Here is a 71,037-nt window from a genome sequence, read left to right on the forward strand (position 1 = left end):
CCGGCCCGTTCCTGATCCCCGGGTAAGGCCAGTGGTGTGTGTTCCCAGTGCGGTCCGGCCTGTTCCTGTCCCTCGCACCAAGCCTGTGATGTGCGTCGCCAGCCCGGTCCGGCCTGTTCCTGCCTCTCGCACCAAGCCTATGGTGCGCGTCGCCAGCCCGGCCCGGCCTGTTCCTGCTCCCTGCACCAAGCCAATGGTGCGCGTCGTCAGTCCGGCACAGCCCATGCCTGGGTCACCGGTGCCTGGTCAGGTACCGGTCAGCTGCTCCACATCGGAGCCTAAGCAAACCGCTCCACCGATGTCCAGTCCAGCTCCAGCCAGCGGGGCCAGACCGGACCAGGGGCGCTACGGAGGGTGGTGGTCAAGCCCGGAGCCGGAACCGCCTCCGAGGAGGAATGCCCACCCGGCCCTCCCCTGTTCGGTTTATGTTTGGCGCGGTCGCAGTCCGCGCCTTTGGGGGGGGGGGTACTGTCACGCCCTGGCTCTGGGACTCTGTTATGTTGAGCCAGGGTGTGTTGTTTCTATGTGTTTTGTGTTCTAGGTTGATTATCTAGCTCATGTGTTTCTGTGTTGGCCGGGGTGGTTCTCAATCAGAGGCAACGAGTATCAGCTGTTGCTTGTTGTCTCTGATTGGGCACCATACTTAGGCAGCCTGTTTTCCATAGTGTTTTGTGGGATCTTGTTCCGTGTATGGTTTGTGTCTGTTACCTAGGACTTCACGTATCGTTTTGTTGTTTTGTTTCGTGTGGTGAATCAAATTAAAAGTATGTTCACTCATCACACTGCGCATTGGTCCACTTCCTCCAACGATCGTGACACCGTACTAGTTACGGACCTTGCCGATAGCGCAACACTATCAAACATTTTAAGTGTCCCTCTGATCCTAGCAGTACCCTCGTAGTTACGATCCTTGCCAGTAGCGCAACACTTTTAATCCAATAATTCCCTATACCCCCAGTTCCCACCCCTGGTGGTCCTAGCCTGAGGATTTCAGTATTTCCCCGATCCTAGCCATACCCTCGTAGTTACGGACCTTGCCGGTGGAACAATACTCTATGGTACCATGGTTAAACATCACATTCACCACAGGTTTGCATGTCACAATATGGTGCTTATCTACTCATAATAATTCGTATAATAATTCATAATTTAGTTCATTTACATCAAACAGGTGTTTCACAAAATTAATTTGGATAAAGCCAATGTGCAGAACTTTAATTATATAACAATAGGTGTCTGCTTACCTGTTTTTAGTTGTCCGGACTCTTTGTGAAACACACCGTCCAACGACAGCGATGTCCAATCGGCCGGACAATACCCAGCGAAGTCCCTCTACCAGATGACGACGGCGGTCACCAATTGTCAAGTTGCGTCAATTCAAATCTGGTATAGGAACAAAAAGAGGTCAATACACATCTTCTAAAATAGACTAGTATTTTAATTAATGCAAACACTTGAATGGTAAATATGATGTTCGTATATACGGGCCCACTGAAAAACCACGCAGGGCAGTCGGAGAACTGAGCTTTTGTTATAAGTTCTTCTTTAAATACTCTGACAGAGATAGTTCCCGCTCCCTGCTGGGCCTGTCAGAGTAGAGGCTGGGTGTGGTTTAAACTTACCCAACCTATCGATGGCGCACAGGCTGGTCCCAGCCCCTTGGCGCTTCACTGTTGCCGGGCATTAGTTGTTATCTTTACAACTTGTCTCGAGTCAGCAACCTCAGACATAGTTTGTTCTTCTTTGTAGCAGAACACATGTCCTTGAGCGGTTTAACAAAGAGGCTGTGTGTGTGAGTCACAAGCCTGTCTCAGCCTAACCCCTAACGGTTCCTCACATTAATCACAGCTTGTTATGTTAAACAATCTATATCAGTACAGCACAAACCTATTATGTTTAATCATTAATGTATTCTTTCTAAGCTAGGCATCACATCTAGTTGTAAGAAAATAGATCCCCACATGAAGAAGGCGCAACTGTGCCTCTTCAACCTCAGGAGGCTGAAGAAAATTGGCTTGGCACCTAAAACCCTCACAAACTTTTACAGATGCACAATTGAGAACATCCTGTCGGGCTGTATCACCGCCTGGTACGGCAACTGCAGGGCTCTCCAGAGGGTGGTGCGGTCTGCCGAACGCATTACCAGGGGCAAACTACCCGCCCTCCAAGACACCTAGAGCACCCGATGTCACAGGAAGGCCAAAAAGATAATCAATGACATCAACCACCCGAGCCACTGCTTGTTCACCCAGCTATCATCCAGAAGGCGAGGTCAGTACAGGTGCATCAAAGCTGGGACCGAGAGAATGAAAAACAGCTTCTATCTCAAGGCCATCAGACTGTTAAATAGCCATCACTAGCACATTAGAGGCTGCTGCTGCCTATTGAAATCACTGGCCACGTTAAGAAATGGAACACTAGTTACTTTAATAATGTTTACATATCTCATACAGTGAGGGAAAAAGTATTTGATCCCCTGCTGATTTTGTACGTTTGCCCACTGAGAAAGAAATGATCAGAGAATCATTTTAATGGTAGGTTTATTTGAACAGTGAGAGACAGAATAACAACAAAAAAATCCAGAAAAACGCATGTCAAAAATGTTATAAATTGATTTGTATTTTAATGAGGGAAATAACTTTTTGACCCCCTCTCAATCAGAAAGATTTCTGGCTCCCAGGTGTCTTTTATACAGGTAACGAGCTGAGATTAGGAGCACACTCTTAAAGGGAGTGCTCCTAATCTCAGTTTGTTACCTGTATAAAAGACACCTGTCCACAGAAGCAATCAATCAATCAGATTCCAAACTTTCCACCATGGCCAAGACCAAAGAGCTCTCCAAGGGTGTCAGGGACAAGATTGTAGACCTACACAAGGCTGGAATGGGCTACAAGACCATCGCCAAGCAGCTTGGTGAGAAGGTGACAACAGTTGGTGCGATTATTTGCAAATGGAAGAAACACAAAATAACTGTCAATCTCCCTCGGCCTGGGGCTCCATGCAAGATCTCACCTTGTGGAGTTGCAATGATCATGAGAACGGTGAGGAATCAGCCCAGAACTACACGGGAGGATCTTGTCAGTGATCTCAAGGCAGCTGGGACCATAGTCACCAAGAAAACAATTGGTAACACACTACGCAGTGAATGACTGAAATCCTGCAGCGCCCGCAAGGTCCCCCTGCTCAAGAAAGCACATATACAGGCCCGTCTGAAGTTTGCCAATGAACATCTGAATGATTCAGAAGAGAACTGGGTGAAAGTGTTGTGGTCAGATGAGACCAAAATCGAGCTCTTTGGCATCAACTCAACTCGCCGTGTTTGGAGGAGGAGGAATGGTGCCTATGACCCCAAGAACACTTGGGTGAGAACCTCCTTCCCTCAGCCACGGCAATGAAAATGGGTCGTGGATGGGTATTCCAGCATGACAATGACCCAAAACACACGGCCAAGGCAACAAAGGAGTGGCTCAAGAAGAAGCACATTAAGGTCCTGGAGTGGCCTAGACAGTCTCCAGACCTTAATCCCATAGAAAATCTATGGAGGGAGCTGAAGGTTCGAGTTGCCAAACGTCAGCCTCGAAACCTTAATGACTTGGAGAAGATCTGCAAAGAGGAGTGGAACAAAATCCCTCCTGAGATGTGTGCAAACCTGGTGGCCAACTACAAGAAACGTCTGACCTCTGTGATTGCCAACAAGGGTTTTGCCACCAAGTTCTAAGTCATGTTTTGCAGAGGGGTCAAAGACTTATTTCCCTCATTAAAATGCAAATCAATTTATAACATTTTTTACATGCGTTTTTCTGGATGTTTTTGTTGTTATTCTGTCTCTCACTGTTCAAATAACCTACCATTAAAATTATAGACTGATCATGTCTTTGTCAGTGGGCAAACGTACAAAATCAGCAGGGGATCAAATACTTTTTTCCCTCACTGTATGTTTATACTGTATTCTATTCTATAATATTCTACTGTATCTTGGTCCATTCCGCTCTGTCATTGCGTGTCCATATATGTATATATTCTTAAATTCCATTCCTTACTAGATTTGTGTGTATTGGGTATATGTTGTGAAATTGTTAGATATTACTTGTTAGATATTACTGCACTGTCGGAGCTAGAAGCACAAACATTTAGCTACACCCGCAATAACATCTGCTAAACACGTGTGACAATTAAAATTTGATTTGGATTTGATTTGAACCATTTTCGTGAATGGGGTGGTGTACCTAATAAACTGTCAATGAGAACTACCTTCTCAAGGAACTTGACCTTTTCTACAATCTTTTGCTTTGCTATTATTTGTCGTTTAACCCTGCAAAACTCATTTTTGTATTTATTTACATGCAAATCATGTAAATCAGTGACACTGGTCTTGTTTTAATAATCGACTCAGATGCTCAATCTTCCATGTCTAGAGGAACCCATTGATTAGAAATAGATCCTTACCTTACAGCGCCCTATTCTTCAAGACTGTTAAATACCAGGAACACACATGCTATCCTCTTCTCCCCCTTTAGGCGACACAAGGCACCAAGGCCAACCACTCTGAGCTGAGGCATTACAATGATAGTACAGTCGTGGTCAAAAGTTTTGAGAATGACAAAATATTAAACACAGGTGAGAGTGTTGACGAGGACAAGGCTGGAGATCACTCTGTCATGCTGATTGAGTTAGAATAACAGACTGGAAGCTTTAAAAGGAGGGTGGTGCTTGAAATCATTGTTCTTCCTCTGTTAACCATGGTTACCTGCAAGGAAACACGTGCCGTCATTATTGCTTTGCACAAAAAGGGCTTCACAGGCAAGGATATTGCTGCTAGTAAGATTGCACCTAAATCAACCATTTATCGGATCATCAAAAACTTCAAGGAGAGAGGTTCAATTGTTGTGAAGAAGGCGTCAGGGCGCCCAAGAAAGTCCAGCAAGCGCCAGGACCGTCTCCTAAAGTTGATTCAGCTGCGGGATCGGGGCACAACCAGTGCATAGCTTGCTCTGGAATGGCAGCAGGCAGGTGTGAGTGCATCTGCATGCACAGTGAGGCGAAGACTTTTGGAGGATGGCCTGGTGCCTGGTGTTTTTCTCTCCAGGAAAAACATCAGGGACAGACTGATATTCTGCAAAAAGGTACAGGGATTGGACTGCTGAGGACTGGGGTAAAGTCATTTTCTCTGATGAATCCCCTTTCCGATTGTTTGGGGCATCAGGAAATACTTGTGTCATTCTCAAAACTTTTGACCACGACTGTATAGGCAAGTTTTTTTCCTCACAATAAAGATGTGAAGGAATAAAGTAAATAAATAAATTAACTGGAGCATATAGTTTATAGAAATAAACACTTTATCAGTCGGTCTTTCTTCTCCTTAACAAACAAGTTCAATATAATTTAAACATAGAATAGTGACGTTACGTTGGCTACGTTAAGACTGGCACTATACTGAAACAGAATCACAGACCTGGGCTTCACCGTCTCTGTATCAAATCGTTCCTTTAAAGATAAATAGTTTCAATGTTACACCCACCCAGTATATAATTGGTTTACACCCAAAGTTGATTTAGGCATCGTTGTACATATATGTCCTTAACAAAAATATAAATATATTTTTTGATCCCGTCAGCACATTTTGGTCATGCAAAATAAAAAGCTAAGACATGCCAGAACACCACTTCACCAACAAATTGTTACAATAAGATTTTCAAACCATATACAATAGATACATGATATACTGCAACATCGTACAGCATACAGATTAGGCTAATACTGTGCAATCACACATTTGCACTATGCAAAATATGTGTAATCATTAAGCTTCACTCTGAAAAATCTTTAAAACAACCTTATAAGACACATTTTAGAAATATCACATCTAATGAAACAGCAAAAATATACATCTTTCAGGTCCCGTTTCCTTTTTGTGCATTTCAAATGGTACATTCTTCACAATGTTGTCTCTGATTTGGTACAATAAGATTCATTAAGAAAAACAACAGCGACAATCATATGACGATACATACAAAGCAATATTCATGACGACAACTATCATGATAGTGAGCTACTTCTTCAAAGTGCAAAGAGAGCAGGTTGTTGAGTGTGTAAGACCTGATGCCAACAGCTGAAGTCTGTCTGTCTGCCTGTGCTCCTTTATTAAAGGATACAATAGCTCTCTGAGAAAAGGGTTGATTTAAGGGCTCTCATTTTAAGGACTTTCTATACTCTGTAACGTTAAAAAAGTGCAGGCACTATTAGAAATGCAGAACATCTCTGTCTTCAAGGAAGGTCAGTGTTTCTGTTCTTCTGTCTGGGGGGTTTGATTGTGTTTTGAAGGTTGTGTTTTCTGAGGGGCCCTCAGGAGTAGGAGAGGGTCCTCAGGAGCTCGTTGAGGCCCTTATGGACGTTGGCAGGCTGGGAGGTGGCGCACTCTGCCAGCCAAGGCCCCATGTGGGTATAGAGGGCTTGGCACAGGTTGACGGTGGCCCCCCGCACGCTGCCGCCCCGGCCGTGGACGGTGCCGCTATGGCTGGATGTGCCCAGGAGGTGCCACAGCAGGGGTAACACCTTCTGTTCCACCACCTGGGGTTTACGGGGATACAGCTCTGTCACCAGATCTGAAAGACAGGCCAGAGGAGGGAGGGAGGTAGCAGGATGAGGAGTCAAACACATTGTAACAAGGAGCTTATGAAATGCTGAGAGCATATGGCCCTGACATCTTTTTCTCCCTCCTTTTAAGAGGCTAAAGACTCTTTGGATGACAGGCAGAAAGACCGTTGCCATTGCACTGTTGCTTAGGAGCTTTTGTCAACTCAGATCCTAATCCAAATGTTAAAAGCCAAATTAAGTTTACAAAGTGTAATCTATGTAATTTAGGTACCGAAGGGAATTTCTCAAGGAAACAGTTTCAGTGAACATACCTGCAACCTTCTCTATGAGATCCACCTTCGCCTTGCCACTCAGGAATTGGGCCTTGGTGCAGAAGGGCTGGAGGAGGAGAGTGTTATCTGTGAACAAAGTCAAGTTAGAGCTGGTCATCCTCTCCGCTACATTCAAGCCTAAAACCAGATGATGTGATGGCAAACATCATCAGACACCCACCCAAGTTTTGGATGAGTGCGTGGATGGCTCCAATAGCAGCAGTGTAGATAGCGTTGTTCTTGGAGTTGAGGTGATTGTCCACGATGGCTGGGACCAGGATGTAGACTACCTGGGCAAGGTTATCCTTCATCACAGTGACGATCTTCTGCAGAGACTCTAGAGCGTACAGGTTGACCTTACTGTTGGACTCCTGCAGTCTGGCCTTAAAGGCATCAAACACCTGCGAGAGAAGGACAGAGGGAGGAGAGCAGCATTACTACAGATTCAACAATGACCTACTTACACAGGCCCTTTTATCTATGGAACTTTGTATGGTTTATTTCGTCAATAAAAGTTATAGCTAGTATTTTTTGTGATAGTCAGAGGATTTCGGCCTTTGGCAGCTTAGGGTATATGAGGCCAAAAAATATCCTGTTTTGTTCTGCTGACATCAGGTACCGGAAAGATGCTGCCGATGACCATGTTGGGGTTGTGCTCGCAGTCCACCATTAGCTGGTCGATGCCCTTAATGCGCTCTCTAAAGTCCTTTGAACCCAGCAGGGCTGTGAGCTGCTTGATGTACTCTGTCTTGTCTGCAATGCTGTGAGCTTGAGGTCTTCCATTATACTGCCCAGACTCCCTGCAGATACACAAACAGTAGGTAAGACATGGAGAGGGGAGTTCATACTGATGGATACACACATGAACAAACTGTACATTCATTGACACAAACTGTGCTAATGCATGGACAAACAGCAAGGCTAGCCATGGCTACAATCATAACAGTTCAGTATACTAGGGATGTAGACTTCATGAGAGACTAAATTGAGGGATAGTATGGACAGTGCTACATGTTTCCGTTCGTGTTGCGTTTTCCCACCTGTTGACCACTTTGAGTGGTTCCCTGTTGAGAGATGAGGCCCTCACTGTCCCACTGCCAGGGTGGGAATGCCGGCCCCTGGCTGACGGGGTGTCCTGGGGCATCTCTCCCAGGCCCTGCAGAACACATTAACACACATCAAATCAAATCACATTTTATTTGTTACGTGCCGAAATGCTTACCAACAATGCAGTTCAAGAAAGAGTTAAGAATATATTTACTAAATAAACTAAGGTAAAAAATAAATAAAAAGTAACACAATAAAATAAGAATAACGAGGCTATATACAGGGGGTACCGGTACCGAGTCAATGTGCGGGGGTACAGGTTAGTCGAGGTAATTTCTACATGTAGCTATGGGTAAAGTGACTATGCATAGATAATAAACAGCAAGTAGCTGTTTCAATGTAAATAGTACGGGTGGCCATTTGATTAATTGTTCAGCAGTCTTATGGCTTGGGGGTAGAAGCTCTTAAGGAGCCTTTTGGTCATAGACTTGGCGCTCCGGTACCGCGCGGTAGCAGAATGAACAGTCTATGACTTGGGTGACTGGAGTCTTTGACAATTTTTTGGGCCATCCTCTGACACCGCCTAGTATATAGTTTGTGGATGGCAGGAAGCTTGGCCGCAGTGATGTACTGGGCCATACGCACTACCCTCTGTAGTGCCTTACGGTCAGATGCCGAGCAGTTGCCATACCAGGCGGTGATGCAACCGGTCAGGATGCTCTTGATGGTGCAGCTGTATCACTTTTTGAGGATCTGGGGACCCATGCCAAATCTTTTCAGTCTCCTGAGGGGTAAAAGGTGTTGTCGTGCCCTCTTCACGACTGTCTTGGTGTGTTTGGACCATGATAGTTTGTTTGTGATGTGGACACCAAGGAAATTGAAACTCTCGACCCGCTCCACTACAGCCCCGTCAATGTTAAAGGGGGCCTGTTCGGCCCGCCTTTTCCTGTAATCCACGATCAGCTCCTTTGGCTTGCTCACATTGAGGGAGAGGTTGTTGTCCTGGCACCACACTGCCAGGTCTCTGACCTCCTCCCTATAGGCTGTTTCATCGTTGTCGGTGATCAGGCCTACCACTGTTGTGTCGTCAGCAAACTTAATGATGGTGTTGGAGTCGTGATTGGCCACGCAGTCGTGGGTGAACAGTGAGTACAGGAGGGGACTAAGCACGCACCCCTGATGGGCCCCAGTGTTGAGGATCAGCGTGGCCGATGTGTTGTTGCCTACCCTTATCACCTGGGGGCGGCCCGTCAGGAAGTCCAGGATCCAGTTGCAGAGGGAGGTGTTTAGTCCCAGGGTCCTTAGCTTAGTGATGAGCTTTGTGTGCACTATGGTGTTGAACGCTGAGCTGTAGTCAATAAACAGCATTCTCACATAGGTATTCCTTTTGTCCAGGTGGGAAAGGGCAGTGTGGAGTGTGATTGAGATTGCGTCATCAGTGGATCTGTTGGGGCGGTATGCGAATTGGAGTGGGTCTAGGGTCTCCGGGATGATGGTGTTGATGTGAGCCATGACCAGCCTTTCAAAGCACTTCATGGCTACCGACGTGAGTGCTACAGGGTGGTAATAATTTAGGCAGGTTACCTTCGCTTCCTTGGGCACAGGGACTATGGTGGTCTGCTTGAAACATGTAGGTATTACAGACTCAGTCAGGGAGAGGTTGAAAATGTCAGTGAAGACACTTGCCAGTTGGTCCGCGCATGCTTTGAGTACAACTCCTGGTAATCCGTCTGGCCCCGCAGCTTTGTGAATGTTGACCTGTTTAAAGGTCTCGCTCACACCGGCTACCGAGAGCGTGATCACACAGTCGTCCGGAACAGCTGGTGCTCTCCTGCATGCTTTAGTGTTGCTTGCCTCGAAGCGAGCATAAAAGGCATTTAGCTCATCTGGTAGGCTCGCGTCACTGGACAGCTCGCGGCTGGGTTTCACTTTGTAATCCGTAATAGTTTTCAAGCCCTGCCACATCCGACGAGCGTCAGAGCCGGTGTAGTAGGATTCAATCTTAATCCTGTATTGACGCTTTGCCTGTTTGATGGTTTGTCTGAGGGCGTAGCGGGATTTCTTATAAGCGCCCGGGATTAGTGTCCCGTTCCTTGAAAGCGGCAGCTCTAGCCTTTAGCTCGATGTTGCCTGTAATCCATGGCTTCTGGTTGGGATATGTACGTACGGTCACTGTGGGGACGACGTCGTTGATGTACTTATTGATGAAGCTGGTGACTGAGGTGGTATACTCCTCAATGCCATTGGATGAAACCCGGAACATATTCCAGTCTGTGCTAGCAAAACAGTCATGTAGTGTAGCATCCGCGTCATCTGACTACTTCCTTATTGAGCGAGTCACTGGTACTTCCTGCTTTAGTTTTTAGCTTGTAAGCAGGAATCAGGAGGATATAATTATGGTCAGATTTGCCAAATGGAGGGCGAGGGAGAGCTTTGTATGCATCTCTGTGTGTGGAGTAAAGGTGGTCTAGAGTTTTTGTCCCTCTGGTTGCACATGTGACATGCTGGTAGAAATTAGGTAAAACGGATTTAAGTTTGCCTGCATTAAAGTCCCCGGCCACTAGGAGCGCCGCTTCTGGATGAGCATTTTCTTGTTTGCTTATGGCCTTGTACAGCTCGTTGAGTGCGGTCTTAGTGCCAGCATTGGTTTGTGGTGGTAAATATACGGCTACGAATAATAAAGATGAGAACTCTCTTGGTAGATAGTGTGGTCTACAGCTTATCATGAGGTACTCTACCTCAGGCGAACAATACCTCGAGACTTCTTTAATATTAGACATTGCGCACCAGCTGTTATTGACAAATAGACACACACCCCCACCCCTCGTCTTACCAGACGTAGCTGGTCTGTCCTGCCGATGCACAGAAAACCCAGCCAGCTCTATATTATCCATGTCGTCGTTCAGCCACGACTCGGTGAAACATAAGATATTACAGTTTTTAATGTCCCGTTGGTAGGATAGTCTTAATCTTAGATCATCTATTTTGTTTTCTAATGATTGCACGTTGGCCAATAGAATGGATTGTAGTGGAGGTTTACTCACTCGCCTACGAATTCCCAGAAGGCAGCCCGACCTCCGCCCCCTTTTTCTCTGTCTTTTCTTCACGCAAATGACGGGTATTTGGGCCTGTTCTCTAGAAAGCAGTATATCCTTCGCTTCTGACTCGTTAAATAAAAATGATTCGTCCAGTTCGAGGTGAGTAATCGCTGTTCTGATGTCCAGAAGCTTTTTTCGGTCATAAGAGACGGTAGCAGCAACATTATGTACAAAATAAGTTAAAAAATAAGTTACAAACAACGCAAAAAAACAAACAAAATAGCACAGTTGGTTAGGAGCCCGTAAAACGGCAGCCATCCACTCCGGCGCCATTGTAGACACATGTAAATTAAGCGCAGCAGGTTCATACTGCAAACCAGACTGATAGCATCAGCTGATATTCCACCAATTAGATTCATCACTCTACCTTAATATGGTGGTCTATTTAGTCGACCGGGTTCTGCACACACATTCTGATGGCTGCCGCGCGCAAGCCATGTGCTGGTGTTCTTGGTGACATGCCATTTCTGTTTTCCCACCACCAACCCCAGCCTCCACCTGTTTGGGCTCTGCTTTTGTTCGTTCAGAGGGATTGGTATAGTATACCTTGCTCACTGCCTGTAATTATTATCATCTTACATGATGTATGCTCTGGCAGTGAGCTACCCCGAAGGAGCAAAGACTAATGTACTGCATTTATTGTCATCTTTTCTAATAAATGGTTAAACGAATGTGGCGTTTCCTGTCTGAGCCACTGCTTCCTTACAGTAACAGTGTCTTGTCTCAAAACACAAGCCCCCAGCAGGGGGAGACTAAAATAGAAAGGAATGACTCATAACAGTCCCACACACCTTCTCAGTTAGACAGTGTTCTGTAACTTAGTCTTCAATGTGAAGACAGTGTTCTGTACCTTAGTCTACAGTGTGAAGACAGTGTTCTGTACCTTAGTCTACAGTGTGAAGACAGTGTTCTGTACCTTAGTCTACAGTGTGAAGACAATGTTCTGTACCTTAGTCTACAGTGTGAAGACAGTGTTCTGTACCTTAGTCTACAGTGTGAAGACAGTGTTCTGTACCTTAGTCTTCAGTATGAAGACAGTGTTCTGTACCTTAGTCTTCAGTATGAAGACAGTGTTCTGTACCTTAGTCTACAGTGTGAAGACAGTGTTCTGTACCTTAGTCTACAGTGTGAAGACAGTGTTCTGTACCTTAGTCTTCAGTGTGAAGACAGTGTTCTGTAACTTAGTCTTCAATGTGAAGACAGTGTTCTGTACCTTAGTCTTCAGTGTGAAGATAGTGTCTCTGATGGGAGCCAGGTCTTTGGCAGGGATATATTTCTCCAACATCTTATCGAAATCACGGTGCGGTGACAGAAACAGCAGCATTCGGCGCCCCTGGTACCTGAGGGGCAGAACAGCCTCAGAGTCAAACAATGCCACTCACTCTATTGATAACAGATACACTTGCTGGTATTAAAACAGACACTCATTGGTATTAAACAGAATTTCCTCCCTACCTAGCTTCCTGGGAGGAGTCTTGTGCCAGCTTGGTGACGGCAGGTAGGATTCGGTCAGTGAGGTCTTTCCCTCCAGACAGCAGACGGGCAGCACCAATGTTCTCCATCAGGTTGGCCATGTGATGACCCGCGCACTTCCTCACCACGGAGTTCAGGTGACTGTTCACAAGAGACAATATCAGGGATGTGGTCAGCACCACATAGAAAATAAAGCCTAATGGCCTATTTTAATGATAAGATACAAGCATGATAAAAATGTAATATCTACAAGCAAAGCATGTAGTCCTAATTCAGGTGAAGAACAGCTGAAAGTGCTATCTGGTGACAGTGAGTGTGTCTGACCTGAGGCCGCTGGTGAGCAGGGCGTTCAGGCTGCGTGTGGGGGTGCAGTGTTGCACCATGCTGTCCAACGCTGCATCCACATCCTGCCTGATGAAGGCGTTGGTCTCCCCAGCCTTCTGCAGCAGAGCCTTGGCCGTGCCCTCCAGCTCCTGGTCCATGCCCTTCTGCAGCGCGGTGTACAGCTCACCCATCGCCCCAACCGCAACACGGGACACACCTGAACGAAGGTTCCTCACCTGGGGAGCAATACACTCAGATGTTGATATCATTAAATTATATAAAAAATTATAATCAGACATCTGAGTAAGGGCTTGAATGGTCAAATGTCCTCATCAGGACATTGGAAAATCAATCATTGAGGGCTAAAGTCTACAAGGACCACCCTGTACTGAATTGATTGAGGCTGAGATTATGATTAGAAGGAGATTGGATGAGGGTCCCCAGGACAATGGACTGCCGTTTCACATGAATGAGGAGTTGTGGTCGTACCTCTTGGATGAGTGCGAGACAGACGTCATGCAGCCTGTTCAGCAGTATGTCTGAATGGTAATGAGTCAGACCACGGAGAAAGGTCAGGCCCTCAATCTTCTTCTCCCTTCAATCAAAAATAGAGAAATAGAAATTGAGTAAATCCAATCCATTGCTTATATGCATAGAACAATAATACATTGACTTTTGACATAGGGTCTTACTAGACAATGTTTAAGTATAGCATCTGATTAAAGTAACTGTCCAGTGAAAAAATGAAAAGTCCAGTGAAAAGTTCATATTCTGTTAACTCATACACAAATAATGTTGTTGACTCGTCCTATACTTGTATTTCTGGCCAAAGCATAATTGGAGAGAAAACACTTACAGTGCATTCGGAAAGTATTCAGACCCCTTGACTTTTTACACATTTTGTTATGTTACAGCCTTATTCTAAAATGGATTAAATTGTTTTTTCCCCCTCATCAATCTACACACAATACCCAATAATGACAAAGCAAAACCAGGATTGTAGATATTTTTGCAAATATATAAAATAAAAAACCCTGAAATATTACATTTACATAAGTATTCAGACCCTTAACTCAGTACTTTGTTGAAGCAGTGATTAAAGCCTTGAGTCTTCTTCGGTATGATGGATTCATCTCTGCAGATCCTCTCAAGCTCTGTCAGGTTGGATGTGGAGCATTGCTGCACAGCTATTTTCAGGTCTCTCCAGAGATGTTCGATCGAGTTCAAGTCTGGGCTCTGGCTAGGCCACTCAAGGACATTCAGAGACTTGTCCTAAAGCCATTCCTGCGTTGTCTTGGCTGTGTGCTTAGGGTCGTTCATCAGATGGTCTGATGAAACCAAGATTGAACTCTTTGGCCTGAATGCCAAGCATCACGTCTAGATGAAACCTGGAACCATCCCTACGGTGAAGCATGGTGGTGGCAGCATCATGCTGTGGGGATGTTTTTCAGCGGCAGGGACTGGGAAAGGATCGAGGGAAAGATGAACGGCGCAAGGTACAGAGAGATTCTTGATGAAAACCTGCTCCAGAGCACTCAGGACCTCAGACTGGGGCGAAGGTTCACCTTCCAACAGGACAACGACCCTAAGCACAATCTTGTTTCTCATTGTCTGAGAGTCTTAGGTGCCTTTTGGCAAACTCCAAGCAGGCTGTCATGTGCTTTTTACTGAGTAGTGGCTTCTGTCTGGCCACTTTACCATAAAGGGCTGATTGGTGGAGTGCTGCAGAGATGGTTGTCCTTCTGGAAGGTTCTCCCATCTCCACAGAGGAACCTTGGAGCTCTGTCAGAGTGACCATCGGGTTCTTGGTCACTTCCCTGACCAAGGCCCTTCTCCCCCGATTGCTCAGTTTGGCCGGGCGGCCAGCTCTAGGAAGAGTCTTGGTGGTTCCAAACGTCTTCCATTTAAGAATTATGGAGGCCAATGTGTTCTTGGGGACCTTCAATGCTGCAGAAATGTTTTGGTACCCTTCCCCAGATCTGTGCCGCAACACAATCCTGTCTCGGAGCTCTACGGACAATTCCTTCGACCTCATGGCTTGGTTTTTGCTCTGACATGCACTGTCAACTATGGGACCTTATATAGACAGGTGTGTGCCTTTCCAATTCATGTCCAATCAATTGAATTTACCACAGGTGGACTCCAATCACGTTGTAGAAACATCTCAAGGATGATCAATGGAAACAGGATGCACCTGAGCTCAATTTCGAGTCTCATAGCGAAGGGTCTGAATACTTATGTAAATAAGGTATTTCTGTTTTTTATTTTTATAAATTTGCTAACATTTCAAAAAAACTGTTTTTGCTTTGTCATTATGGGGTATTGTGTGTAGATTGATGAGGATTATTATTTTTTAAATCCATTTTAGAATAAGGCTGTAACATAACAAAATGTGGTAAAAGTCAAGGGGTCTGAATACTTTCCGAAGGCACTGTAAAAAACTCCAACTCAAACTTGTATCTCAAACAGAGAACATGTCATGTTGGCTCATTGGCTGAGCTGGCCAAACAGCGGTCTACTCGCATGAATTTTTTTAAATGGCCGGTATATGCCCACATCTTTCTGTTGCGGCCGTGGTTGCGAATACTCAAGTTTTCACCCCTGTTCTGCCTCTCTGGAAACCTCTTTTTCAAAGCTAAGGATACGGATCATGTTCGACACACGTGTTATTTTACGCACACATTCACGGATCTCTCCTCACCCTCTTCTGAACCCTCAAACAATTTGATCGTCATGATGATGTATCCTATGTCTCTGCCTCATATTTCTGAACAGCTGAAATAAAAACCTGCAGCGATTTGAACGAACATTTCAAAAATATATTATGAAGGCTACAAAATTCTATCTGTTGTAACGGATATTGCCGTAGCACAAGCAAGACGCAGTCTACATATTGCATTGGGGCAAAACTATCAGCGTTTTGTGTGATGATGCAATCTTTATATTTATGCTGCCATATAGCCAGAGTTGCTGAATAAAGAACACTACGACTTTGACTGCCTGTCTGCCTCCCAATAGCCAATGTTTGCACATGAAATCGCTACACTGCCTGTTGTGTCGTGCTTATGTTTGCAATAGATTACTGTTACAACAGACAAAGAACTACGTATGTTCAAACTGTCTTGCGTGTATAAGCGGCAGCGGAGCACTGAGCAGCAGCTGAAAGGCCACGGAGGGGGAAGCGGTAGCGGATCCTGCACATGCGCAGAATTCTCTATATACACTATATATAGAAAAGTATGTGGACACCCCATCAAATTAGTGGATTCGCCTATTTCAGCCACACCCGTTGCTGACACGTGTATAAAATCGAGCACAAAGCCATGCAATCTCCATAGGAAACATTGGCAGTAGAATGGCCTTACTGAAGAGCTCAGTGACATTCAACGTGGCACTGTCATAGGATGCCACCTTTCCAACAAGTCAGTTCATCAAATTTCTGCCCTGGTAGAGCTGCCCGGTCAACTGTAAGTGTTGTTATTGTGAAGTGGAAATGTCTAGGAATAACAACGGCTCAGCCGCAAAGTGGTAGGCCACATAAGTTTACAGAACGGGACCACCGATTTCTGAAGCGCGTGGCGCGTAAAATCGTCTGTCCTCGGTTGCAACACTTATGAGTTCCAAACTGCCTCTAGAAGCAACGTCAGCACAATAACTGTTCGTCTGGAGCTTCATGAAATGGGTTTCCATGGCCGAGCAGCCGCAAACAAGCCTAAGATCACCATGCGCAATTGCCAAGTGTCGGCTGGAGTGGTGTAAAGCTCGCCACCATTGGACTCTGGAGTAGTGGAAACGCGTTCTCTGGAGTGATGAATCCCACTTCACCATCTGGCAGTCTGACGGACAATTCTTGGTTTGGCGGATGCCAGGAGAATGCTACCTACCCCAATGCATAGTGCCAACTGTAAAGTTTGGTGGAGGAGGAATATTGGTCTGGGGCTGTTTTTCATGGTTCGGGCTAGGCCCCTTAGTTCCAGTGAAGGGAAATCTTAACGCTACAGCATACAATTACATTCTAGATTATTCTGTGCTTCCAACTTTGTGTCAACAGTTTGGGGAAGCCCCTTTCCTGTTTCAGCATGACAATGCCCCCGTGCACAAAGCGAGGTCCATACAGAAATGGTTTGTCGAGATCGGTGTAGAAGAACTTGACTGGCCTGCACAGAGCCCTGATCTCAATCCCATCAAACACCTTTGGGATTAATTGGAACGTCGACTATGAGCCAGGCCTAATCGCCCAACATCAGTGCCCGACCTAACTAATGCTCGTGGCTGAATGGAAGCAAGTCCCTGCAGCACCTTCCCAGAAGAGTGGAGGCTGTTATAGCAGCAAAGGGGGGACCAACTCCATATGATTATGGAATGAGATGAGATGTTCGACGAGCAGGTGTCCATAAACATTTGGTCATGTAGTGTATTTAGCTACAAAAAGTTGTGTTCCAGAAAATTCGGAATTGCAGCCACTCCATTCTGTTGTTGGGGTATGCCCACACCATTCCAACACAGAAAATCTGCTTTTTAACATACTTAATTACAATTTATGGGAAGAAAAAACGATTTGACTCATTTTAATGAATTATAAGTCATATTTCATAGACATCTGGAAACACTGGACAGTTACTTTAAATGCTGGAGGTGGGGTTCAGTTGGACCCCAGGAAGATTAGTGGTTGCTAAAGTGTCAGTTAATAGGGATCCAAAGAATAAAGCTCACCAGTCGTCTGAGTTGAGGAGTTTGAAGCTCTGTGTTAGTGCTAGCTCAGGTTTGGAGAAGGGCCGTAGTTCAGGCTGCTCTGTCAGGTCTCTCTTCTGGCTGGGAGTGCCTGGGGACATCTCATCTGGAGGACAACCATATAATGAAATACAACACTAGTCCCCTGTAGCTCAGTTGGTAGAGCATGGCGCTTGTTCGTTTCCCACGGGGGGCCAGTATGAAAATGTATGCACTCACTAAAACAAAGCATTGCACTCCATTATCTAAGAGAACATCTCATTTAGCGTTGCTAAGCTCTGCTACTGTTGGGGCTGTGATGGTCTAATTAGTAGTGCACTAAAACACTTTAGAATCTGGCTACACCTTCATGCTTGAATGAGATATGATGTGTTGACTAATCTATTCACCAAACAGGTCTGTATTGAACACTATAATTAAAAGCAGTGTAGAGCTTTAACTGCTATAACCGTAAATAACTGCACTTTAGAATAACCCTATAACTGCAAAGATGCAAAGATACAGAGATTACATGACTGCCAGACTGTTACACTGACCTGAGCTGTGTGAGAGAGACAGCTGTGCCCTGCTGAGACTGGCAGCCCTCCTCAGGCGGGGCTGGGTGCTCCTGGGGTTGGGAGGGACCGTGGGGGGGCTGGGCTGGTGGGGGGGACTGAAACATTTAATGGGGCTCTGGGGTCCCTGGGGGCTGGTATGAGACTGGTCTTGGAGAGAGTCAGCCTTGGTGGACGTCCCCATGCCCCCGTTCAAATGCAAGTCTGTTAGGGGAAGAACAAACATTATAGAGATGAGCCACACGCACAAGCAGGAAGACATGCTACTGTCAGAGTAAAAATTACCCAAATTATTGCAACATTACAAAAGCCAGTTTATCTAGATTCTAGTGCATGAAGTGAAATCTTGTACTAGGGTAAAGGATAGCCATGGAGAGTTAAGGAAGAAACATTGCACCGTTGGAAATGGCTGCTGTATCCTCTGTAGCCATGTCATTTTGCACCTGTCTGAGGCGCAGACGCATCCTGTCAGCTCTCTGGCGATCTCCCAGGGCGGGCTGGCCCTCCTGCTGCTCCAATCGGTGCTGCCGCATCTTGTCCCGAGCAAACCTTGTCATTCTCACCTTCTCCTTATCCTGCAGACGAACACACAACCCCCCAGGTACACACATTCCACAGACTGATAGCAGTGGTAGAGGGCATTTTTTCCCCAATCTGCAGCCTAATGAGAAATGTAGTATCAAAGAGGTTGTTGGTGGTGTATGTACAGTATGGTGGACCTGCTCACCCTGGCCACCTCTGTGTCTGGGCTGTCGTCGGGGTCCAGGTGGTTGCCGGGGACAGCATGGCCGTAAATGCCAGCTGGGGGGTCACTGGGCAGCCTGGTCATACAGTCGCCCTGCTCCATCGACATGGCAACGCCTGGACGGCTGGACAGAACCACCGAGTCAAACACTCCTGCAGATGGGGGAGGTGAGGAAGATTCAAGAGTGCTTAAGCTAGTTTTCATTGACACCATTATTCAGCAAAGCTGAAACCTTGAGCAGTATAGTGTATTCACATAGCTAGAGAATACTGTAAGCAGTGATGACTTCCAAAATATGGCATGCTCTCGCCTCTGCAAGTCTTAGCATCTGTTTATGTGCCAATGCTAAGTGTATTGCCAACTACAAGAGTTATTCCAAACAATTCTTTAAACTTGGCCCTGATACTGTGTGGCCCCAGGTAGGGCCTTGTGTACTGTGAGACTTGGCACAGCCCTGAGCCAGAACACCATGACCTCAGAACACAATATTGGACATCTGAACAATGGCACAGAGTCGTAAATAAGAGGAGACGGATAAGGCCTGACCTCTGCCAACCACACCTTCAGGCATGTCAGTGGGTGGTGAGTTCCTGTTGCTGTAGCTCTGGGACCCTGAGGAACAGAGAATGGAGAAACACATACACTGAACAAAAATATAAACGCAACATGCAACAATTTCTAATGTTTCACTGAGTTACAGTTCATATAAGGAAATGAGTTAATTGAGATAAATTCATTAGCCCCTAATTTATGGATTTCACATGACTGGGAATACAGATATGCATCAATTGGTCACAGATAACTTTTTAAAAACCAGTCAGTATCTGGTGTGACCACCATTTGCCTCATGCAGTGCGACACATCTCCTTCGCATAGAGTTGATTAGGCTGTTGATTGTGGCCTGTGGAAAGTTGTCCCACTCCTCTTCACTGGCTGTACGAAGTTGATATTGGCGGGAACTGGAACACGCTGTCAAACTGGAACACGTCAATCCAGAGCATCCCAAACATGCTCAACGGGTGACATGTCTGGTGAGTATGCAGGCCATGGAAGAACTGGGACATTTTCAGCTTCCAGGAATTGTGTACAGATCCTTACGACATGGGGCCGTGCATTATCATGCTGAAACATGAGGTGATGGCGGCAGATGAATGGCACGACAATGGGCCTGAGGATCTCAATGGCATTCAAATTGTCATCGATAAAATGCAATTGTCTTCATTGTACGTAGCTTATGCCTGCCCATACCATAGCCCCTCCACCACCATTGGGCACTCTGTTCAAAACGTTGACATCAGCAAACCGCTCGCCCACACGACGCCATACATGCTGTCTGCTATCTGCCCAGTACAGATTAAACTGGGATTCATCCCTGAAGAACACTTCTACAGCGTGCCAGTGGCCATCGAAGGTGAGCATTTTCCCATTGAAGTAGGATACGACGCCGAACTGCAGTCAGGTCAAGACCCTGGTGAGGACAACGAGCACGCAGATGAGCATCCCTGAGACGGTTTCTGACAGTTTGTGCAAAAATTATTCAGTTGTACAAACCCACAGTGTCCGGGTGGCTGGTCTCAGATGATCCCGCAGGTGAAGAAGCCGGATGTGGAGGTCCTGGGCTGGCGTGGTTACATGTGGTCTGCGGTTGTGAGGCCGGTTGGACGTACTGCCAAATTCTCTAAAACGATGTTGGAGGTGGCTTATGGTAGAGAAATGAACATTCTGAAGGACATTCCTGCAGCCAGCATGCCAATTGCATGCTCCCTCTAAACTTGACACATCTGTGGCATTGTGTTGTGTGACAAAACTGCACATTTTAGAGTGGCCTTTTATTGTCCCCAGTACAAGGTGCACCTGTGTAATGATCATGCTGTTTAATCAGCTTCTTGATATGCCACACCTGTCAGGTGGATGGATTATCTTGGCAAAGGAGAAATGCTCACTAACAGGGATGTAAACTAATTTATGCACAACATTTTAGAGAAATAAGCTTTTTGTGCGTATGGAAACTTTCTGGGATATTTTATTTCAGCTCATGAAACATGGGAGCAACACTTTACATGTTGTGTTTATATTTTTGTTCAGTGTAGTATTGGACAAACAACAAATTGCAAACATAATGAAAATACATTGTTTTTAGACAACGATATGCCTCAATGGAGCAGACCTCCTCCAGTGACTGACCTTTGGCAGGCCTCAGGGCTCTGATTGGCTCGCGGCAGGCTAGTCTACTTGGGGGTGGAGAGTATTCTGTAGTCCGGTCCTCTTCCTCAGGTTCCATTGGTCCGTTCGAGTAGGTGACTCTTTGACCAACCACACTCACTTCAGGTGTGATTTTATCTCTGAGTGGAAAGCCTGGTGGAGAAAACACACAAACACCATTTGAGCTAAATAGAAACAATGACTCAGCCAGTAATAAGAGAGATCCTTTTACATGTTAAATCCTCACTGTACCTTGAAGGGCACTGAAGTCCATGGAGACGGAAGACCTCAGCTTAGCAGAAGGCACTCTAGCAATGTGAGGCTTTGTTGAGGAGGAGGCAGAATTCCCAGGGCTTTTGAAAGAGGTCAGAGGTGAGTCATCAAGAGGGAAATCAGATCCATCATACCTTGGTGTGTGTGTCTTGAAAGTGTGACCATCATAGCATGACCCATTTGCCCCCAATAATTCTTGAAACAGGATCTAATTTGGTTCAACTTAGTTCAAGAGTCTACTGGTTGTCTACTTAGGTCTTAGAATCTAGTACCTGGTTTTGGTGCCATTGAGGGTGGCGTTTGGGGGTGAGTAGAGGCTGGAGAGGCCGCTCTCGCTGGCTGGGCTGGTGACGGTGGGGGAGTTGTGAGAGGGGGAGTCCAGAGCCAGCTCCAGTTTCATGGCTGAGTCTGGGCTATCTGGGTCTGAGCCTGAGCCACTCAGACTCACCTTGGCCTTCTTCTTAGCTGCGCTGCAGCGCAGGGAGCGCAGGGAGTTCAGCATCTATAAACATCAACACATTAGCTCATCAGCAACCTGAGAGCAAGGCAAGAGGGTTCTGTGCATACAGATAATATTTTATGCATGGGTGTTATATCCATGACAATTTAGATGTCAAGTACTACTCACCCAGCACTAACATTACATCACAGATACTTAGTCCCAAATATGACCCATTTCACCACCACTGCACTAATGAAGGGGAAACATGATCCACATTCCATATTCATGCACTGAGTTATCCTGAGTACAGATATGAATAAATCCCTGATGGCCAGATGGCAAGATGGTAGCTTTAAGACAGTGTCCTAGCTAAATACATCTGGAGACTTCACTAAGCATAGCCTTGTGTGTAAAACATTGATCCTGACCTCCTGCCGGTCCAGGGGGTCCTCTTCCTGGTCTTGGTCCTGCAGGCTGAGGTGATCCAGATCTAGGTGAAGGTTCCTCTCAGACAGGTGGTCCTGCAGGCTGGATGGAGATGGAGCTAGAGGACTAGACCGCTGGCCATTCTGAGACTGGCCCCGCTCTGGCAGGGGAAGCCCTGGGGATGGGGAGACAGGCAGCACGTTCCGCATCCCACTCAGAGCCTGACGGAAAGACGAGGTAGATGAGGAGCTCACCAGAGAGGCACGGAGAGGCTGTGGAGAACACCTGCTGGATGAGAATTCACCTGTGGGGACAAAGAAAGCACTCAACAACATGCCTCAACTAAATTACATGACTATCAAGATCTACCCAATATGCAGTAGATACCAGACCCATACTTGATATGTCTTTCCAGGGGCTGGGGTCTCGTCTTTGGGGGCTGCTCTCTCTCTTGTTGGGCCAAGTGTTGGACATTGACAGTGAGGAGTCAGCGCGGCGGCGGGACAGTGTTGGGGTCAGCCGGCCCCCAGGGAGTGTAGCTAGAGGGTAGGAGGGCAGTAGGAAGGTGCCCTGGGCCGAGGGGTTGGAGAAGGTGCGCTCAAAGCTGGAGGTCCCAGGGAGGAGATGGGCCTTGTGTACCACTGCAACACAAAGATCCTTCAGTTACCTTTCAATGACCCTTTCAATGAAACTGTTCTGTAGAAGGCACATAGGCTGAGCAGAGTAAAGACTTCCTCACCTCCCTCTGCATCAGAGAAGTTGGTAGATTTAAAGATGTCAGGGTCCAAGTCAAGGCTCCCACTTCTTCTTAAGCGTCTCGGGGATTCCCTCCTAGAGGACAGGGGTTTATGGGGCTCTGCAGAACCTAGAGGACAACGAATCAGCTATTACTGTAGCGTACCACATAACCATAATATATTGTCTATCAATACAATATGATGACTGGTTGCTGGGGGCTTCAGCAACTCATGTTTAGTTTCAAAGTGATATGGTCAATGGAGTCCTCTTCATTGAGGCCAAGCTAAAGCTGAGGTCAGGCTGGCTTGTGAGCCCAGTGCCTGGCAGGGGAATGTCATCTGATCCTAGTTTGTTTCACTTGATAAATTATTCTGTCTAGGTTTAATACCTTTGGCTAAGCCAAAGCTTAGTTAAAACATCCATTGACAAACCCATTCGTTCAGTAACGTTGGAAAACAGATTTTATGAGAGAGCAGCGGAGGGGGACATTTGTTCGGACACTATTTGTTCATACTGTGCAGTAAAAGTTGCTGCCGTGTTCTGTAGCCTGCTGTAAAAAGAGCCAAGTCCAGTCTTGCCTGCGAGCACAGGCTGATCTTGTAAACAGTGGCTACACACTCCCCACCCCGAAACACTTATAACTCACACACACAAGTTTTACTTTTGTATTCCACTGCATGCTTTACTAGCAAAAAACATACAGCAGGAATATTGCATTATCATTTTACATTATTTGTAGGCTACTTTAGCAAAGTCTTGTACAATATTTTGGACTCATTTCAAATTCCCAAGACACCTGATTCAATAGTCTTCACTTAGAGTACTACATTCAGCATTGTGTTAGATTACATAGGTATACCGTAGGGATGGGCAATATATCGAATTAATTTTATTAATGATAATTTACGTTTTTAGAGCGATGCCTGTATATTTTTCGTATGTCTGAGCGTTTATGCCCGCTTGTTCTCATGTTGTCTTTTTGGTCTCGTCTCCTTCGCTCTTTCTGTGCTGTGTGCACCTTCCCATTTACTCACACACACCAACCCCCTCCCCCTGCCACTCACAACTAAATGAGAGATCACTTCTTCCTCTCTGACAAGCGGTTTCAAATCACTAATTGCATTTGAGGTTTGGTCCAACAGAATCGGTAATTTGGACACCGAAAGACATTGAGACATTATTTTACTGTAATAGAGGAGTAGTTAACCTTTCTAACGATACCCTTTTTATGTATCAACTCCTCAAAGTGTGCACAGAGCAGACACTACTAAAACAGGAGTATCAGTGAACATTGATTCTGGAAAATGAATGCTCAATTTTTCCCACATGGGAAACTGTTGACAATGAAAAACCCAGCAGCGTTGCAGTTCTTGACAAATGAGTGTGCCTGGCACCTACTACCATACCCCGTTCAAAGGCACTTAAATCTTTTGTTTTGCCGATTTACCCTCAATGGCACACACACACAATCCATGTCTCAATTGTCTCAAGGCTTAAAAAAAAAAAAAATGTACCTGTCTCTTCCCCTTCATCTACACTGATTGAAGTGGATTTAACAAGTGACATCAATAAGGGATCATAGCTTTCACCTGGTCAGTCTATGTCATAGAAAGAGTTCATAATGTTTTGTACACTCAGTGTATAAGGAATTGGCAACTTGTTCTCATTCTGAGAAATAAGGTAGGCCACTTGATTTCAACATCTAAACAAAGTGGACAGGCTAACATGCTGTTCAAACAGTTGGAGACAGACAGAAGGGTGTGTTCATAACAATTCAACTGTTCTACCTTGTTAGCTAGCGAATAGATCCAAGTTGGCTAAACTTGAAATATAAAGATTAGCTGGCTACTCCCTAGCACGGGGGCTTGTGCTTGAGAGATTGTTTATGAAACCTGTGTTAAGTGTTAATTTTCTATAATGCCTGCTACAAGAAGTTAGTCATTATCAGTGAATGTGCATTATGCATGGTTCTGGTTATCTTTTTTTACAAAAAGGCCATTTTCATAGACATCCTTGAAAGACAGAGATCTGTGATTATTGGAAAAAAGCAGGTTACACTATTTTGATAAAATAATGTAATTATTAGTGGGTCTTATGGTTGTGGAAGGCTTATATTTGGCCTAGATATAATTTCACAAACCCTGAATTTATTAGATTATTGCTGACTGTTTGAAATGCAGTGTATTTGACCTTTGAAATGTTTACAACAAAGCTTATTTAGAGAAAACATTCAAGAAATCGAGATATATATCGTGATTTGCCAATAAGTAAAAAATAAATAGAAGGATTACTTTTATCCTATCCCAGGTATTCCTTAAAGAGGTGGGGTTTCAAGTGTCTCCGGAAGGTGGTGAGTGACTCCGCTGTCCTGGCGTCGTGAGGGAGCTTGTTCCACCATTGGGGTGCCAGAGCAGCGAACAGTTTTGACTGGGCTGAGCGGGAACTGTGCTTCCGCAGAGGTAGGGGGGCCAGCAGGCCAGAGGTGGATGAACGCAATGACCTCGTTTGGGTGTAGGGACTGATCAGAGCCTGAAGGTACGGAGGTGCCGTTCCCCTCACAGCTCCGTAGGCAAGCACCATGGTCTTGTAGCAGATGCGGGCTTCAACTGGAAGCCAGTGGAGTGTGACGTGAGGAGCGGGGTGACATGAGAGAACTTGGGAAGGTTGAACACCAGACGGGCTGCAGCGTTCTGGATGAGTTGTAGGGGTTTAATGGCACAGGCAGGGAGCCCAGCCAACAGCGAGTTGCAGTAATCCAGACGGGAGATGACAAGTGCCTGGATTAGGACCTGTGCCGCTTCCTGTGTAAGGTAGGGTCGTACTCTGCGAATGTTGTAGAGCATGAACCTACAGGATCGGGTCACCGCTTTGATGTTAGCGGAGAACGACAGGGTGTTGTCCAGGGTCACGCCAAGGTTCTTTGCACTCTGGGAGGAGGACACAACGGAGTTGTCAACCGTGATGGCGAGATCATGGAGCTGCTTCACTGTTTCATTGTAAGGCATCTTGATGAGAGGTCAAGTTGCACACAAAGACCCTGGCAATTTAATACCTAAGTACTATCGCTAGCATCCCCGCTTGAGATGATACCATGTTTATGACACAGTATCCACTGTATAATCTCTATTAGTTTGCCCACCTAGTCTGGTCCTTTCCTTCCTTTGAGATCTTTTCTCCTGACCACTCTGCCTCTGGCTGTCTGACTGGGGCTTTTCAGAGTGAGTCAAACGTGGGCTAGTTGACGGCAATGGGAAGGAAGCCTCTTACAGGGTGGTAGCCGTGATCAAAAACCAACTGTGACTGCAAAGTGGAGGAACTGATAAATTATTGTAGCTAACTATTGCTTTCATCAACTTTAGCAATTACTGGCCTTCCTACCTCACAATCAATACCTCATATATTCTCCTCTGTCTACAGAGAACAGAAAATGAATGTACAGTGGGGAGAACAAGTATTTGATACACTGCCGATTTTGCAGGTTTTCCTACTTACAAAGCATGTAGAGGTCTGTAATTTTTATCATAGTTACACTTCAACTGTGAGAGACGGAATCTAAAACAAAAATCCAGAAAATCACATTGTATGATTTTTAAGTAATTAATTTGCATTTTATTGCATGACATAAGTATTTGATACATCAGAAAAGCAGAACTTAATATTTGGTACAGAAATCTTTGTTTGCAATTACAGAGATCATACGTTTCATGTAGTTCTTGACCAGGTTTGCACACACTACAGCAGGGATTTTGGCCCACTCCTCCATACAGACCTTCTCCAGATCCTTCAGGTTACGGGGCTGTCGCTGGGCAATACGGACTTTCAGCTCCCTCCAAAGATTTTCTATTGGGTTCAGGTCTGGAGACTGACTAGGCCATTCCAGGACCTTGAGATGCTTCTTACGGAGCCACTCCTTAGTTGCCCTGACTGTGTGTTTCGGGTCATTGTCTTGCTGGAAGACCCAGCCACGACCCATCTTCAATGCTCTTACTGAGGGAAGGAGGTTGTTGGCCAAGATCTCGCGATACATGGCCCCATCCATCCTCCCCTCAATACGGTGCAGTCGTCCTGTCCCCTTTGCAGAAAAGCATCCCCAAAGAATGATGTTTCCACCTCCATGCTTCACGGTTGGGATGGTGTTCTTGGGGTTCTACTCATCCTTCTTCTTCCTCCAAACACGGCGAGTGGAGTTTAGACCAAAAAGCTCTATTTTTGTCTCATCAGACCACATGACCTTCTCCCATTCCTCCTCTGGATCATCCAGATGGTCATTGGCAAACTTCAGACGGGCCTGGACATGCGCTGGCTTGAGCAGGGGGACCTTGCGTGCGCTGCAGGATTTTAATCCATGACGGCGTAGTGTGTTACTAATGGTTTTCTTTGAGACTGTGGTCCCAGCTCTCTTCAGGTCATTGACCAGGTCCTGCCGTGTAGTTCTGGGCTGATCCCTCACCTTCCTCATGATCATTGATGCCCCACGAGGTGAGATCTTGCATGGAGCCCCAGACCGAGGGTGATTGACCGTCATCTTGAACTTCTTCCATTTTCTAATAATTGCGCCAACAGTTGTTGCCTTCTATGGTATTATTTTATGTATCATTAAGGCAAATGTAGGGAGAGGTCAAAGGTAAAATAATAATATTAGTAATAAGCATGAATATGTTTAAATGAATATATGTGCTCTGTCGCAGGGGCTCTCAAACTGTGGCCCATGGGCTTGTTATGGACACATGGTATGCATTACATTAGTTCTTTTTTAAGAAGGGGCCTAAGCCACGCAGCCAATAGAATGATAGAATGAGAGGCTTCATATAGAAAAAAGCATTCATGACCTTTTGGAGTGGACATTGTGTGACAGCTGGACGTTGAAAAAGAAGGTGCAGAACTAAAATAAGTTAGGAATGTACGCATGTTTGTTCATTTGTGTGTAAGTATAAAAGGGATGTCTAAGCCAGAGAGAGACAGTTGTTCCATGGAGCAAGCTCGGCTTTGTTATGCAATAAAGTCTTATTCTTGGATTCACAAGCTCTGGTGTCTTGAGAGATATTTTTGAGTTGATTCATTATTAGTCAAATATTTCTACGACACTTCTCACCAAGCTGCTTGCCTATTGTCCTGTAGCCCATCCCAGCCTTGTGCAGGTCTACAATTTAATCCCTGATGTCCTTACACAGCTCTCTGGTATTGGCCATTGTGGAGAGGTTGGAGTCTGTTTGATTGAGTGTGTGGACAGGTGTCTTTTATACAGGTAACGAGTTCAAACAGGTGCAGTTAATACAGGTAATGAGTGGAGAACAGGAGGGCTTCTTAAAGAAAAACGAACAGGTCTGTGAGAGCCGGAATTCTTACTGGTTGGTAGGTGATCAAATACTTATGTCATGCAATAAAATGCAAATGAATTATTTAAAAATCATACAATGTGATTTTCTGAATTTTTGTTTTAGATTCCGTCTCTCACAGTTGAAGTGTACCTATGATAAAAATTACAGACCTCTACATGCTTTGTAAGTAGGAAAACCTGCAAAATCGGCATTGCAAAAATCTCTGAAGCTGGAGACTCTTATCTCCCTCAATAACTTTAAGCATCAGTTGTCAGAGCACCTTACCGATCACTGCACCTGTACACAGCCCATCTGAAATTAGCCCACCCAACTACCTCATCCCTATATTGTTATTTATTTTGCTCTTTTGCACCCCAGTATCTCTATTTGCACATAATCTCTTGCACATCTAGCATTCCAGTGTTAATACTATTGTAATTATTCTGCACTATAGCCTATTTATTGCCTTACCTCCATAACTTGCTATATTTGCACACACTGTATATATATTTTCTGTTGTATTTCTGACTTTATGTTTTTTTTTTACCCCATATGTAACTCTGTGTTGTTTTTATTGCACTACTTTGCTTTATCTTGGCCAGGTCGCAGTTGTAAATGAGAACCTGTTCTCAACTGGCTTACCTGGTTAAATAAAGGTGAAATAAAATAAATAAATAAAAGTATCAAATACTTGTTCTCCCCACTGTATTTGATCACACTGTTTTCATAGTGAGAACCAGATCAAGGTTTAGTACTAACTGAATGCATTCTCAACAACTCATTCTCAATGCCAGCCTCCATGTCTCATATTAAGTGTCTATTTATTGAACGCCTACGAATGGCATTGGCGCTAAACAGCAGGAACATGAAGAGGAGTGACTGACTCCCACTGACACATCAACCATGTTTAGAGAAAGAACCACCCCCTCACTTCAAGGACACCTCCATATATTGTCACCATACATTACACAACGCTCTACCTACCTATGCATTCTTGTAGAGACATTTTTATACCGGTTCAAGATGGAGAGCACAACAGGGGTTAGGATTTCAAGGGTGAATTATTTTGAAGCATGTTAATGTCCATATTGGGCTTGATTGGTACTTGTCTTGTGTACACAATCTCTTGCCAACAATAGCAGCAAAATGTAGGCAATTACACCATGGCATTGTTAAATACTCGTTTCTGATTGGCTTAAACGGCATTCTAGAGTGTCCATTATTTCCCTATAATGCACGGCAATAACCAACGGCTATGAATTTGTTTAATCCTCGTTGCGCGAGACCTGCATGGCACTCTTCTGTCTACTCAGTCATGCCGGTGCTCTGAGTGACGTGCAATGGTATGGATCCATTGACTCTGTGTGATAATCCTATTCAAAGCTGGTTTAGCCTGGCTAACTTCGGCACTGACAACAACTGAACTGCACCTTGTCAGCTTGTGCGGTAGCTCTTGATGCATGCAAGCGACAGAAGTGGGCACTTACCGAAACTGGGGACATATGTCTCCGGACTCAGCTTCCGGGAATGGGACAGGCAGTCTTCACTGATGACCTGAGGAGATAAAATCAGGGGGTAACAATGGTGACAATTATCCATCACTGAAAGCCACAATACTGGGTCAAGTTCACATGTCAAACATAAACGGTTATTTGAAAACATAGAGAGCCTACCATGGATCAAATGTAATTTCATCCATTGGTCTCAACAAAGGAATGTTGCAGCGATTTAGCTCAGACAAACTGTGCGCTCTGGGATTCTGTCAGTGTATAGACGCAAACTTCAAATTGACGTCTGTCTACTTCAATGACATGTACTACGCTTATTAAACTTTTAAAGGTGTAGCCATGGCACATTTGTTAGCCTCAGTAAAATAGATCGCTGAGGTAAGAAGAGTGATGAGCAGTTCTCACCTCAAACACCAAAGCTTCCCTCAGACAGCGTGTTGAGATCCATCTCACGGCTATCTGATTAAAAGCAACTCACATTGCCATCAGATGAACCCACTGGGATCTTAATCAACACTAGGGAGGTATGTGGTTGATGTTCCACAGTCGCTACGGGTCCTATGATATCTTCACATGCATTGCGAATTAAGTTTAAAGCCCCCTCTGAATACAAGTGTGTTGTGTGGCAAAGATATTGCTGGGAGACTGGGACTTCTGTAAACATAAGGTTTACAGAATTACTTTGGTGCACAGAGCAAACAAAACGCCTCTTTGAACAAGTAGGCCTAGTTTTCAACTATTGTGATCAATGAAGGTCATTCTTGCAAATTGCAATGCTTTGCCTTTGAAAGTACCTGAATGCTCACTGAAACTTTTTGCACAGTGTATTCTTTCCCAGACATTCTGGTGGCATACTGCTACAAGGGAAAGGGATCATCTGTGAGAGGGGTTTCACATTCAAAACCATAGGAATTAATAGGTTTAAAAACATAATTCAATCAAGTTGTTTTTTAACTTCACCTTCACATTTCATTACAACAACATCAAGATTGCTGAGACAGACATCAGTGATTGTTTCTGCAATCCACACGACATAGTCCCGTGAATGAAGAGATTAATAAAATATGCCAGCCAGCCCCTCCCATCTAGTCTACAGTCAGCGTCTTGGGAGGGGGGAGGGGGGAGGGGGGGGTGAAACCAGATCTTTAGTCTGTTATCCACACCAGTCTCTGTGACAGGGTGCCACTGCTGGGATATCTCCCCCGCAGATCTTCATCTGAGAGCAATGCCTATCCTTTTGTTGCATCTTTGCGACTACAGTTCAGTAGTCTAAGTAGGCTACTCTCTGTTATGCCAAACAGGGAAGATGGCGAGTGTTTCCCCACTACGAACCTATGCCACTGTCTGACACTGACAGCTGGGTGTTTCAGTATCTGAGAGAATGAAACGAGCAGATTAGCAAATTGACTTCCCTGATGAGATGATCTTGGAGTAAACCCATTGTAGCCAGGGGTTCCACCCAGCAACACAGAGAAAGCTCTTTGGATTATCACTCATTGAGAAGCAGGTGCCCTGTAATATTAGGTACTTGTCTCCTCCAAGCACTCAAATCTGTAGTCTCACCTTTTCTGTCTAATGTGGATCATGCAATAGATATGTATCCACCCTCTATTGACGTACAGTAGGCCTAAGTTACATTATTATCCTACGTATTCTTCAGATATACTACATATTCTATCCATGTCTATACATCCCATCACTCACACACATATATTTGTACTACGGACTCCGACACAGCTCGTCTTAATATTTCTATATTTCTTAATTCCATTCAACTTTTTTAGATTTGTGTGTATTGTTAGATATTACTGCACTGTTGGAGCTAGCAACACAAGCATTTCACTACACCAGCAATCAATGTTCCCTCTAAGCTGCGCTGGTGTGCAGCTCCCCTCGGACTGCCGTGCAGAAGAAATATCACCCCGCGCAGAGAAGCACGAGGTTGAACTTCACTCAACTTTCCAGAGTTTTACCCTTTAGTTAACACTATCAACGTTTCGCTCTACTGCGGGAATTGTGCTCGAATCAACGCAATATTAGAAACTTTCAATATAACATACCGAAACAAAACGAACTATGCAAGACTTTGTATGCAAAACTGTGCAAGAGATTTTCTTGTAGGCAGAGCCCATTGGAGTAGGATTCTATTGCATTGACATCCAAGACTCAGGCTCCTACTCTACACAGACCTGTGCGCCATAACCAATCAGAGCTGCAGTAGGCCCATATGCAAACAGCCATTGCCATCTATGGATCTGTGCCATTCACTTTGAACTGGACTGTGTTCATAGCATGAGCAGTCGCGAGTAGATGCGCTTGTTTTGATATCATAGCGAGAGCTGTGCACATTTGTTCATATTCTCTGCTAGTTAATGAGTTATTCGTCCAGTTATCGCTAATTTCTAGTCAACAATGGGGGAGTGGTTGCTTCCTACAAGAGCATAAAATGTGTGCATTCTAGCCATCTTTGAAAAGCGAGTCAGGTAAATAGCTTTTTTTTATGTCTTAAAGGGGCAGTGTTCTATTTTGAGACGGTTTTGAATAAACTAAGTAGCCAATAGGCAGAGGGTAGCATAATTTGTCTGTTTCTCTCTAATAATGTTATGGGAATAATAATGAATTTTATTTTGTAAAGTGGTTTCTTACATCAAAGAACATTTTCAGTCCCCTCTTGTCTGAAGGACAAGTGGATAAACAGGTTAATGTCAAACCCTGCATGTTTTTTCCCAAACGTCTCATGGAATGTAGGCCTACATTGAACACCATATATTTGCTGCTACTGAAAGAACAGCTATTTCCATTATGATTATGATCAAATAGCCACAGCAGCCTACTTGGCCACTGTTAAAACTGTAACTTAAAGCGGGTACAGCCTCAGCGTTCACAGTAAACACGCACCGGAAGTTGAACAGAATTTTCTATGTTCAAGTTTGCGCTCAGCAGACCTGAAATTAGCTCTGTGCCAAAAACAAATTGAGGGAACATTGCTCGCAATAACATTTGCTAAATATGTGTATGCGATCAATAAAATGTGATTTGATTTTCCCTGATTGACCACAACTTGAAATGCCTGAGAATACATCTCTGAGATGACAAACACATGAATAGCCTTATGTCCAATGTCACATCAGGCATCAAACAAATAGTTTGATTGCCTTCAGAATATGGTAGAGCCCCCCCCTTTCCTTATCTCAAATTCAGATTAACCTGATTGATAACCACTGACATCCTAGTTGTCATCTCTCTCCTACTAATAGGCCACAAGGCAACTTGCTGCTCACCAAATTGTTGTCATGGCAACAAAACACTAGCAGCCCTTGCAGGCATGTGACAGTCCTTTTCAGGCCCTCTGCAATCAGTGCACTCTGACTTTGATTGTGGAGACAAAGAAATCAACTAAAACACAGCCCCTGAGGTGGATGGTGAAGTCAATAGGAAAGATGCTACTCCAGGAACACAGTCAATCAGTGACTGATTGAAAGGCAACTCATTGCATTGGATCTATTTTAGAAGCCCTTTACGCCATGAAAAATGTGAACTTTGATTGCTGAGTCAATAATTGCCAATCAATGTCAACTAGAGGGAAACATTTGCATAATCTCTGAATACATAACTACACTGAACAAAAATATAAACACAACATGTAAAGTGCTGGTCTCATGTTTCAAGAGCTGAAAAAAAAAATCCCAGAAATAATTGCATATGCACAAAGATATTTATGTATGGCGTCATGTGGGCGGGCAGTTTACTGATGTCAACATCATCAACAGAGTGCCCCATGCTGGTGGTGGGGTTATGGTATGGGCAGACAAGCTACGGACAATGAACACAACTGCATTTTATCGATGGCAATTTAAATGCACAGAAATACTGTGCCGAGATCCTGAGGCCCATTGTGAGGCCCATTTTATTTTTAAGGTATCTGTGACCAACAGATGCATATCTGTATTTCCAGTCATGTGAAATCCATACAGTGGGGGAAAAAAGTATTTAGTCAGCCACCAATTGTGCAAGTTCTCCCACTTAAAAAGATGAGAGAGGCCTGTAATTTTCATCATAGGTACACGTCAACTATGACAGACAAAATGAGAAAAAAAATCCAGAAAATCACATTGTAGGATTTTTAATGAATTTATTTGCAAATTATGGTGGAAAATAAGTATTTGGTCAATAACAAAAGTTTCTCAATACTTTGTTATATACCCTTTGTTGGCAATGACACAGGTCAAACGTTTTCTGTAAGTCTTCACAAGGTTTTCACACACTGTTGCTGGTATTTTGGCCCATTCCTCCATGCAGATCTCCTCTAGAGCAGTGATGTTTTGGGGCTGTCGCTGGGCAACACGGACTTTCAACTCCCTCCAAAGATTTTCTATGGGGTTGAGATCTGGAGACTGGCTAGGCCACTCCAGGACCTTGAAATGCTTCTTACGAAGCCACTCCTTTGTTGCCCGGGCAGTGTGTTTGGGATCATTGTCATGCTGAAAGACCCAGCCACGTTTCATCTTCAATGCCCTTGCTGATGGAAGGAGGTTTTCACTCAAAATCTCACGATACATGGCCCCATTCATTCTTTCCTTTACACGGATCAGTCGTCCTGGTCCCTTTGCAGAAAAACAGCACCAAAGCATGATGTTTCCACCCCCATTCTTCACAGTAGGTATGGTGTTCTTTGGATGCAACTCAGCATTCTTTGTCCTCCAAACACGACGAGTTGAGTTTTTACCAAAAAGTTATATTTTGGTTTCATCTGACCATATGACATTCTCCCAATCCTCTTCTGGATCATCCAAATGCACTCTAGCAAACTTCAGACGGGCCTGGACATGTACTGGCTTAAGCAGGGGGACACGTCTGGCACTGCAGGATTTGAGTCCCTGGCGGCGTAGTGTGTTACTGATGGTAGGCTTTGTTACTTTGGTCCCGTGTGGTTCTGGTATTTTTGCTCACCGTTCTTGTGATCATTTTGACCCCACGGGGTGAGATCTTGCATGGAGCCCCAGATCGAGGGAGATTATCAGTGGTCTTGTATGTCTTCCATTTCCTAATAATTGCTCCCACAGTTGATTTCTTCAAACCAAGCTGCTTACCTATTGCAGATTCAGTCTTCCCAGCCTGGTGCAGGTCTACAATTTTGTTTCTGGTGTCCTTTGACAGCTCTTTGGTCTTGGCCATAGTGGAGTTGGAGTGTGACTGTTTGAGGTTGTGGACAGGTGTCTTTTATACTGATAACAAGTTCAAACAGGTGCCATTAATACAGGTAACGAGTGGAGGACAGAGGAGCCTCTTAAAGAAGAAGTTACAGGTCTGTGAGAGCCAGAAATCTTGCTTGTTTGTAGGTGACCAAATACTTATTTTCCACCATAATTTGCTAATAAATTCATAAAAAATCCTACAATGTGATTTTCTGGAAAAAAAATTCTCATTTTGTCTGTCATAGTTGACGTGTACCTATGATGAAAATTACAGGCCTCTCTCATCTTTTTAAGTGGGAGAACTTGCACAATTGGTGGCTGACTAAATACTTTTTCCCCCCACTGTAGTCCTAACACAAGCTTTCGTCAGTATCTAGTATACTGCGTGTTATTGTTTCAGTGTAGACATGCTTGGGGTCGTGTTCATTAGGTTCTTGCAAACTAATATTTGCTAGATTTTGACTTTGGGTGGTTGCAAACATTCTATTTGCACCTTATTCCATGGAATTATGGTGCTTCTATGGAAATAAGATTCTTATACCTATATAGCCAAGAGAGGATGTCTTGATATTTCTTTCTCTAATGACACTTTGCTAAATCAAAATAGCTAAATGATAGACCAGTGTCGTCAGCAGACTTTTGCTTGATGTAACCTTGCCATCATCGATGACCAACCTGATCAGAGGATTTCCCCTTAGGGGCACTGCATGGCTGGGTGTTCACTGTGGAAGGGAGGCTTGACCTCTCCCAGGGCAGCTTGTTCTTCCCTTTGCCTGCACTGACAATTCTCCTCTGCAGTGGAAGGTCATCAACGAGGGAGCCCAAGCTTCCATAACCATGATACAGCCTGTCAGAGTCTGGTTCTGTCCTGATGCTCCTGGCACTGCTGATCCGCCCACCATTTAGCACCCACTCCAGGTCAGCTCCTGACCCAAACTGTGGTGAGCGTCGCTGTCCTGGTTTAGGGATTACAAGGGCGTACTCCACCATCCCATCTGAGGACAGTCTGGGAAGTATGTGCCTGGCTCTTCTTGCTTGCACAGCTGTCATAAGACCCTCCACATCCCCATTGAGCTCAACTCTGTCTACAGCTTTCATTAGGGGCTGCTTTTTCCCTGTGTCAAGGCAATGGTCAAAAACTGCAAATAGTTCTAGAGCTGCATGGCGGACCTTCTTCTTGCTGTCTGCCAGGTATGGTGCAACTTCAAAGCAGAGGCTGGGGATGTTGAAGTCCTTCCTGGGGTGGGTGAGCATAGTTGCTGTGATGATGTTGATGACATCCTCTCTGACCCGGGAGTTCTTGTGTCTCAGATGTCCAATGACAAGGTCCAACACTTTCTGTGGCCCTACAATTCTAGTCAACTGCCTGAACACATTCATATACTCATTCCTGGTGACAGCGCGGGTGTCCCCAAGGGTTTTCAGAGCCACACACGCTAATTGTTTGAAATATTTGTCTACATTATAATCCAATTTCTGGATGAGTAGGTTTATCACCTGTAAAGTGCCGTACAAGACTTTGAAGTTGCTGTCATCTAGAAGTCTGCGGAGAAAATGTATAAACTCCACAATACTGTCTGAGGGGACTGGCTTCAAGTCCAATCCAAAGAGGATGTTTTTCAGCTGTTCCACACCATTTGTTCGATTTTGGTAGTTTTTGAGGTCTAGGAGCTGTTCGTGTAACTCCTGCGGTATCAATCCAAAAATCATCATTGATGGTCCTTTGGATGTGGTCAAAGGGGAAAATCTAATGAAGCATTCACATTTATGTGAGGACAGCAATATTGCCCTTTACTTTGACTCGTCATCTTGGTGGTTAGATTTATCATCTCCGACACTGTATTTCACTGTGGCAATACTGTGGTTGTCGTCCAGTACAATTGCACTCAGATATGTCTTTATATGGTAATGGTCAGTTCAACAATCAGTTTTACACCTGTAGGCAGCTGGTATTGTGAAAGACATTTCAAAGCATAGTCAATGCATTACATTAAAATACTTGACATTTGCAGCTTCTTATGAATAACTGTTATTTGTGTTGGTCTACGAGACAACTGGAACGTGAACAGTGAAAGCAACGTTGAGTGAAAATAAAACCACTTGTAGCTTGCTGTGCTTTCCCTACACAGCCATGACGAAAAAAGTCACCGTGGAATGTTATATTTGAAAGCGCCTGTTGTATTTCAGCTAACTGCATAGGTAACTAGGTAGCCCGCTAGATGTTTCCATAGCCTCTAACGTCATTCAATATTCAGAAATGGCGTGTCAGGGCGAAGTCGCTGCCAGTGCCTCTTCTGATTGATGTTTTCCATAGAATCCAATATCATAGCTAGCTTTTAGCTACGGCTTCAAGGCTTGCGGCTGAGTAGCAACCTGGTGTTGGCTAGCTTGGCTAACTACTTAACGTTAACTGGCGAAGTTAGAAAACAGACACAAATTCGGACCTCGCATTCCGATTAGTCGTTCAAATTTGACGTCCGGGGTACGAAAACGTTTTCCAAATCTCAATGACCTCCTCGGTTAAATATCCGATTAATAATACTCATAGAAATCCCTTCTTAACAGTATGAGATTCTATGTCGAATGTTTGTAGCTAATCTAGCTATCTGCACTGTAGCAGATACATTCATCGCCGTAGCCCACGCCAAGAAGCATCAAAATGGCGAATACAACATGACACAAACGGACCGCTTCCATGGTGACGCGAGTTGTAGATTGAGAATCAGATGGAATATAATATATATATATATATATATATATATATATATATATATATATATATATATATATATATATTCCACCCACACCACATGAACAAATAACCGAGTGAATTAATCACTAAATGTATATAAAGTTGTAAATGTATCTTTCAACAATTTCTATAAAGTACTCCTTGAATTAATAGCTGCCTGAGATTGAGAAAACATTTTTTTACAGTTGTCATTTAAATCATAATTTGTGTTTGTACTATAAATTACTAATCGTGTTATCAGAGCCCTTCTAAGGACTATAACGTTTTCTGGTTGTATTAAATTATTATAAAACAGATTCATAGATTGATATGCTGGGCACTAGAGGAAGAGCGCAACTTCTTGAGAAGCTGATGACGATGTCGCCTCCCTGTATGTGCAAATTCTTGTAATTGTCATAAAATGTGTCAATTATATACATCAAACACGTAATGTCATTGATATGATTTTTTGTATTGATACTTTTTTTTATTCACACGTTGTTGGGTATTGCCTTCTTTCCCTTCTATCTCACCCCTAACTTGTATGTTGTATTATGGTTGTGCACAAAAAAAAGACGATAAATGTTAAACGTGTGCAAAATAGCCATTCCCTTTGAAGTAGCCCGCGTGCTCCCGGAAGTTACGCACCATAAAGTGTTTGGCGTTTGTTTTCCTGACTGACGCTGGGGTTCCTGCCGCTACTGCAATAAAAATAGATATTGTCGGCACATCTGACGCGCAACACAGGTTTGTCTCCCTTGCACATTCTTGTAAATGTTTGAACACATCTAATAGCTATCAAACTTCACAATTGATTACCACTCAACTAGCTGGAGATCAATGTATAGCTTGCTTAGTACTGTGTTTATTTTTAGCAGCAAAATTGCACTGGGGTGCTCTGCAGTGCCAATGCATTGCATTGGACATAACATGCCCTTGTAATTGTAATTTCTCACACGAGGCCGCAAACTCCTCGTACATCCGATAGCCTGGTTATTGCAGGCTACGCCATTATTACTATGTTGTAAAATAAATACAATATTCATCAGCGAATCTGAAAAATCTGAACAGTACTTTTGTGGCTTGCAAGGCTGATGATGCTAAGAAAGTGGACCGACGACGCGAAGGCAGTTAGCTAGCTAACTAACGTTACTAGCCATATTAGATGTCTAGATAGCTGGCTAAACTAGTAAGCGAATGTTACTCGTAGTTTGAGAAATGTTGTGTTTGTTTATTACGTTTGTATTCATTACAGGCCGTTGACGAGTTTTGAATGAATTTGAGCACCGAGATTTGGCAAATAGATTCTGATGTTGTGCTAGGTAACTAGCTGGCTACTAGCAATGTTAGCATGTTTGCTCGCTCAGCTGAGTTATAGCTACGGTAGCTAGCTAAGCAATGGTAGACTAGCTTGCTAACAACATTTGACAGTTAGCTGAGCCTTGCGGTTTTGAGGCGTCACTCAAGCCTTGTCTGTGCTGCAAAGATGCTAGATACTAATTGCATAGCTAGCTACATGTTACATGTAACTATTATTTAGTAACCGGGGTTATTAGCTAACTAGATTAGCCTAACTAGCGTGAAATAACACGTATTTTTAAATGTGAGGATTATTATCAGTTTAAACTGAATTTCACCGTAAGAAAAAAAATCGGTTGCATTGTCATCTTTCATCAGGACAGTTTTGCGATGCCATTCGCTATTCATCAGATCTAATTGGCCTACCTGATATTATCAAACTTGGTGATTTTCAGGTTTACACATGTCATCACACATTCTGATAATATCTGGTGTGCAGTGCACTGCCACTGTGTATATTGTATGTTGTACTTGATTTAGTTGACGTATTGGCATGACTTAGGTGGGTCACCTTGCCAGATTATTTCCTTGCAAGTTGCTTCTAAATCTTTCCCTTAGATTTGACCTGGAGAGGAAAATGTGGTCTTGAGTGTCCTTCAACTTGTCCATAGTTCTGTATTTTTGTTTCTTGAAATGGATGCTCTTAAAAGGATGTCCTGCATCTTTACATGGAGATTGTGCTGCAACAATGTCAATTTGAACGGTACTTGTCCCTTATATTTGACAGCATATTAATGATGTGCATTTTTCCCCCTAAGATGGACCAGCAGGCCCAGTCCTATATGCTTGCCAGTCTGACGCGGCCCCACTCTGAGCAGCTGCTGCAAGGCCTCCAGCTGTTGCGGCAGGACCATGAGCTGTGCGACATTGTGCTGCGAGTGGGTGATGCTAAGATCCATGCCCACAAAGTGGTGCTGGCGAGCATCAGCCCCTACTTCAAGGCCATGTTCACGGGAAATCTGTCAGAGAAGGAGACCTCCGAGGTGGAGTTCCAGTGCGTTGACGAGGCTGCGCTACAAGTAAGGGTCAATGAAACTGTCAGCATTTTGAAGATTTCACTGTGTTTACTAAAAGGCACACCTTTTCTGGCTTTTTCATATCATGATTCTTTTATTTTTCCCTCCTGTAGGCCATTGTTGAGTATGCCTACACTGGCACAGTATTCATCTCACAGGAAACTGTGGAGTCCCTACTGCCAGCTGCTAACCTGCTCCAGGTCAAGCTGGTGCTGAAGGAGTGTTGCTCTTTCCTAGAGAGCCAGCTAGATGCTGGGAACTGTATAGGCATCTCCCGCTTCGCTGAGACCTATGGCTGCCATGATCTCTGCCTGGCTGCCACTAAATTCATCTGCCAGAATTTTGAAGAGGTGTGCCAGACAGAGGAGTTTTTTGAGCTGACACGTGCAGAGCTGGATGAAATAGTGTCAAACGACTGTCTGAAGGTGGTAACAGAGGAGACTGTGTTCTACGCCCTGGAGTCGTGGATCAAGTACGATGTGACTGAGCGGCAGCAGTACCTGGCTCAGCTACTGCACTGCGTCCGCCTGCCTCTCCTCAGCGTTAAGTTCCTCACCCGCCTCTACGAGGCCAACCACCTTATCCGGGATGACCACGCCTGCAAGCACCTGCTCAACGAGGCCCTCAAATACCATTTCATGCCTGAGCACCGGCTCTCTTACCAGACGGTGTTGTCTACACGGTCACGCTGTGCTCCCAAGGTGCTACTTGCTGTGGGAGGCAAGGCTGGACTCTTTGCCACCCTCGAGAGGTAATACTGAACCCCAAACAGTAGTTCAAAACTTTTTTTTGCACATGTTTCATGTGAATTGGAAATACATTTAAGAAATGTAACAAATGTTCTAATTTCTTTCTCTTGTAGCATGGAGATGTACTTCCCTCAGACGGACTCATGGATTGGGCTTGCCCCTCTTAGTGTGCCCCGCTATGAGTTTGGAGTGGCAGTGTTGGACCAGAAGGTGTATGTGGTGGGTGGCATCGCCACACACATGCGACAGGGCATTAGCTACCGGAGACATGAGAGCACAGTGGAGAGATGGGACCCTGACAGCAACACCTGGTCCACAGTGGAGCGCATGGCAGAGTGTCGCAGCACCCTGGGGGTGGTGGTCTTGGCTGGGGAGCTCTATGCCCTAGGGGGCTACGATGGCCAGTATTACCTACAGTCTGTGGAAAAATATGTCCCCAAGGTGAAGGAGTGGCAGCCTGTGGCACCCATGACCAAGTCACGCAGCTGCTTTGCCACCGCTGTGCTGGATGGCATGGTTTATGCCATCGGGGGCTATGGGCCAGCCCATATGAACAGGTATGTTTTAATGTAGTCAATCTGCGGTGGAATTATTAGATTTTTAACAGGCAGTTTTGCTCATGTGGTTCCTATATTGTTTTGAAATACTAGGCCTACTTGAAAAGCTGCCGTCAACTTCCATTTGTTCCTGCACATGACAATTCTCACATCAGAAAGGTTATTTATGGTAGACCCCACAATACCTTTTAAGGGCTTTGATTCATCCATGGAAAGGGTTTCTGTCCCCCTTTCAATCATGAGAGAGAGAAAAAAATATATTTTTAATTTCTTCAACTCTTTTTACTGTGCAGTGTGGAGCGGTATGACCCCAGCAAGGATGCCTGGGAAATGGTAGCTCCCATGGCAGACAAACGGATCAACTTTGGTGTTGGGGTCATGCTAGGGTTCATATTTGTGGTTGGGGGACACAACGGGGTATCACACCTGTCCAGCATTGAGAGGTATGACCCACACCAGAACCACTGGACAGCCTGTCGGCCCATGAATGAACCACGCACAGGTGAGTTGGGAAATTACTCAAACAAGGTTTGTTATTTTGATGCAGGGAAGTTGACCATTCAGATTGCATGGCCAGAAATAACCATTTTATAATATCGATGTTTTTCCAGGGGTTGGCTCAGCGATCGTGGACAACTACCTCTATGTGGTGGGGGGTCACTCGGGGTCATCCTACCTGAACACTGTCCAGCGGTACAACCCCATCACAGACAGCTGGCTGGACTCTAGCGGCATGATGTACTGCCGCTGTAACTTTGGCCTGACTGCTCTTTGACCAAAGGCACCCCTGGGTAGGACTCCTTAAGAGAAGAGTTGGACGAAAGGCTTTTCTTTTTTTTGTCGTTTCCCCCATTCATCGCCAGCGGGCTGAGGAGGGCGCGACACTGCCGTGGATCCCGGCAAGCGAGCTTGCTGCTGGATGAATGTGCCCGGCTGGCGACAGGGGACCACAGAGATGGCCAGAGTGAGAAGGGTCGGGTCTGGGTGGAGGAGAGGAGCGGGGCAGATCACCATGGATCTTGTCAAGAAGATGACCACTACTGCTGCTGGACCACAACGAGGACTCTGCCATTTTACAGAGGACTGTGGGAGAAAACTAACTTAATTTTTTTGTCGTATACTTTTTTATGTTTAAGCCATTATTTCTGTTTCACACTCCAGACTTTTCTTTTCCCTGCTATGAGAAGAACATGTTCCAATTTTCTGGATCCTTAAAGTTTGTGTGTGCGTGTGGCGCAGTGTCTGTATGTTTGTGAGTAGATGCATGTCAGATTAAATGATTGTTATTTTGTGTCTCTTTGTGCAGGACTAAAGCTCAGGCAAGGTGATTGGCTCACACACAGAGTTTGAAACGTCTGCATCTAAATCAGTGCTTCACAAAGAGAAATTGGAATCTTTATATATTCACTTAAAAAGGGCTGCCTTTTCTCTCTGTAAATAGTTTAAATTAAAATAAATATATAGATATGAATATATCCTCTAGTGCATTGCCTGTAAATGTTTTCTGCATTGGGTTAATAGTTGTGTGTGTGAATAAGGCTGAATCAAGGGTTGAAGGAGAGGTTAGGAAGGATAAGCAAACCCCAATGAATTCTCCTGAGAGTACCTGCCACCTGTCTGTTTCATCCTTGGAGCAATTCAGAGATCCCTATGTTACAGCTTCTATTACATCTTCCTGTGGTAGGGTCACACTTCATCCCTCTTCATAAGCATTCAAAAGTGACCGTCTCTCTTTTCACTGCTGGGTTTGTAAACTGCTAACTGGTGCTATAGTCAGGATTCTGCTTTTTTTTTTTGCCTCATGGTATGAGGTTTATTTTATTTGTTCCTCTGTTATTGTTGTAGATGTTGGTTGTATACTTACAATATGTGCATCAAAATGCCCAAACTTGACAAGCCCCCATGCAATAAAACAGTGTCTTTACTTTGAGCCCCACGTTAAATTGGACTCTTTAGGCACAGTCTATCTGATGCTTTCACTCTACAGCCACAGGGATGCCATCTGTTTAGCTATGGTTTGCCTGAAACATTGTCCCTGCATTAAAAAGTAGTGGATCTGGCTATATGGCCGCCCACTATCACTGCCAGTTTCCTCACAAAGAAAGTCTGTGAGATTGTTGTGCTCTAATGGGTTAAGAACAAGCCTCTTGTATAGCATGTGAATGATCCCTACACCCTCTCCACTTGCTTGCCACCTCTGTTGAAGCATGTGTGAGGAGCTGCATGTGACCAAGGCTTTCCTGACGAGCTCAGGGAAGAGTGCATATACACAGCCTCATGAGACATGCCAAAAAAATAACCTGCTTTCATAAGTCTGGTGTAACTTTCCCACCTCCAGACAGCTACAAATAGCTTTCCCCTGTGTGCCAGAATCAAAAGGGTTATTTTCACTGCTAATGCATGGTACGTGTGACATACCGCCCTTCTGTCATATGGAGGGGTGGATGCGGTGTTGTCTCTGTCAAGGGAAATTGTCACTGTCACAAACTCTTCGGCCCTCTGAGAGACAAGGGCATGGAGACAGAGCTCAAAGTGCCCCAATGGGTTAGAAGGCTGCAGCTGAGTCTGGGTGTTGTAGCTCTGGGTCACTAAAGGGCAGGTAACATGAGGCAATGGAGAGCGCTAATGTGATGTGTAAACCTCAATAGTCCCTGTTGTTGGTCCAGAATGAAAGATGAAAGAGTAGTTTCCTTGTATTGTACATTATAGTTGTTTGCACATGTGGAAAACTTAAACAGAGCTCAGCATTGCACTTACCAAACTATTTGATACATAGTGTAATTTCAATTTGTACATAGGCCTCGATTTAGGGTAATGGCATTTAGACAATGCAATATTGTTTTCGGTGGATACCATTTTTGCTTTGAATTTTGCTTCCTTAAAAGCCAAGGCGTCTCATATTGCTGTGATGTTATCACAAGTGGCATGTCTGTTCACATGTTGTTTATACTGTCTGATGAAAGACCACCATCATCCAAACCTTTTGCTTTCCTCATCCCACTTCGCATTGTGTGCTCTTGTCTTTAGGGACATTCCCATGTTGTGCCTGTCAGTTCACATGTACTAGGAAACGTTTGCAGACAGAATCAATTGCATTGTGTACTCCAGTAAAAATACCAGTTATTGTTTAGCATTTTTCACAAGTAATGTAAGATTGGCACAAGACTGACGGTGTATGGGTCTTGCTCTAAGCCATTTTTATATTGTCTGTCTCACCAGAGAGCAGCCTTGCAGTTACAGTACTGCAGTTTTGTGTGTTCTTCCATTTAACACACAGTTGTGGTTACAAATGACAGTATACTTTAGCTCTTACCCTCAAACTTTACCTTGGATTTAAGCAATGATAAGATCAAGTGCAGTCCCCCTAAACAAACATCTTAAGACTGTTTAGTCTTGCTCTAGCAATAAGAGGCTGAGTACGAGCTTGTCCAAACAAGCATGTGAGTTCTTCACTTGACGACTCTTTCAAAATAATTTATTTTTGGTTGAGTCTTAGGGGTAGTTAAATTGGATTTAAAGGTGATTTTATTTCAAAAACAAGTTGTGTCATGGTTAGAACGTCTGCTGCTGTGTGTTTTCATCCTGGAATAGTGGGCTTTACCATTTCACACTGGAAACATCTCCAGCTATCTGTGATTTCTTCATGTTTTTTTAAAGACGCTATTGTTTAGTTGTCATGGGATGGAAGTAAATGGTGAGCCATTTTAACCTGCATGACTGTACAGCTCCTATTCGAATGCAGACTTTATCTACATAACTTTGAATTGATTCTGTAATTTCTTCAGATTTTATTTGTTTTGAATAATGTGAATGCAAATCCAACATAGCAAAAAAGCAATTGGTGAAATTTTACATCCTTGGGAGATCCTAAGATAACTTAAGACAAACAGTGTATTTCCTGGATGAATAAACGGCCATTTCATATAGTTAAAAAGGAACTTTTTTTTTAATTTTTTTTTTACATTTGCCATTTTCATTGAATATTTCTTCCATTTAGATTGTTGCAATTCTTTCCTTTTGTGTTGTGTACTTTTAACTCTTGATGTTAGGTAAATTAGGTATTTGTCTGTCCACAACAGGCTGGGACGATGAGGCTGAACATCAGAACAGTGAAAGTCACGCAGGCGTGATTGTCTGCAGATGCCATCCATTGTCAAGCATTTGTGTTACTAGCATGTATAGAGAGATGTTATCCTTGTGGGGATATTGAAGACCACATTAATTTTAGGGATGTATTTATACTGACTTATTTACTGCGTTGGAGGGAAAACTCTTGGTCATAGGTGGATTCTGAAAACGTGAAACTGCAAAATGAAAGGATGTATAAATGTGTGAAGTTAGCTTAGTGGTTAAGAGCTTAGTGGTTAAGAGTGTTGTGCCAGTAACCGAAAGGTCGCTTGTCTAATCCCCGAGCCGACTAGGTGAAAAAATCTGTCGATGTGCCCTTGAGCAAGGCACTTAACCCTAATTGCTCCTGTAAGTCACTCTGGATAAGAGCGTCTGCTAAATGACAAAAATGTAAATTCATTTACTTATTTATTATGGCCTAACCATGTCTTGTTCGGCCACCACTCTCACCAAAGTGCTTGTTTTACTAAAGAATGCAGAGGGAGTACTAACATCAAACATGGAAAAGATTAAGGTCACTACTGTCTCGTGTCTAGAAAAAAATATATTGAAACCGATGTCAATGTTAGCCAAATGACCATTGCTTCTTTTACATTTCCCATGAGTGTGACTGAAGGTGATAATCTTGAATTGTATATCCTGTGGATTATTACTGGAACTACAAGAACCTTGCTGTAGAAGCAGTATTTTCCCCACATTTTATCATGCTTTGAACATTTTAGCCAGTTTATTTATGTGGTGCGGTCGTACCCTGTTAAAATTAATAAATGCCTGCCTTAAAAGGTACGCTTTGTTCTTGTCTCTAGTTTCTTAGTTCTATGTACAACAAACCAACATACAAACGCTAGAATATAAAAAATATTTGTATTGCTTTTTTAAAAAGACTTCAATGACTGCATAGAAAAAATTAACTAAAACACCATTCAATACATGAACACAAGGATTGTTGCTCGAAGACAGTTTCGTTATGTAGTTCCAACAGATTAAATTGTACACTGATAAATTGGCAGAGGTTCTATGCTTAACATTACATTTTGCATATGAAGCCTGTGATGAGCAGTAATGTTATTTCCAAATGATCAAATGCATTAAAAAAATCACATTTGTATACTAATATTTACTAAAGGTTTGACATCTTGTTTAGATTGGATGTAATGTACCTTGTTATTGAATTGTGCAGAATAAATTGAATGCAGGGTATTATATGCTACTATGAAAGTCAAGCACTCAAGAAGCACTTCTGTCACTGTGCGGGGGTACTTGTAAGTACAAGTAATTACTTACATTTAAGACAGAACTGATATTTTGTCCAATGATACATTTTATATGACAATTTATACAATAATTATTTGAGCATGTATTCATTTTAAACACAAGTTAATGCAGTGTGACTTTCACATCCACCAAGTTGAAGCCCAATGGACATCTTAAAACAAGCAAGTAAATCAAGGATAATGATTGAATTTCCACAAAATGCAAAGCAATACTCTGTTTTTAAACGACAATGGAAAATAGTACAAAAAAGCACCAGTTTGATCTGAGGTCAGGGCAAATATGCACAAATGGATTGTAGTAGATGAGTCCTGTAGAATCTCTCTGATGCTTCACTAGTCTAGCCTATACCCTGTTGACAATTCTACGTCAAAGTTTAATTAGCCAAATTTGCTTCTCTGAAAGTGCAGCCATCCCACCCAAGACAACAAAATGCAAAACTTTACCTCTGCTTTTTTTTTTTTTTGCAGTAAAGCTATTTAAGGTTGAGTTGATTCTTCAATAATATGCATACCTGCCCAGAACTATTATAGTCCATGCATATATTCTTGGATTCCAAGCATGCCCAAAGAGAAGATGCACTTATCATTTTGCACAGTGAGCGTTTGAGGCAACAGTCAGGCAAAATGGAGCACATCATTCCAAAAAGTCATCTCAAAGTATAAAACAAAACAAAAAGTCATAAAAAGTTTGGAAATGTGGTATAAGCATTTTCAAACTAGATAAAAAATTCATAAAATATGATTAGGTGATAAAAGTATCTGGTAAGAGCTCACTGAGGGATGGAAGACAAACATCATGAGCCAAATGTAAGGTAACTTGGATTCTCTTTTCTGTGAATGAAGGGCAATAAACAGGAAGGTGTTAGTGTAGATGTGCAATTTTCAAAAGATGCCTTCCTATTAGTGCTGTCTAGTGTCTACCTCCATTCTGTGTCCCTTCTGAACCATGGTGACACAATTGGGGTCAATTCCTTTTCAATTCAAGTAAATTCAGGAGAATTTCTATTCGTCCTGAAATTATGGAATGAAAAATAGAACTGACCCCATCCCTGCTTGGTTACATTAGTGCATCTCATTTGTCTGAGGCGCGGATGTAGACAAGGGAAGAGAGCAGCAGGAGTTCAGGGGGCTTGTTTAACAGGATCAGGTTGTCGCTCCTCAGCCCGTCATAGTGCATCCAGTAGCCGTCTATCTGGAAGGCTGCGGAGTAGTGATGCTCTTCCTTGTTGAAGAGTGTGGCGCCCTCCAGTGAGTACCTATGGAAAAGCAGGGAGTTACAATTTGATGTTTCTGCATGTTAAAGACCATTCTCAGTTACCAGAAAAAGCTTAAAGAAATCAGTGCAAATCGCAAAGTACAGGCAAGTAGGTTACTGTTTAAACAAAATAAAAACATATCGCCAATCAATTACATTTAACATCCAGGGAGAAAAATAAACAGCAACTAAGACAATGAGGCTGGGATATGAGTCCTCCTGCTCTACATTTACATTTAAGTCATTTAGCAGACGCTCTTATCCAGAGCGACTTACAGTTAGTGCATACATTATTTTATCGAACCCACAACCCTGGCGTTGCAAACGCCATGCTCTACCAACTGAGCTACATCCCCTGCCGGCCAAATCCCTCTCCTACCCTGGACGACGCTGGGCCAATTGTGCGCGCCGCCCCATGGGTCTCCCGGTCGCGGCCAGCTACGACAGAGCCTGGATGATTTCTTTACCTGTGTTGGGACAGGGCCAGATGGTAGGGAACATAGGACAGCTCCTCAGACTTCCAAAGCTGCATGTTGAGAATGACAAAAGGAGGTGGTCCATGGCAGAATACCCTCTGAGAGAACTCCCTCAACCCATTACACCTGAAGAACAGAAAGCAAAATCAGTCAGCATCATAGAAAGAACAGATAAGAAAATATGGTGATTCAACATTAAGTCTCTGGGGAGATTTGGACAGCCACTGTCAATCAATTAACAATATAATAATACTCTTGGATTAAAAGCTCATGATCTGTAACACCAGTGCAGTCGGAAAGTATTCAGACCCTTTCTCCACATTTTGTTACGTTACAGCCTTATTCTAAAATGGATTAAATTATTTTTCCCCCTCATCAATTGAAACAATACCCCATAATGACAAAGCAAGAACAGGTTTTTAGAAATGTTTGCAAGAAAAACCTACTAAAACAGAAATACCTTATTTACATACGTATTCAGACCCTTTGCTATGAGACTCGAAATTGAGCTCAGGTTTCATCCTGTTTCCATTGATCATCCTTGATGAGTCTACAACTTGATTGGAGTCCACCTGTGGTAAATTCAATTGATTGGACATTATTTGCAAAGGCACACACCTGTCTATATAAGGTTCCACAGTTGACAGTGCATGCCAGAGCAAAAACCAAGCCATGAGGTCGAAGGAATTGTCCGTAGAGCTCCGAGACAGGATTGTGTCGAGGCACAGATCTGGGGAAGGGTCCCAAAAAATGTCTGCAGCATTGAAGGTCCCCAAGAACACAGTGGCCTCCATCATTCTTAAATGGAAGTAGCTTGGAACCACCAAGACTCTTCCTACTGCCCTGCCAAACTGAGCAAGCAGGGGAGAAGGGCCTTGGTCAGGGAGGTGACCAAGAACCCGATGGTCACTCTGACAGAGCTCCACAGTTCCTCTGTGGAGATGGGAGAACCTTCCAGAGGGACAACCATCTCTGCAGCACTCACCCAATCAGGCCATTATGGTAGAGTGGCCAGACGGAAGCCACTCCTCAGTAAAAGGCACATGACAGCCCGCTTGGAGTTTGCCAAAAGGCACCTAAAGGACTCTCAGACCATGAGAAACAAGATTATCTGGTCTGATGAAACCAATATTGAACTCTTTGGCCTGAATGCCAAGCGTCACGTCTGGAGGAAACCTGGCACCATCCCTATGGTGAAGCATGGTGGTGGCAGCATCATGCTGTGGGGATGTTTTTCAGCGGCAGGGACTGGGAGACAAGTCAGGATCGAGGCAAAGATGAAAGGAGCAAAGTACAGATATATCCTTAATGAAAACCTGCCCCAGAGCACTCAGGACCTCAGACTGGGGCAAAAGTTAACCTTCCAACAGGACAATGACCCAGGTTAACCTTCCAACAGGACAATGACCCAGGTCTCTGAATGTCTTTGAGTGGCCCAGCCAGAGCCCGGACTTGAACTCGATCGAACATCTCTGGAGAGACCTGAAAATAGCTGTACAGCGACGCTCCCCATCCAACCTGACAGAGCTTGAGAGGATCTACAGAGAAGAATGGGAGAAACTCTCCAAATACAGGTGTGCCAACCTTGTAGTGTTATACCCAAGAAGACACAAGGCTGTAATCTCTGCAAAAGGTGCTTCAACAAAGTACTGAGTAAAGAGTCTGAATACTTATGTAAATGTGATTTCATTTTATTTATATTATATATATATATATATATATATATATATATATATATATATATATATATATATATATATATATATAAAATTAGCAAATATTTCTAAAAACCTGTTTTTGCTTTGTCATTATGGGGTAGTGTATAGATTGATGAGGGGAAAAAAAACAATTTAATCAATTTTAGAATAAGGCTGTAACGTAACAAAATGTGGAAAAAGTGAAGGGGTCTGAATACTTTCTGAATACACTATAATGTATACCGTATATGTAGGAGTATATTTTAATGTGTACTGTGTATATCAAACAATATTTATGTAATGTAATACTGTGTATAAAAGCACCATGTATGTAAAAATGTATGAATGATGTATATGTAACAGAATAGCTGTACAAAACTCAAATGTAAAACAAAGTTACTTTTGTCCTCCGGAGAGGAGCCAATATATATCTTTTTTTTTTTTTTACATTATGTCTCTCACCCCAGTTCTTTGCAGAGAATGATCTTGGGACAGAAGAACTCATCCACTGCTGACTGAATGGGATCTCTAGGGGGCAGCTCATGAGGAGGACTGGGAGGGAAGAAAAAGGGTAAGAAGGCTGACTCTGAACACCATGTAGTTAAACCAAATATACACAGAGTGTACAAAACATTAAGGACACCTGCTCTTTCCATGACAGACTGACCAGGTGAATTCAGGTAAACGCTATGATCCCTTATTGATGTCACTTGTTAAATCCACTTCAAAATCAGTGTTGATGAAGGGGATGAGACGGGTTAAAGAATGATTTTTAAGCCTTGAGACATAGATTGTGTATGTGAGCCATTCAGAGGGTGAAATGGCAAGACAAAACATGTAAGTGCCTTTGAACGGGATATGGTAGTAGGTGCCAGGCGCACCGGTTTATGTCAAAAACTGCAACGCTGCTAGGTTTTTCAAGCCCAACAGTTTCCCATGTGTATCAAGAATGATCCACCACCCAAAGGACATCCAGCCAACTTGACACAACTGTCGGAAGCATTGGAGTCAACATAGGCTGTGGATGCTCTCGACACCTTGTAGAGTCCATGCCTCAACGAATTGAGGCTGTTCTGAGGGTAAAGGCGAGGGGCAAAAATTAGCTATCTAACCAACAATTGTCACAGTGTATTTGAGAGACAAGTGCTCATTGTGCAAATGTATTTGTTTTCAATAAACATTGGAGACGAAATATATAGTTTACATGTTGTCAACAATCTAAACCAACCCTGTCCGTTTTGCCCAATAGTTGCGCACGCGTTGGTTTTGTTACTAAAAAACCAACCCGCCTATACCAACCAACCCGTCTATGGTCCTCTGTAGCTCAGCTGGTAGAGCACCGCGCTTGTAACGCCAAGGTAGTGGGTTCGATCCCCGGGACCACCCATACACAAAAAAATGTATGCACGCATGACTGTAAGTCGCTTTGGATAAAAGCGTCTGCTAAATGGCATATTATTATTATTATACTCTCCCACTGCTGGCCACTGGGCTTCCTATCCTCACCATATTTGGTGGGGAGTGGAAATGCCAACCAGATGCTTCAGATTTATACATTGAGTGATAAACTCTATCCACCACCAGTATCAGGCTACATACATGTACTGTATTTACACTAACCTAATTAATCCACGTAATCTCCAAACTGAAAGAAAGACTTAACATAGTGGTTAGGATTTGGTAATAGGTACAGTATAATCCACGGTCTACATGCAGCCCACCATGGGTAAACATGACTTTATAAGGCTCTGGCAGAGACTGGACCAGAGCTGTTTCTAAACCAACCACACTTCATCATTTCATACTGTGACCCATTAGACAGCTGGACCTTATTTTAGTCAAGCAGCGTGTCAAGGGGGAGAAATAAAAGCCTCTTGAAGACAGAGGTGTAGACCAGCAAAGCAAGCAGAAGAATTGAAGAATTAGCAAAGCAAGCAATAGAGACAAGGAAGGTCCTCCCATTTTAACTCATAGCTTTTTAGTTACCTTATTTACAGTGAATCACTATTGGTTTTCATACAAATGAAGGATTACTGGTCTCTGAGCAGAAGCTCAACCAGCTCTGGGAGATATAGTGCAGACTTTGGCTTATAGCCTTTGCCTCTCTTACTTGATGTTGATGGTTTTCTGTATGAACTCCTGGAAACGAGCAGGACAGCTCCAGTTGGTGCACAGACTCTCCTGCATGGTAGACATCATTGTCTCCAAGTTCTTGGTGAAGTTCTCATGTTCGTTACCAAATAGGTCGATCTCCAATGCTGCATGGTGGATCACTGAGCGGTACTGCCTCTTGGACATCCTGTCCCAGATCCACAGCATCTTAACGGTGGTGTAGTCATAGGAGTCCATCAGGTAGAGGAAATGCTCCACAAACTGCCTGCCCAGGAATACGCCCACCTCCCGGGGAAAGCTCTGGTTGTCTCTCAGAATGACATAAAGAATCATGAGGAACCCATCGATGGTGCAGGTGTTCTTTAGGCTTATCTTAACATACAGAGGGGTGCATGAGATGGCCTTCCTCCCTGCCCTGATGGTGTAGACGCCCCCCCATGGGAGCACAGGCCTCCAAAAGGAACGGTCCTCTTCATCATTGTTGTTGATGGATGCACGGATCTCCTCAAACAATGTCTTGGTCCTAGGGAAACAACATTACATTTACATTTTAGTCATTTAGCAGACGCTCTTATCCAGAGCGACTTACAGTTAGTGAGTGCATATATTTTTTATACTGGCCCCCCGTGGGAATCGAACCCACAACCCTGGCGTTGCAAACGTCATGCTCTACCAACTGAGCTACACGGGACCTGAAGGTATATGTTATCATTCGCTCTCGGTTGAAGTTGCCCTTAAAGGATAAGTTCTTTTTTACAACCAAAAATAAATATGTAAATGGCATGTCATAGAGGATCCAAAACACCTTTTCACGTTTTAGAGAAACTTACCCCAAACAGCAAATCACTCCCTCATCCTTGTGTAGTATGGGGGCCCTGAAGGAATATGAACAAAATCTCCAAAAACACCCCAAAACGTCCTTTTAGAGACAGCAAAGCTGTCAGTATAGTCATGCAGGTCTTTAGATGTACACATGAAGTTGTCATTCAGAACTTGATCCGCAATGTTATATTCCCTTTTGCACGACTCGAGCAGTCTGTAACTGTTCCATTTTTCGTGTAGCCTGCTGCTGCAGGTAACTACCAAAATAAAGGAAACACCAACATATAGTATCTTAATAGCGCATTGGGCCACCACGAGCTGCCAGAACAGCTTCAATGCGCCTTGGAACGGATTCTACAAGTGTCTGGAACTTCCTGTGTGGAAGCACCGCATGCTTTCAATATACACTACATGGCCAAAAGTAGGTGGACACCTGCTCATCGAACATCTCATTCCAAAATCATTGACATTAATATGGAGTTGGTCCCCCCTTTGCTGCTATAACAGCCTCCACTCTTCTGGGAAGGTTATCCACTAGATGTTGGAACATTGCTGCGGAGACTTGCTTCCATTCACGAGAGCATTAGTGAGGTTGGGCACTGGTGATTAGGCCTATGGGGTCGATGTGGTTGAGGTAGGGGCTCTTTGCAGGCCAGTCAAGTTCTTCCACACTGTTGCCACAAAGTCGGAAGCACAGAATCGTCTAGAATGTCATTGTATGCTGTAGCGTTAATATTTCCCTTCACTGGAACTAAGGGGCCTAGTCCGAACCATGAAAAACAGCCCCAGACCATTATTCCTCCTCCACCAAACTTTACAGTTGGCACTATGCATTGGGGCAGGTAGCGTTTTCCTGGCATCTGCCAAACCCAGATAAATCCGTCGGACTGCCATATGGTAAAGCATGATTCATCACTCCAGAGAACACATTCCCACTGCTCTAGAGTGCTACGAGCTTTAGGACTCGGCGGTCCAGTTCTGTGAGCTTGTGTGGCCTACCACTTCGCGGCTGAGCCGTTGTTGCTCCTAGACGTTGCCTCTTCACAATAACAGCACTTAAAGATGACCGGGGCAGCTCTAGAAGGGCAGAAATTTGATGAACTGACTTGTTGGAAAGGTGGCATCCTATGACGGTGCCACGTTTAAAGTCACTGAGCTCTTCAGTACGGGCCATTCTACTGCCAATGTTTGTCTATGGAGATTGCATGGTTGTGTGCTCGGGTTTATACACCAGTCAGTAACGGGTGTGGCTGAAAAGGCCGAATCCACAAATTTGAAGGGGTGTCCACATACTTTGTATCCCTCATTTAAGTGTTTATTTTAATTGAGCAGTTACCTGCAAAATGGATGGAGAGGTATCGCTCGAGTCGCAACAAAATGGAATATAACGTTGCGGCTAAAGTTTGGAATGACACAATTTAACGTGTACAACATCTAAAGACCTGCATCACTGTACTGACAGCTTTGCCGTTTCTAAAAGGATGTATTTGGAGCCTTTGTTCATGTTTTTCAGGGCCCCCATACTACAAAAGGATGAGGAAGTGATTTGCTGTTTGCGTTAAGTTAAAACATGTGAAATCACAAAAAGGTGTCTGGACCCTTCTATAACATCCTATTTACATAAAAAATAGAGATTTGGTTTATACATACTTAACCTTTAAGCACAGTTCTAGGATCAGCTTATATCCTCAAATCCTTACCTTCATCTTCCTTATGATTAATAAGAGTTTTCCTGCATGGGATTGGTGAAGGAAGGTATTCATAATTTACTAAATGCCTAAATAATTAAGCTACGTATGAGTGTGCATGGCAATACATCCCTCATACCAGTGGTCATCCTATCTTGTAGCAAGCCAACTGTCGGATCTGACGATGACATGCACATTTGCAATGCAAACCCTGGTAGCTTGCTACATAATGAATATATTAAAAAAATATGATACGTGTTCAGTCAGTATCATTTGATAAATCGAATTGAAGACTAACATGGCAGCTAGCTATAATTAATGCTCTCTTGTATGTAGCTTCGATACAACCAAGATACTTTTGACATTCAAGTTGCAACACACACACACACAGGGGTGTAATCATCCCAAACCGTTTAAAACGCAACTAAAACGAGAGTTTCTATTGGATAAATGCAGGTAGGTCCCTCCCCGTTTCGTTCGCTTCCGTTTAAGTAACGTTTTGCAACAGAATCGGGGTTTGACTAGATGGGTTACAGCTTTTTTTCAGATTTGACATTTAAGCAGCAGGTTAGGAGGATTTACGCAGAATTTACGCAGCAGGTTTGGAGAATTTACACAGCAGGTTTTAAGAATTAGTTTAAAATTAGTGAAAGGGTTAGCTAAAATACACACAAAATAAATCTACTTTTGACGTTAATTTGACAAAAGCTGTATCCCTTCTAGCCATGACCACATAACCAGCGTAATGAATACGCCCCTGGTATACACCAGCTGCTAGTAGACGTTAGCTTAGCAGACCATCTAACGTTAATAGCTAGCTATCTCCATTGTAACTAGTGAAGTCTTCAAAACCCACGTGTTGGTGCATTTAAGTGTGGATGCAATATTGCAAAATGTTGAAGTCGGATTATCTACTAATGTTTTCCAAGGGATTTATTGGTTGGTTTGTCTAGCTAACTAGATCACATGCAAATTAGCTAGTTCGCTTAGCAGCAACTAGCTAGCTAGCAAACGTTAGTAACGTTACCTTTCAATTTGCAGACTCTCTTCGGTACTCGAAATCAGGGTTTTGAGGTCTTCTGTGTCGGTCAAAATGCAGAATTTGCTCTCCATCGTTCTCTGTATTTCTTCATGTCTTAATTCAGGCCAACAGCCACAAATCCTTCTCTATAACCCTCGAGAAAGCTTGGCACTCAGCAAGCTTAAAAACATACTGAGCAACGTCAAGTTACGCCCATTGCTTCGCGTGGCCACGCCTATAAACATTGGTTGGTTTACGCCCTTCAGCAATTCAATGCTGCCACCTGCTGGCTAAGACATTTTGTCTTTCCATGACATTTTCCTTCCATAGACATGCCTCTTCCTCTTGTGGGGGCGCGCAGGGGTGTAAAGCATATTACGTCTTCTTATTGGTTGTAGTGGATTTGCATGATTTTAAGACTCGTGATTGGTCAATAGTTCCTGCCCTCAACTGAGACTGTTCTCTGACAGGTTGATAGCATTTGATAGCCATACAGTTTACTCCACCCACTAGTAGCTACGTTTTTAGTTACGTGTGCTTATATTCTCAGAAGTTTTTATGGCTATATCGAGACATTTTACAAGCATTATTGATTTGAGCTACTCTGGCACGGTATATGTTACAACACTAGCGCTACAAGTAATCAGAATCAAAACGCAAACCTAGGGAAGAAGATAACTAGCTAACTGTGTTTAGGGGACGAGCTGGTTTAGCCCAACGATGTCAGCCCAAATCATTAGTGGAAAAGAAGTTTCGGCGTAAGTGTAAATTTTCTGTACATTTTTAAAGCAATTTGTTGGACGTTTTGTAACTTTGCTCGCTAGCACACATTTCTAGTGCAGAGATATAAAGCACCATGTTGATTTTGTATAAACTACCGTTATCTTTAGGAACATTGCTTCCTCGAAGCAGGCTGGTTTTGTCACAGATCTCTAACGTTCTGTTGCAGTCAATATAACTATAATCTGTGTTGCAGGCATTGTGTCAGTGTTTGGATCGGTAACAGCCACGTGCATCAAGCATGGTCTGGCAATCTAGTCTCGGGATGTTCTGTAGAATCTCAACCCGATATATGGCAAACATCAAACAAAGTTGGAACAGATTTTTAAAAAAACATGAGAAATCCATTTTTCATGAAGTTCTAAATTCAACAGTATCCATTTTGGTGATATCCACGTGAACGCCCCTCCAACTGGTAATTACTAGTGGGAACGTAGTCCTATAATGCTGCGTTCATAACCAAGTGGTAAGGTGGAAATGATCCGTTCTGAAGTTGTAAATGCCAGTTGGATGCGTTCACGTGCTTTGAACACGTTGAGAAACGCTGATTGTCTAATGATCAACAAGCTGCGTCAACCATAAACTGGAAGTACAGCCAGCATTCTTGTAAACCCCATTATAATAGATTGCTTTTTATAAATAATGTTTTGTTCCATTTAACTGCCGAGAATGATGTTATCAATTTTTGATAGATTAGTATCCCACTAGTAATTACCAGTTGGAGGGGCGTTCAAATGGACTATTCCCAGTCATATGTGGTAAATACCACCTTCCCACTTGGTTATGAATGCAGGGTAAGTCTCAGGTAAAGTAGATGGAAACAATATTGCAATAGTTTTTGCAGCTTCACTGGAATATTGTGAAAACATTCTGGGCGAAGTTGATACCAGGAACTAGAATGTTTCATTCTATTTTTATTAGGGCTGGGCGATATGGCCAAAATATAATGTGGCTGTATAAAAAAAAAAAAAAAAAAAGGTTGGTATTTGACAGTATTTTATGTTTTTGAATCATACAAGTTCTAAATTTGCTTTAAGAGTAGTGCGTGACCCTAGGATGGCAACACACACATTGAGGGATTTCAATGGGTCTTTTCTCCATTCTGATTGTTTTATACTGATCAATTCAACTAAAAATAACTTTCAGCATTTTCATCGATTTCTACATTTCCTGCACTCATTTGAGATCATTCTCACACTGCCACGTAGGGCTGCACGATATGAGCAAACAATCTTTATTTTTAACCAAATGTTGCAATTGTGATTTAGAGCAAAACACTTTGGTGAACTGTTGGAATCATGGAAATATAATGATTATTCTAATTCTAAAGTTAGAATATAATAGTGGGCACTTTGAATACGGTGTTGTTTGACATGACAATGAATGAAAATGCCAGGGAGGAGTTACTGTGACAGGGTAGGAACCAAAGTGTTGATAAGTGATTCCTAGGGGACCCTATAAGCTTTGGCTACATTGAATGTTTTCTCTTAGCTACTTCATGTAGCTAACATATTCTTGCTTTGTGTATTCCTCTTTGATTTAGAAGATACTGTTGCACAAACATGCTGATTTAGGTCTAAATCATCACTGGTATTATCAGGCTGTATAGCTAATTACGTTTGCTCTGACTCTACATTTGTTAGCTAGCAATTACCATTAGTGTCTATCAATTAGTGACTAACAAGATTTAGGCCCAATTTGCTAAGAAAATACAAATTAGCTTATTTGCAGATGTAAGAAACTCAAATTAATAGTGTAATTATGGAACGCTAGTGGATTTATATTAAGAAGCAAAGTGAAAACAGCATTGTTGTCATCAACACAGTTGCATGTGATGCATTGACCATGCAGACTGAAAGCAAGTGTCAAAGGTCGAGGAACAAGAAATGCACTCCTTGAGTGACGGGGCGGGGCTAGGTCTGTGTGGAAAGCGGCAAGGAGAGAGAAAGAGAACGAAGAGAGATTACTAAAGTAGCGAATTAAACTATATAAATGGACGTTACGCATAAAGTATCACATTTAATAAACAAAACAGTCAAATACTGTTATAGAAGTAAAAACCCCAACCGTTCCGTGCATCAATACTGGTATATTGTAAAATATGGTATACCTACCGCCCAGCACTAATTTTTATGGTGGCTACATTATTCCCAACCTTGATACAGTATTGTGTAATGGAATGTGGCCTTTGACCAATTATTTTATTAATGTGAATATTGAGTTTCAGTGGATGGATAGCTCGGACAACAGTGATATGCTTTATTAATTTGATAGGCTAAATTGTATGTAATCCAAGACTTACCTATATTAGATTTCAATTGATTTCGTCTGGTAGATTAATTTGTAATGTCCAAAAAACATAGAACAAGTTACGGCAAAGTTTCTCATCTTTGCCATATTTGTTTCCCAATAGTGTTTTGAACAGGGCCCGGTTTCCCAAAGGCATCTTAAGGCTAAATTCATCATTAGAACCATAAGATCCTATAGTTCTAACAAATTTAGCCGTAAGATGCTTTTGGGAAACCGGCCCAGTTCAGTTTTGAACATTTTAAAGTCCAGTTTCACTTCATACTCACATGACTGACTATGTCGTTTAATCAAGAGTATTTTAGGTGACAACCTGACTTTTGATATATGAAGGGACTTTCATTCAGCAACTCATGCTTGTCACAAGACTCGACTGCCCGTGGCCTCCTAACTGTGTACCTCACATTACCCATTAGTCAGTTAGGCCTTTTTCAAGCTGAATGACCCAAAACCACATATTCTTCAATTTACATCCCTTTCTTCAATAAGTTCAGTTGTGCTGTTCATTACCTGAATAATTTCAGAAGTAACATTAAAGCAGTGCTGTTGTTATCTGTGGACTAGGCTGTTGCAGAGTAGCTGCAAAGGAACTACTACACTGTGGCCTTGATCAGAGTACAACACTGTTGTTTGATGGCCTTCCATGGCCAGTGTTGACCAATAAAGGATTAGATAACTCCCTTATGCTGATACAATATAGACTAGTGTTGCCACCACTGTTTATGTGCAACATTTCTAGAGAACCCTTAGAATTGTCACGGTCTGAGACCTGAGGGTTGTTGATTCATCATATCTATTGTTGACTGCTTCAGCAAATTGTTAGTTGGTTTAATTGTGTCAGCCTTTTGTATCAATGAGTGAGAGAGAAAGCATAGTGTCCTATATAGTTAGCCTATGCTTTGTAACAGTTTGGTTATAAAACAAGTTGAGCCTAGCACAGTAGAAGTTATGTTATAGGAATATTTCACAGTAATAGCCTAACTATTAGGCTATAAACAAATTGTCATTAAAATGGTGGATACAAACTGGTGTTAACTGTACTGGTTCCATGGTGGAAAAAGACTTGTAAAAAGTGTAACGCAAGGTTAATCACAGACATGCAGCCATTTCTCTCTGTAGGCAATAGTATTCACATGTGACACTCGTTACTTTATATTTTACACTTGTGTTGAGCAAATGTCTTTAAAAATGCCTATTGTGTAAAAACACTGTTCTGAGCAGTAGCCAATGTTGAAATATGTCTTAAGGGCCTACCTTGATTATTGGGCATTCTCAATTGTGTGCAAACAAAATCATTGATTTATCAATAGTAGTTGAACAAACCAACTTTTAACCTGTCTGCAAGCAAATGAATCTTGCAATCATGAGTGAGTTTAAGCACTTTTGTTAGTCTTTTTGTATATTAGTCATTGTGCATAGTTGTATGGTTTGTTAAACTTTGAAATCAATGTTTTTCGTTTGGCATATATTTTAAAGTGAAAAATCAGTCTCAGTGTAGTTCTGTTACCATGGAATTGCCCTGTAACAATCTAGCCACCTAGCAAAAAGTTATAGAGTTGTCACATCGTACATTGCTGTCTCTCCCACGCTAAAATGGCCAACTACACCCAAGGTTGCCTGTGGTTTGAGTCCCTACGTGCCGTTAGGGCTCCTTCCCAGCATTGCATTCCTGGGGGTGCTCTCTTCCATACCCCTGTAGTTGTCTCTCAGCTGGTAGTCATGCTACATCTCACCTCTTGGACGCTCCAAGGTGCTATGTAGACGTTTGGAGGGTGGAGGTCCATGGCTTCAGAGGTCTCTGGATACACCACGTCCCTGTAGGACAAACCAGGTTCTAACCCTGAATAACTGTCCCCCTGCTTTCTCCCTGTGAGATTGACCGTAGCTCCTTTTGTGTCCACAGGCAGGTGAGGGAGAGGCTGAAGAAGGATGTGGAGCAGATGAAGACGCAGGACCCTAATTTTCGACCAGGTCTGGTTGTGTTACAGGTAATTGCAAGAGTGTTGTAAGGGCTCTTGATTCTGATTCTTCCCATGTAGTGCATTTTCCCATGGCCTGTTTCCTTAATGGTCAATGGGTAGGGTTTTGTATCATTTTGAGAGTCACTAATTTGTGCTGCATGCTAAAATGGATACAGAATATAGCCTGGGGTCATATTTTTCCTCAGTCAGATTCAGAACCACTGACTCAGAGTGGAGAGGATCATTTATTCCATTCCTATACTTTGTCTGTTATATGGCACTAGTTCAATTATGAAACATTATGTATTAATTAACTAACACTGGTTATTCACTCATTGACTAGTTTGTAAAAGCATTATTGGATCAAACAAAGACTACACATTTTGCTGTGCACTTTTCAGGTGGGGGACAGAGATGATTCAAACCTCTACATCAGCATGAAGCTGAAAGCAGCAGCTGAGGTAAATAACAGAATGTTTGATGTGATCATTCCTGTTTCATACATATTCCAAATTGTTCTCTGTTCAGTTCTTAAAGGGATACTTCGGGATTTTGGCAATGAGACCCTTTATCTACTTCCCCAGATACCATAGCTAGCAGATACCATAGCTAGCAGATACCATAGACTTCCAGTCATTGAGCTAATGCTAGTTAGCATTGGCTCGCAAAACTACCTCTAACTTCCTTCATACTGGACGCAGAGACATAAAAATGGTATCGACGAGTTCATCTGACTCTGGGGAAGTAGATAAAGGGCTAATTGCTAAAATCCCAAAGTATCCCTTTTTAACTCAGTTTTTCTTGTGCCTACTGTAGATTGGAATTAATGCCACACACCTGAGGCTCCCCAAGACTGCCACAGAGGATGAGGTGAGGAGGGATCCTGAGGGGGTTGACTTCACAGCTTGCATAGCGTTTCTGCCTGGTGGTCCTTGCAGGCCTCTTTCTGTCACTCTATTTGTCTCAGTCATTCTCTCTCTATAGCTTTCTTTCCCTCCCACTCTCTTTTACACACCCCGTCACTCTTTAGGTGCTGCACAGCATTATGGAGGTGAATGAGAATTCTGCTATCCATGGCCTCATCGTTCAGCTGCCTCTGGACTCCATCCACAAAATAGATACTGAGAAGGTGACCAACGTTGTGGCCCCAGAGAAGGATGTGGATGGGTGAGCCCTGAGATGTTTCAACATGTTTGATGCTTTGTGTGACCAGTTTACTGTCATCAAAGACCGCTCTCAAAAAACAATCAAACCGTGATAAACTTCTCTCAAAAACGGTTAGAATTTTTCTAGTGACACTCAGGCAAATAATTCCCACACAATAGCTTGGCTTCCATCCAATTGGTGACAGATTTTCATGTGAATATTCAAAAGTCTGTATGAAGAAACTATGCACACTTTCCCACCAGTGGTGTTTCCACCAAACTGACTTGTTGCAGATAAAAATGTGTGTGTGATGTAGTGCACCCAAAATGTATTTTTCGCATGTTTTCATGTACTGAATAACAATCTAAAGTTCAATGTGTTTCCAACGCATTTTCAACTCTACCGATTTATAGTTTTGTCACAAACTATTGCGTTAAATAGCAAATGTGCCTACTCTGGTCTTCACATGTGCGCTCTAGCCAACAGTTCGTAGATGCAGTAGGCTTGTCTACATTATGAGATTATTATGGATAAGAGCAAGAAGTTCATAACTTATTTCATCTGTAGCCTAATGAACTGCATGGTTTCCCGAGTCGTAGTGGGAGGACCACACACCATATCATTGCATGACTCCCAAGTTTACTGCGATATGATGGTTTTTATATCAATATTTGCGCATAATGGTATTTCCACCACCATTTCTCGCATTATTAATTTTACAGACACGGAAAGATCCCACCATGTCGGACAAACAAATGAACTGTCGGCATTGATAAAATTGTACCGAGACAGCTGTGATGGAAACAGGAAGTAGTGATTATTTATTTTTGTTACAAATCTGGTATGACTGTACACGCATAAAAACTGTGAATGGAAACGTGGTTAGTGAAACCATTTTGCCATTCTGGAAGTGTTCTAGTTGCATTTGTGTAGTGTAAGCCATGTTTATCTTGTGTTTATTGGACAGTGATGCTGATGCAGGCTGTGTGTTTGGAGGATGCAGGCCTTTTGTCTTGGTGTTTAGGAAGCTCCATTAATCTCTCACTCCTCTAATTGATTCAGATTGTTCTCTGGACTTACTGAGAGACCAGTAAAGGAGCTTCTGCACTGCACTTAGCTGGGCCTGTTAAAAAGACAGGGCCTGAATTACAACCAGTGAACTAATGATGAGGACATTGATATATGTCGTCATCTCAAAAGAGTAATGATTTTTTCTGAGGGTACTAATCATGCATAGCTTGCTTGCTGGGGAGATAATGATGGAATGGGGAAACGAAAGAAGGCATTATAGGAAATACAATGTACCATCAGAAGGAGTAGTGTGTGTATGTATGTGTATATATATATAATTACGTGAAAGTATGACTAACTCTTAGTGGTTAGAAACCGAATGGCGGATGCTCATAATCAGTGTACTCTGTGTGTGTGTTCCCAGTCTGACCAGTATAAATGCAGGGAAACTGTCCCGGGGGGACCTGGGTGACTGTTTCATCCCCTGTACTCCTAACGGCTGCATGGAGCTCATCAGACAGACTGGTGGGTACAGCAGAGAAACTACTTATGAGCCAATGCTAATCAGCTGAATTACTTAATATGTAGAAGTGCTCAATTTAATGATTGACACTGCAGTGCTTGTGTGCAGGTGTTTCTGTGGCCGGGAAAAGAGCTGTGGTGATTGGCCGCAGTAAGATTGTGGGCGCGCCCATGCATGACCTGCTGCTGTGGAACCACGCTACCGTGACAACCTGCCACTCAAAGACTGCTGACCTCGCTGCTGAGGTAACCCAAGCCCAGGATATGTCATACGCTCACTCAGAACATGAAAACACTCGCAACCATAATCTGTCATATACAAGCCATTCATATAAACATGTACTACAGGCAACTCGTCATGATGGTGTATACAGGTAGATTACATGTCACATACAGATCCCACATACAGCAGCGCTACTGTTTTTTAGATTGGCAGACTTATGCCACGAAACAAACTAATATAGGATAGTGAGGAGATCCATCCAGTCCCCTCTCTTTCCAGGTGGGCAGAGCAGACATCTTGGTGGTTGGGATTGGGAAAGCAGAGATGGTGAAGGGGGATTGGGTGAAGAAGGGAGCGGTGGTCATCGACTGCGGCATTAATCACATCCCAGGTTAGTATGGTCCCCTCCATTGGATTCCATTTTGACAAGTGCTCATTTTTTTCTAGAATAAATGTGTGAGCTAAACAGAGAGTGAATCATTGGTTCTCCATGGAGCTGATACTTCTCTTTATGGGTAACATTTAGGGGCATTCTGGGTAACATTTTAGGGGTGCTTGTGTTGACTTCATGGTTCCTCTGTGCTCCTCAGATGAGACGCGGCCCAGTGGGAAGCGCGTAGTGGGGGATGTGCACTACTCCTCTGCTAAGGAACAGGCTGGCTTCATCACTCCAGTACCAGGAGGAGTGGGTCCCATGACTGTGGCCATGCTCATGCAGGTAGGTGGACCAACCGGGTATTGAACACGTGGGTTTTCTGTACGTGTTATACGTTAGCCCACCAATCTAAGGTTAGGAAAACGAGTCCTCAGATCTTAGGCAAGGTTACTCATCACGTGAGCGTAGCTTCCCGATCCACCTCCACTACAAAGGCAGTGGCATCCCTACTAGTAATCACACAAATCACACCACCTCCAAAATTCATCCTGTGAGAAATTCACATTTCAGGGGAAAAGGGGTATTTATTTGTGACCTAATCAATGCCATTCACTCACCTGTTTACCCATCATGGCAAAGACAGACTAGGTTAAACTGAATGTGGAGCATTTTGTAATAGATAAGGTGTTCTTTCAGACACTAATTTGTCTCTGTCTGGTAATCCACTGAGGTAATGGAATTCTAACGACATACAGTACCAGTCAAAAGTTTGGACACACCTTCTCATTACAGGGTTTTTCTTTAGTTGTACTATATTCTACATTGTAGAATAATAGTGAAGACATCAAAACTATGAAATAACACATACAGTGAGGGGAAAAAAGTATTTGATCCCCTGCTGATTTTGTACGTTTGCCCACTGACAAAGAAATTATCAGTCTATAATTTTAATGGTAGGTTTATTTGAACAGTGAGACAGAATAACAACAAAAAAATCCAGACAAACGCATGTTAAAAATGTTATAAATTGATTTGCATTTTAATGAGGGAAATAAGTATTTGACCCCCTCTCAATCAGAAAGATTTCTGGCTCCCAGGTGTCTTTTATACAGGTAACGAGCTGAGATTAGGAGCACACTCTTAAAGGGAGTGCTCCTAATCTCAGTTTGTTACCTGTATAAAAGACACCTGTCCACAGAAGCAATCAATCAATCAGATTCCAAACTCTCCACCATGGCCAAGACCAAAGAGCTCTACAAGGATGTCAGGGACAAGATTGTAGACCTACACAAGGCTGGAATGGGCTACAATACCATCGGCAAGCAGCTTGGTGAGAAGGTGACAACAGTTGGTGCGATTATTCGCAAATGGAAGAAACAGAAAATAACTGTCTATCTCCCTCGGCCTGGGGCTCCATGCAAGATCTCACCTCGTGGAGTTGCAATGATCATGAGAACGGTGAGGAATCAGCCCAGAACTACACGGGAGGATCTTGTCAATGATCCCAAGGCAGCTGGGACCATAGTTACCAAGAAAACAATTGGTAACACACTACGCCGTGAAGGACTGAAATCCTGCAGTGCCCGCAAGGTCCCCCTGCTCAAGAAAGCACATATACAGTGCCGTCTGAAGTTTGCCAATGAATAACTGAATGATTCAGAGGAGAACTGGGTGAAAGTGTTGTGGTCAGATGAGACCAAAAACGAGCTCTTTGGCATCAACTCAACTCGCCGTGTTTGGAGGAGGAGAAATGCTGCCTATGACCCCAAGAACACCATCCCCACCGTCAAACATGGAGGTAGAAACATTATGCTTTGGGGGTGTTTTTCTGCTAAGGGGACAGTACAACTTCACCGCATCAAAGGGACGATGGACGGGGCCATGTACTGTCAAACCTTGGGGGAGAACCTCCTTCCCTCAGCCAGGGCATTGAAAATGGATTGTGGATGGGTATTCCAGCATGGCAATGACTCAAAACATATGGCCAAGGCAGCAAAGGAGTGGCTCAAGAAGAAGCACATTAAGGTCCTGGAGTGGCCTAGCCAGTCTCCAGACCTTAATCCCATAGAAAATCTGTGGAGGGAGCTGAAGGTTCGAGTTGCCAAACGTCAGCCTCGAAACCTTAATGACTTGGAGAAGATCTGCAAAGAGGAGTGGGACAAAATCCCTCCTGAGATGTGTGCAAACCTGGTGGCCAACTACAAGAAACGTCTGACCTCTGTGATTGCCAACAAGGGTTTTGCCACCAAGTACTAAGTCATGTTTTGCAGAGGGGTCAAATACTTATTTCCCTCATTAAAATACAAATCAATTGATAACATTTTTGACATGCGTTTTTCTGGATGTTTTTGCTGTTATTCTGTCTCTCACTGTTCAAATAACCTACCATTAAAATGATAGACTGATCATGTCTTTGTCAGTGGGCAAATGTACAAAATCAGCAGGGGATCAAATACTTTTTCCCCTCACTGTATGGAATCATGTAGTAACCAAAAAAGTGTTAAACAAATCAGAATATATTTGAGATTCTTCAAAGTAGCCACCCTTTGCCTTGACAGCTTTGCGCACTCTTGGCATTCTTTCAACCAGCTTCATGAGGTAGTCACCTGGAATGCATTTCAATTAACAGGTGTGCCTTGTTAAAAGTTAATTTGTGGAATTGATTTACTTCTTATTTTGTTTGAGCAGTTCTGTTGTGACAAGGTAGGGGTGGTATACAGAAGAGAGCCCTATTTGGTAAAAGACCAAGTCCATATTATGGCAAGAACAGCTCAAATAAGGAAAGAGAAACGACAGTCCATCATTATTTTAAGACATGAAGGTCAGTCAATCTGGAAAATTTCAAGAACTTTGAAAGTTTCTTCAAGTGCAGTCGCAAAAACCATCAAGCGCTATGATGAAATTGGCTCTCATGAGGACCGCCACAGGAAAGGAAGACCCAGAGTTACCTCTGCTGCAGAGGATAAGTTCATTAGTTACCAGCCTCAGAAATTGCAGCCCAAATAAATGCTTCAGAGTTCAAGTAACAGACACATCTCAACGTCAACTGTTCAGAGGGGACTGTGTGAATCAGGCCTTCATGGTCGAATTGCTGCAAAGAAACCACTACTAAAGGACACCAATAAGAAGAGACTTGCTTGGGCCAAGAAACATAAGCAATGGACATTAGACTGGTGGAAATCTGTCCTTTGGCCTGATGAGTCCAAATTTGAGATTTTTGGTTCCAACTGCCGTCTTTGTGAGATGCAGAGTAGGTGAACAGATGATCTCCGCATGTGTGGTACCCACCGTGAAGCATGGAGGAGGGAGGAGGTGTTATGGTGTGGCGGTGCTTTACTGGTGACACTGTCTGTGATTTTATTTAGAATTCAAGGCACACTTAACCAGCATAGCTACCACAGCATTCTGCAGCGATACGCTAGCCCATCTGGTTTGCGCTTAGTGGGACTATCATTTGTTTTTCAACAGGACAATGACCCAAAACACACCTCCAGGCTGTGTAAGGGCTATTTGACCAAGAAGGAGAGTGATGGGAGTGCTGCATCAGATGACCTGGCCTCCACAATCACCAGACCTTAACCCAATTGAGATGGTTTGGGATGAGTTGGACCGAGTGAAGGAAAAGCAGCCAACAATTGCTCAGCAAATGTGGGAACTCCTTCAAGACTGTTGGAAAAGCATTCCAGGTGAAGCTGGTTGAGAGAATGCCAAGAGTGTGCAAAACTGTCAAGGCAAAGGGTGGCTACTTTGAAGAATTTGTTTAAAACTTTGGTTACTACATTATTCCATATGTGTTATTTCATAGTTTTTATGTCTTCACTATTATTCTACAATGTAAAAGAAAAACCCTTGAATGAGTTGGCGTGTCCAAACTTTTGACTGGTACTGTAAATGAATGGAAAGCAATTTTTTGTTTTATTCACTTTTATGGCACTGTGCAATCCACAGTAGCACAGAGCACATTCAGTGAGAATGAATAGCGTTTGTCTAAGGCATAACCATAGAAGCAAATTGTCTTTGAGTTTGGCACAAATTCCAATCTATACACACATATACACACGCACTATAGATATGTGGTAGTAGTAGGCTGAGGGCACACACTTAATGTGTTGTGAAATATTTTGTGAAATGTAATGTTTTTCATTGTATATAACTGCCTTAATTTTGCTGGACCCCAGGAAGTGTAGCTGCTGCCTTGGAAAATACAATCTAAATGTGTAATCTGAGTTTTTCATTGGCTGTGTGGTTTGTTGTTTCTCTTCATCTCCAGAACACAGTGCTGAGTGCCAAGCGCTTCATGGCGTCTCACCAGCCAGGCAAGTGGAGCATCACCTACACCAAGCTCAACCTGCAGAAGCCTGTGCCAAGGTTGGTCCCCTCATCCTCTGCCTACCTTTCCCTCTGATGTGGAATCACTTTATTTCTTAGTCGTTGAGTAATTTTTCGTACTTTTAATACTCCTCAGTAATGTTGCTGAATAATTAAACCTTCCACTAAAGGAGGGGGCTCTAGTCTAATTTTAGTTCTCTACCTCATGTTTGAATGCCCTAAACTTGGTTCTCAGAGACTTGCATGACATTTCCTGTCTGCTGTTACTCTGAATAAATGTGTGACCTGACTGTGGCCCTCAGTGACATCGTGATCTCGCGTTCCTGCGTGCCCAAGCCCATCGACCGGCTGGCCACGGAGGTGGGGCTGCTGTCGGACGAGGTGGAGCTCTATGGGAAGACCAAGGCCAAGGTGCAGCTGGACATCATCAATCGCCTGCGGGCACAGCCTGATGGGAAATACGTGGTGGTCACTGGGTATGCTCTGTCTGTCTTGCTGTGTCAGTCTAGTTGTTTTGTACTGCGTACAATAACCTTTTGTTCTTGACTTGAATCTGTTATTGGTCTATCATGTTGTAGATGTAACTTGAAAAATGTGCTCCTTTTCACTACAGTGGCCTGGTACAGAACTCTTGATTTATCAAGATTGATGATCTATTATGCTCTTGGAAATGTTTCACACCAGTGTTAATGTTGTCTGTACCTCTAGAATCACCCCCACCCCACTGGGAGAGGGAAAGAGCACCACCACCATAGGACTGGTCCAGGCTCTGGGGGCTCACATGAAGCTCAACGTCTTTGCCTGTGTCCGCCAGCCCTCCCAAGGCCCCACCTTCGGAATCAAAGGTGAGCACTGAGTGATGCTGCCTTTTACTGACTGGTTGGATGCCTTTTGTGTGAAAATGTAAGGCTTTATCAGTGCTCAGTTGTTATCAATGCTAAATGCCTGGAATGATCTATCTACAGGAGGTGCTGCTGGAGGTGGATATTCTCAAGTCATTCCCATGGAGGAGGTACTGCACTGACTGATTTCCATTCTATTCCAGACATTGATCATTCAGGAAGGGGTTTCTGTATAAAGCTCTATTTGACCATATGGTTTAATTATGATTTCAGTTCAACCTCCACCTCACTGGAGACATCCACGCCATCACTGCTGCCAACAACCTGGTGGCGGCTGCCATCGACGCCCGTATGTTCCATGAAGCCACCCAAACAGACAAGGTGATCTCTCTCGGTTGTTGACCTCTGTTCTTGAAAAAGATTGCACTGCACAAGGTGGTATTCCATGTTTGATTAATGTGTGTGTCGGTCCATTTCTTATCTTTCTCACTCATTCCCTCTCCCACAGGCTTTATATAACCGTCTGGTCCCTCTTAGTGGAGGTCAGAGGACATTCTCCCCCATCCAGATAAACAGATTAAAGGTAGAAACTCAAACGTGTCCATGGATGACAATGCTGTTATTATCTTGACTGTCTTGGGGAGGGAAATTATCTACTAGTGTCTCTGTATGTGATCCCTATAGAGACTGGGCATTGAGAAGACTGACCCCACCACTCTGACCGAGGAGGAGATAACCCGCTTTGCCCGACTAGACATGGACCCAGACTCCATCACCTGGAACAGAGGTACTGGTGATGTACCCTGAGTGGCCTGACTGTTGTTGTGTATAATGTATACTATACTACAGGGCTCTCCAACACTGTTCCTGGAAAGCTACCGTCCTGTAGGTTTTCACTCTAACCCTAATCTAGCACACCTGATTCTTATGATTAGCTAGTTGATAAGCTGAACCAGGTTAGTTACAACTGGGGTTGGAGCGACAATGTACAGGAGGGTAGCTCTCCAGGAACAGGGTTGGAGAGCCTTGCTATACTACGACATGTCAGTGTTGAGATGTAAAAGAGTGTTTTAATGGTCTTTGTGTCATTTCAGTGTTAGACACCAATGATCGTTTCCTGAGGAAGATCACAATTGGCCAATCGCCGACTGAGAAAGGACACACTAGGGAGGTACAGTTGAAGTCGGAAGTTTACATACACCTTAGCCAAATACATTTAAACTCAGTTTTTCACAATTCCTGACATTTAATCCTAGTAAAAATTCCCTGTTTTAGGTCACTTTATTTTAAGAATGTGAAATGTCAGAATAATAGGAGAGTGATTTTATTTAAGCTTTTATTTCTTTCATCATATTCCCAGTGGGTCAGAAGTTTACATACACTCAATTTGTATTTGGTAGCATTGCCTTTAAATTGTTTATCTTGGTTCAAATGTTTTGGGTAGCCTTCCACAAGCTTCCCACAATAAGTTGGGTGAATTTTGGCCCATTCCTCCTGACAGAGCTGGTGTAACTGAGTCAGGTTTGTAGGCCTCCTTGCTCGCACACGCTTTTTCAGTTTTGCCCACACATTTCTATAGGATTGAGGTCAGGGCTTTGTGATGGCCACTCCAATACCTTGACTTTGTTGTCCTTAAGCCATTTTGCCACAACTTTGGAAGTATGCTTGGGGTCATT

At 43.5% G+C, this 71,037-nt stretch overlaps 4 protein-coding genes across 5 annotated transcripts in view; 2 read left to right on the top strand and 2 right to left on the bottom strand.

Annotated features, from left to right (window-relative positions):
* Positions 1–5,315: 5,315 nt before the first annotated feature.
* On the bottom strand, positions 5,316–37,598 carry LOC311145480 (TOG array regulator of axonemal microtubules protein 1-like). The gene is made up of 22 exons (XM_084181724.1): positions 35,655–37,598; positions 29,764–29,830; positions 22,960–23,085; positions 22,619–22,861; positions 22,223–22,524; positions 21,625–21,854; positions 21,332–21,432; positions 21,062–21,232; positions 19,424–19,489; positions 18,860–19,029; positions 18,530–18,707; positions 18,115–18,336; positions 17,561–17,684; positions 13,337–13,442; positions 12,848–13,083; positions 12,506–12,664; positions 12,264–12,390; positions 7,946–8,061; positions 7,525–7,705; positions 7,087–7,306; positions 6,906–6,992; positions 5,316–6,602 (listed from the first exon to the last, which is right to left on the bottom strand). The coding sequence occupies exons 1-22, from the start codon at positions 36,690–36,692 to the stop codon at positions 6,343–6,345; spliced, it is 4,530 nt and encodes a 1,509-aa protein (XP_084037850.1). The 5' UTR covers positions 36,693–37,598; the 3' UTR covers positions 5,316–6,342.
* Positions 37,599–38,373: 775 nt separating this feature from the next.
* Positions 38,374–43,321, top strand: LOC311145484 (kelch-like protein 28). 2 transcript variants are annotated; one of them, XM_084181735.1, is made up of 6 exons: positions 38,374–38,457; positions 39,828–40,088; positions 40,199–40,836; positions 40,948–41,391; positions 41,685–41,893; positions 42,003–43,321. In XM_084181735.1, exons 2-6 carry the CDS (start codon positions 39,828–39,830, stop codon positions 42,164–42,166), a joined length of 1,716 nt encoding a protein of 571 aa, XP_084037861.1. In that variant the 5' UTR covers positions 38,374–38,457; the 3' UTR covers positions 42,167–43,321. The 2 variants fall into 2 exon arrangements, with proteins under 2 accessions (XP_084037861.1, XP_084037862.1); XM_084181736.1 differs by lacking the exon at positions 38,374–38,457 and adding an exon at positions 38,974–39,032.
* Positions 43,322–46,369: 3,048 nt separating this feature from the next.
* Positions 46,370–56,058, bottom strand: LOC311145490 (uncharacterized protein C14orf28 homolog). The gene is made up of 5 exons (XM_084181743.1): positions 55,871–56,058; positions 52,332–52,856; positions 50,684–50,773; positions 48,516–48,650; positions 46,370–48,049 (listed from the first exon to the last, which is right to left on the bottom strand). The coding sequence occupies exons 1-5, from the start codon at positions 55,954–55,956 to the stop codon at positions 47,866–47,868; spliced, it is 1,020 nt and encodes a 339-aa protein (XP_084037869.1). The 5' UTR covers positions 55,957–56,058; the 3' UTR covers positions 46,370–47,865.
* Positions 56,059–56,375: 317 nt separating this feature from the next.
* The window catches only part of LOC311145482 (C-1-tetrahydrofolate synthase, cytoplasmic-like), a 23,491-nt gene continuing 8,829 nt past the window's right edge, over positions 56,376–71,037 (top strand). Inside the window, exons 1-17 of the mRNA XM_084181729.1 lie at positions 56,376–56,622; positions 60,855–60,939; positions 61,314–61,373; positions 61,729–61,782; positions 61,943–62,079; positions 63,494–63,594; positions 63,701–63,837; positions 64,094–64,205; positions 64,405–64,532; positions 68,461–68,558; positions 68,822–68,995; positions 69,228–69,364; positions 69,485–69,531; positions 69,635–69,742; positions 69,870–69,944; positions 70,046–70,148; positions 70,456–70,532. Coding sequence (XP_084037855.1) covers positions 56,585–56,622; positions 60,855–60,939; positions 61,314–61,373; positions 61,729–61,782; positions 61,943–62,079; positions 63,494–63,594; positions 63,701–63,837; positions 64,094–64,205; positions 64,405–64,532; positions 68,461–68,558; positions 68,822–68,995; positions 69,228–69,364; positions 69,485–69,531; positions 69,635–69,742; positions 69,870–69,944; positions 70,046–70,148; positions 70,456–70,532 — 1,671 coding nt within the window. The 5' untranslated portion in view covers positions 56,376–56,584. The remainder of the gene's footprint in view (positions 56,623–60,854; positions 60,940–61,313; positions 61,374–61,728; positions 61,783–61,942; positions 62,080–63,493; positions 63,595–63,700; positions 63,838–64,093; positions 64,206–64,404; positions 64,533–68,460; positions 68,559–68,821; positions 68,996–69,227; positions 69,365–69,484; positions 69,532–69,634; positions 69,743–69,869; positions 69,945–70,045; positions 70,149–70,455; positions 70,533–71,037) is intronic.

The sequence above is a fragment of the Coregonus lavaretus genome (genome assembly GCF_964263955.1).
Source record: "Coregonus lavaretus genome assembly, chromosome: 18".
Taxonomy (NCBI): domain Eukaryota; kingdom Metazoa; phylum Chordata; class Actinopteri; order Salmoniformes; family Salmonidae; genus Coregonus; species Coregonus lavaretus.

Coding starts and splice junctions, on each gene's coding strand:
- LOC311145480 (XM_084181724.1), bottom strand. CDS start 36,692: ATGATGATTTTTGGATTGATACCGCAGGAGTTACACGAACAGCTCCTA. Junction 29,831..35,654: donor AGGGGAAATCCTCTGATCAG/GTTGGTCATCGA, acceptor TTATCTCCTCAG/GTCATCAGTGAAGACTGCCT. Junction 12,665..12,847: donor CTGCTCACCAGCGGCCTCAG/GTCAGACACACT, acceptor TCTTGTGAACAG/TCACCTGAACTCCGTGGTGA.
- LOC311145484 (XM_084181735.1), top strand. CDS start 39,828: ATGGACCAGCAGGCCCAGTCCTATATGCTTGCCAGTCTGACGCGGCCC. Junction 40,089..40,198: donor TTGACGAGGCTGCGCTACAA/GTAAGGGTCAAT, acceptor TCCCTCCTGTAG/GCCATTGTTGAGTATGCCTA. Junction 41,894..42,002: donor CATGAATGAACCACGCACAG/GTGAGTTGGGAA, acceptor ATGTTTTTCCAG/GGGTTGGCTCAGCGATCGTG.
- LOC311145490 (XM_084181743.1), bottom strand. CDS start 55,956: ATGGAGAGCAAATTCTGCATTTTGACCGACACAGAAGACCTCAAAACC. Junction 52,857..55,870: donor GAGAGTCTGCAAATTGAAAG/GTAACGTTACTA, acceptor TTGTTTCCCTAG/GACCAAGACATTGTTTGAGG. Junction 48,651..50,683: donor ATTCTCTGCAAAGAACTGGG/GTGAGAGACATA, acceptor TCTGTTCTTCAG/GTGTAATGGGTTGAGGGAGT.